Source organism: Spinacia oleracea, chromosome 2 (assembly GCF_020520425.1).
Source record: "Spinacia oleracea cultivar Varoflay chromosome 2, BTI_SOV_V1, whole genome shotgun sequence".
In the NCBI taxonomy this organism is placed as follows: Eukaryota; Viridiplantae; Streptophyta; class Magnoliopsida; order Caryophyllales; family Amaranthaceae; genus Spinacia; species Spinacia oleracea.
The window spans coordinates 81893644-81965732 of record NC_079488.1 but is presented as its reverse complement, the minus strand read 5'-3'; the positions used below and the strand labels follow the sequence as shown (position 1 = coordinate 81965732).

General features: G+C 35.4%; 5 protein-coding genes across 6 annotated transcripts in view; 3 read left to right on the top strand and 2 right to left on the bottom strand.

Annotated features, from left to right (window-relative positions):
* LOC110777290 (uncharacterized) overlaps positions 1 to 4890 on the bottom strand; it is an 8088-nt gene extending 3198 nt beyond the window's left edge. Inside the window, exons 1-7 of the mRNA XM_021981899.2 lie at positions 4552 to 4890; positions 4381 to 4448; positions 3947 to 4008; positions 3711 to 3860; positions 2944 to 3120; positions 1189 to 1401; positions 1 to 845 (exon numbers count right to left, since the gene is read on the bottom strand). The exon at positions 1 to 845 is cut by the window's left edge and continues 774 nt beyond it. Of these exons, the coding sequence (XP_021837591.2) occupies positions 1 to 845; positions 1189 to 1401; positions 2944 to 3120; positions 3711 to 3860; positions 3947 to 4008; positions 4381 to 4448; positions 4552 to 4763 (1727 nt within the window). The 5' untranslated portion in view covers positions 4764 to 4890. The remainder of the gene's footprint in view (positions 846 to 1188; positions 1402 to 2943; positions 3121 to 3710; positions 3861 to 3946; positions 4009 to 4380; positions 4449 to 4551) is intronic.
* A 787-nt stretch (positions 4891 to 5677) lies between these two features.
* LOC110802618 (T-complex protein 1 subunit alpha) lies at positions 5678 to 16222 on the top strand. The gene is made up of 17 exons (XM_022008061.2): positions 5678 to 5838; positions 5915 to 5979; positions 6714 to 6803; positions 6905 to 6991; positions 7095 to 7154; positions 7287 to 7337; positions 8068 to 8163; positions 9031 to 9096; positions 9216 to 9433; positions 10823 to 10919; positions 11715 to 11801; positions 12777 to 12911; positions 13537 to 13641; positions 14675 to 14803; positions 14893 to 14996; positions 15202 to 15292; positions 15841 to 16222. The coding sequence occupies exons 1-17, from the start codon at positions 5778 to 5780 to the stop codon at positions 15928 to 15930; spliced, it is 1632 nt and encodes a 543-aa protein (XP_021863753.1). The 5' UTR covers positions 5678 to 5777; the 3' UTR covers positions 15931 to 16222.
* A 6477-nt stretch (positions 16223 to 22699) lies between these two features.
* Positions 22700 to 28342, top strand: LOC110802622 (probable galactinol--sucrose galactosyltransferase 6). Its single transcript, XM_022008063.2, has 5 exons — positions 22700 to 23045; positions 25107 to 26404; positions 26621 to 26830; positions 26914 to 27048; positions 27524 to 28342. Exons 1-5 carry the CDS (start codon positions 22806 to 22808, stop codon positions 28167 to 28169), a joined length of 2529 nt encoding a protein of 842 aa, XP_021863755.1. The 5' UTR covers positions 22700 to 22805; the 3' UTR covers positions 28170 to 28342.
* Positions 28343 to 29607: 1265 nt separating this feature from the next.
* LOC110802623 (uncharacterized) lies at positions 29608 to 37197 on the bottom strand. Its single transcript, XM_022008064.2, has 8 exons — positions 36789 to 37197; positions 33027 to 33150; positions 32572 to 32698; positions 31906 to 32019; positions 31106 to 31304; positions 30972 to 31017; positions 30486 to 30561; positions 29608 to 30116 (listed from the first exon to the last, which is right to left on the bottom strand). The coding sequence occupies exons 2-8, from the start codon at positions 33081 to 33083 to the stop codon at positions 29740 to 29742; spliced, it is 996 nt and encodes a 331-aa protein (XP_021863756.2). The 5' UTR covers positions 33084 to 33150; positions 36789 to 37197; the 3' UTR covers positions 29608 to 29739.
* A 29425-nt stretch (positions 37198 to 66622) lies between these two features.
* The window catches only part of LOC110802625 (zinc finger BED domain-containing protein DAYSLEEPER), a 5716-nt gene continuing 249 nt past the window's right edge, over positions 66623 to 72089 (top strand). The window contains exons 1-2 of one of the 2 annotated variants that reach the window (XM_022008065.2): positions 66623 to 67136; positions 69100 to 72089. The exon at positions 69100 to 72089 is cut by the window's right edge and continues 249 nt beyond it. In XM_022008065.2, the coding sequence (XP_021863757.2) occupies positions 69120 to 72089 (2970 nt within the window). In that variant the 5' untranslated portion in view covers positions 66623 to 67136; positions 69100 to 69119. Of the gene's footprint in view, positions 67137 to 67845; positions 68036 to 69099 lie in introns of those variants that run through there. The other variant, XM_022008066.2, reaches the window with a different exon arrangement.

The window sequence follows — 72089 nt, the reverse complement described above, 5'->3', positions numbered from 1 at the left end:
CATCCAACTTCACCTGTACAAAAATACTTCGTGTCTAAGGGAACCTTGTAAAGAGGGGAGCCCAAAATAGACGGATCAAGCTCCTGAGTTACAGCCTCTAAAGTCCGCAAGCAAGCAAGTTGAAAGTCATGTGTTGCGTCATCCACACATAAAGCAGTGTCACATACTGTCTTTAAAAACACCAGAATGCCATTTATGGACTGCATAACAGTGTCATAATTAGTTGAAGATTTCGTAAAATCTATTTGAACACCTTTCAAGAAGAAACGGAAAATCTTCAATGCATTATCACAAACCAGCCTCTTAATTTCAGGGCACAAAGTTACTTTTGCTGCTTGACAGAAAATCATCTGTATCATTCTCACAAGAAAATCCATCTGACTATAGTCCCAAGGCAACCATCTAATAAAGTAATTCTTTAATGTAGATTCTTCCGATAAACGACTTACATTATCAGTTGTTACGGGTGATATTTTACTGTTAACCTGGGTACGTAATCCACAACTTCCAGTTTTTGATTGAATGAAATTATGAAACAAATCCATGCAGAACCTCCACCTCCACATGTTCTCGTCCTCAAGTCCAATGTTGAAAACTATCTTAAACACAGGTTCCACAACCATACCTAGTATCTGAGGATCATTTACTCGGCTATCAAGCTTGTGTAACAGATAGCACCAAGTGTTTAGGCAAGATGATTGAACAGAAATACCAGTTTTGCTTGTCATGATTCCAATTACTGGTGTCATAATGAGCTTTAAACTTCTTGCAGTAACTTGTGAAGTATCACCACAAACTTTTGAAGGAAGAAAAATAAGTGCATCTATTAGACCTTCCCATGCTACCTGCACAGCGAGAATACGAACTAGATGTCAAGGAAGAGCATAGGACTACCATGATTCCTAAGCTTACAGTATTCTAGGATCTTGTTCAAAGGCATGCCTGAGAGTGAATGTTAGGAATCATAAACTCATTTGGAAACATTATGACAGACAATAATACCAATTCATGAACTCATTTCCCAAGAAAGACGAATGTGCATAGCATGTGCTACTATACTTTTTTATCCTTGCAAGAAAAAACACATGTGGCGGCTTTTTCTGTGGAAGAATCTCCACAGAGAAGGCACAGAAAAGGTATATCCAATATTACTCACCTCATGAACTAAAACATGGTACAAAAGGATACCTGTGTGGCAATCTGGACTTGGGGATCTGGATCTGAAAAGGTTTGCTCAGGGAGTTTCAGCAATTTATTAACCAAACTCCTACTCTTCAGGGAATAATGTCCAAGAATACGGATAAACCATCCCCATGCTTGGAGAGCCTGAAGTTTCTTACCATGTTTCAGCATTTCCTCCATCTCAGGAAGTAGCCTTAGCTTCATGTCCTGAGCAATGGCCTAACAAACAAACAAAAAAAACATATTAAGCAAGTGGGGTCTGTTTGAAAAATAATGATCATGAAAACTAGGTTACTGCATAAAGCTCTACTGTCTCCCAGCTACTCTAATGATGGGAAGCAGTGGAACTTTTCCCAATGATTCTGTTCATGCTACTTTACACAGCTGGAACCACCAATTCTGGACAAAGAAGATTTCAGATATCGAAATTCTACTTGTTTCAAGTGAATTCAGAGTCAAATCTGCGTATGCAATATTGCTAGCCCAGAATTCAGGAATTTTAGCCCCTAGATTGAGTTAAAAAAGTTTCTGAAAGTTCCTATAGAGTATGAACATACAGGCAAAACTTAACTCTATCATATGGCGCCTCTGCCAAAAGGGCATAGCAGAGATTGATAGACTTTGAAAATGCTCAATCTCTTCAGAGCTCTGGCAGATAGGATCCTTAGGAATATACACTGCCTCCTCAGGTACTAATGTATTATACTCCTCACTCTTTGGATTCAACATTTTATAAGTTATTCAGCTTCAGGGTGGCTCTCAAAATACAAGAGTTCCCTACTTTATCATCATATTATGGAATATGGACCATTCGGTAAACAAGAAATGAGATTCTATCTCAGGGGCGAAATGTTAATCTGCAAACTTGTCCATAGAGATTTAAATGAAACTGTTTATGTCGGGGGGGGGGGGGGGGGGGGGGGGGGTTTGGCTGACACTGTTTTCAGATGGAAGTGTACGCTTGTGTTCAAGGGTTTGGAGAGAAATTCAAAGGTTTTTGGGCAATTAGGATTTAGACATATTCTAAGCAACTGGTTAACCTGCTGCTTACTGGGGAAAGAATCCCGATGGGAATTCAGGCTATAACATCAGAGATAATTTCACATAGCTAGCAGCCTGACCTGGTGTTCCATTCAGAAGGTCTCTGGCCAACATGTTCAGCTGACCTATGAATTTTGAATTTCTGTAGAATCCTTCATGTTTTCAATTTGTAAATTCCTTTTCTTATTTGATGTAAAAAAATAAACTACTGCGTAAAATATCCCTAGAAATGAGGGAAGACATACTTGAAATTGTAACGAAAGAGCAATCAAGGCCCACAGGCCCCATAGCATAAGACTCAACCCTCTATAAGATGAATGAGGGGCTAAGAGCTTAAATTAAGGAGACAAAAAGGTACCACGATTAACAATACCATGACAGTTCATACTTTTGAACAAGTCACAAATAGAGTAAGAGACAGTGAAATGACTGAAATCTAACTCATCCCACTACTCCTAAATGATACTACTCAATCAAGAGGACCATAAATAGGGCCATGGAAAATAGATTTCTCATATCACATGTTTTGTCATAAAGGACAATCAATACATTACTCTTGATGACTAGATAACAACAATGAACAGCTTCATGATTAGTCAAATTCAAAAAGAAAGAATATCACGAGAGCACAGTTTCTTTCTACCTCACCCAATTATAACATAAAAACAAGTATATGATGGTTTCCTAGTATTATCAGTTTCTGCAGGAAAAGGTCCATACCTTTGAGAGAGACAATTGTGGAGGAACAATTAGACATTTGATCTTCAATAAACATCTTTGGCACATATCCCTCTCTCTCTTATCGGCACTAAGGAGTCTTCTATATATACAAGGAGCCCATAAGTTCGATGAATCTCTCATTTTTTCACTTATCTGAGTTGCCAACTTTGTGACAGCCTGTCAGAAACAGAACCACGAGAAAGAGAGAGGAATTCAGAAACTTCACATCAATCAATCCGTTGTGCAAAGAAACATAGGATTGAAAACATAATTACGCAACAAACATAACACAACAACTTCCTCCTTGCAAAACTCCATATATCAAAACAAATCATTTATAAACTGATTGAGCACTCGTTCCAGCGGTTTCAGAAATAGGAAGAAATCAGCAACTGTTTTTAGGTACATAATCTTGACTTTGGGCAACTCCATCCCCACCCGATATTTTCTTTTGCACAAAGACTTATGGGTTGAAGTTCAATAATTTGCAGTAGGGATGGTAAAACATGATTCATGATGTTTTTTCAACTACTCAACGTGCTACATGTAGCATCATCTGATGCTCATTGATAAGTCGCTAGTTGCTACACCCCTGTCACATACTCACATAATTCACTCATAGTAGAGATATTTCTTAGCAAATTGTTCGATACTCTCACTATATATTGAGTCCACTATCATTAGGTTCATTATAGATTGAGTAGTTAAATCGAAGTACTTTAGTCTAATAGTATCTTAAAAGAAGATCCCGCTCCTGAACAAGATACCTGAATAGCTTCAAATGTTGTAGATAACGAACCAACAGGATTGTCAAGGGAATGAACAATAGCCCTCAACAAGGAATCAAAGTGAGAATCTAAATATGAAGCATCTAGCTGCTGGATTGATATACACCACACACCTAGATTGCAAACCACCTGCAATCATGCACTTCAACATGTTAGAATGCGTCAGGTGCAACAGAAAACCCCAACAAGACCAATACATGACAGGCATTCATTACCTTAATTTTCGTTGTTACTATCAGTCTAGCCAATGACTCTAGCACTTGATCTACGTATTCCTCTGCATTTCATCACTCCACACAATCACATAGGGAAATTTAATCTCAACTATGAGAATGAAATAAAATAGTTAACAAATATACATTCAAGTACACCCTACCCCCGTAACAACAAAACATTCATCTATTATACGAGCGTCTCACCAATCATTATTTCATCAACCACAAGATCCGGCGCAGTTCGTTAACAACAATATAATTCTAGTTCATCTAATCATACGAGCCTCTCACCAATCATTAGTTCATCACTCCCAAGACCCGGCACAGTTCGTTAACCACAATATACCATTATACATTCATAACAATCTGACACAAAACTTAAGTGCTTATATCATAAAGTAATCATCTTAAAGTAGAGACAATTGAAGACATACTCGAAACCGCTACAACGAGGGAAGGATGGTAAATTATGAAGCCCAAACACTTCAACGCCAGTGAAACACTGCAACAACAATCCAAAAATTGAAATGTTAAATCAATACGATAAAATAAAAACAGTAATTTGCAAAACTAAACAACTAATTTGAGGCATAACTTCTGCTTACATTTCTTCATCCGCATCGTTAACTCGAATGTCAGCGATTATCGAAGAAAGGATAAAGTCATTGAAATCAGCAAGAAGTTGAATTAACGAATCATCGTTGCTCGCCAGCTCTTGAAGATGCTGAAGAGTTGAGTAAGCAAGTGACTTTTCTGATTTTGAAGATGAGATATTTAGGGTTTTAATTTGATCTAACTGCTCAGAAAAAATCGACATTGTTGCTACTGATTCTTGTTCATGGATGTTCTGATGATCTTTTCGGAATAATTATGTTCAAAATTCAATCAAAACCCTAAATCGGGAAAGGAGAAGGGTATCAATTTTCGCGCCATATTAGAAGTTGGTGGGAAATTGGGAATAAATATATGGGCTTTGGGCTTAGTTTAGTCCAACAGTTGGTATTGCTAGGAGCCCTAGGAGTAGTTCGCAATATGGAGTAGCCTACCCGGATTCTGCTACCCGTATGGTCATATGAGACGGAGTAACCTATACGATAATGTGTTCAAGTGTTCGATACGGCTACTTTATGAGAAATATATGATTTTAGTTTAAAATAAAGTAGTCAAAGTGTCTATAACTCCATACCCATTTTCGAGTGTTGAGAATCCTCTTACATGTACTTGAGGTAAAATGAAAACCCCATGTAACATTCGAGATTATTGTTGTTGTGCATTGATCAACATTGGAAGAATCGAGTACGATTAAGCATTTAAGCAATTATGATCTCTCCCCGAAATTATGCAGTTTTACTGATGTATGTGTATATACTTATAGGTCATAAACAAATTAGCGGTAAGGTGACAAATGTGAATGGTGAAATGAAGTACTTAATTAAGGCACATTATACCGCGTCCCATTATTTGGGTGCGTGTGATAAATCTTTACAGTTTTTTTCCATTCATTGCATGATAACTATCTAAGTCACTTAATACTTTTTATTGTTTTCTTTGGGAGAATGCAAAAGATAGCCTATAAATCAATGAACTAAAGGCATACAAAGTAGAAAAACCCTATAAAAAAACCTTAATTTGGTTAAATAGTAGAGAGAGGGGTAACTTTTATGGTTTATTTGTTTTTAAGTCGTTAAATGATTCTGCATTTAGGGTTTTTTTTTACTGTATTTAGTTCTTGGGTTAAAAAAAAGGGGTAACAGTCGCTACTCTTCTCCTTCAATTGCGCGCGCTCGCCCCCTCTCTCTCCACACTACGTCCTATTCGCTGCCGGAGCACAATGCCGTCGCTTGATATCATGGGTGACCGCCGATCCGGCCAAGATGTCCGCACCCAGAACGGTGACTCTCTTTCTCTCTCTCCTTCCCTCATTACTTCCGGCTGACCATTTCTCTGATAATTTTGTTTTGTGGGCAGTGGTGGCATGTCAAGCAGTATCCAACATTTTGAAATCGTCTCTTGGACCCCTTGGTCTCGACAAGGTCGTTTTCTTCTTCCCTTTTCCTCACTCCAATTCTCCAATCCTTTTTACTTTTACTTTGTGATGCTTATCTGATTATATGTTTAATTCTGGTTGTCTTAAGTTTCACTTACTTCGTGCACGCAATTGAACCACTAATTGGTCATGTGATCATGTAGGTAAAGGTTACCATGTTTATGAATGGAGACATATTTTCAACTTTGATCCCTTTATTTGTGGGAATGCTTAGCATTTGTGATGTGTTTCGAAGACACTAAAAATGTTATTTTGGTTGAAATGGATGAAATTTTAGATAGGGCATTATTTTTTAATTAAGAGGCAAGCTTGGTTTTACCTAATCCCCTAATCACCACATGAACCGCTTACCAAAAAAAACAAATTGTAACATGAAAATGATACATTTTTGGTCTTATTTGGCAAATTAGGCAGACAATTGTTAACCCGTACCCAAATCTCCCACTAGCGAATCAGGTAACAGTTGTCAAGCTTGTAGAAGTCGTTTCAGCTAGGTCATAACTTAGCGGCCTTAATGTCAGCATCGTCATTGTGTTCAACACTTCAACAGTATCAACGGATTCTAAGGAACTGTAAACATCACTTCGCTTGCTGCCCTTGTGTTTCAGTACTTTCCTCAAAATGCACTAGTATCTGATTCATTTCCCAGGGGATAATAAGTATTCCTGATTATAAACTATGCGAATATATCTTATATTATCTGATTTAATATATGTGTAGATGATGGTTGATGATATTGGTGATGTTACAATAACTAATGACGGGGCTACCATTCTTAAAATGCTGGAAATCGAACATCCAGCTGCTAAGGTACTCAACACTTTCCTAAATACAACACTTTCATTTTTTATATTTTTTTTGTCTCACTTGAGTCTTCGGGTTTATTCATGATCCTGGTTTGCCTTCTTCAGATCATGCAGGAGTTGGCTGAACGCCAAGATAACGAAGTGGGCGATGGAACAACGTCAGTGGTTATTTTAGCTGCTGAGTTGCTCAAGGTGAACTATATAACCTTTTGATTCCTCTTCTTGGCTTTCTTATGTCTAGCTAGCATAATATACAAGTTTATGTCATTTCTGTTGTGGTAATTCACTATTGCAGAAAGCAAATAACCTGGTGAGGAATAAGGTTCATCCAACATCTGTAGCAAGTGGATACAGGGTCAGTATGATCCTCAACCTTTCTATATTGGCTTTGGATCCATTTTATTCCTTTTTCATTTTTTCTGAACTTAAGAAAATCTTGTATGTACTATGATTGTGGTTTCTGACTTTCTGGCACATGCTTTGGCAGCTTGCTATGAGAGAAGCATGCAAATATATTGAAGAGAAACTTGCAGTGAAGGTGTGTTTACTTGTTAATATTTGGTTTCATATGTTCTTTGTTAGTGGCATGTGGATGTGAGTTGAGCTTTATACCTGTCTTGGAATTCTTTCTCTGTCACTAGACTTGCATGCTTCCACGAGTACAGTCTCTGTTCCTTGCGTGCGTATTCGTGTTGGATATTGCTACTTGTCCTGATGTTACCCTAGGCTGTTCAAATGAAAAAAAATCCATGTTTTTGGTCCAAATGAAGTCCCAGTGTCTTGCTCTATACCCATGCTAGAGTGGTCTGACACAGGTACTTGAGATGAACGAAACTAAGTAACTTAGAGTCGAACTTTACTTATTGGCCTATTGGGGATTATCTTGGTTTTCAAAATCATGTACCTCCGTTAATTTCTCTATATTCTTGTAAATGAAGTAGCACCTGTCATTTTCCTCTTCCCTTGTGTTGTTTTTTTCCTTTATCTGTTGGACTAACTTCTAAGAATCCAAGTTTTCTCAAGGTATATTAGTGTTTGGATGATTAGTATTAAACTATCAATTGATTCAAGATGCACTTGGGAATTCATCACGAAGTTCCTGGTTTAGTTAGTGTTCTAAATGTTAGCTAGATGATTTGGTTTTCTGAGGAGTGTGACTTGAAAGAAAAAATACTCTTTTGTGCTGCATAATTGATGTTATTTTTTGTTCCTTAATTTTTCCTTTAAATTTTTTGTTCTGCTATGTGTAATTTTGACTGTGTGTATAGGTTGAGAAGCTGGATAAAAGTTTTCTTGTGAATTTGGCAAAGACAAGCATGTCATCAAAGTTGTTAGCTCCAAACAGTGACTACTTTGCAAGCCTGGTATGTCTCTGGTTTCTCTTATTTCCTGGATTATCTTATTACTTAATGTTGTCTAGTTCTGCTAGAGATATATTACCTTCTATCCTCCTTTACATGGCTATGGTTGATGTGCAATTAAACAAATCTGGTAATACACAAGGGATTTAAGATTTAATGTGAACCACAAGGTTGGAATTGGAAGTGTCAAAGACTTTAACATATGCTCCTGTACACGAGTAAATTTGTGATCCATTGAGGATTATCTCCCCTCTGACTGAAGCCTTTTCGATTTGAGGAAAATTGTAGGAAAGCAAAGGAAATAAGTAATTATAAACTTGATGAAAGTGGTTGGTTCTGATGAAAGTGGCCCAACACAATGTTTCTACGAATAGGATGTCTCTAAAGATGCGAGCATGTGCATATGTGCTATAAGTGTTGGGTAACTATCTGTAATCCTAGGGTGGAGTGTTTTGAAACCTTAAGCTGATGGCGGGCTCCACATTTGAGATGTTTTTATCAAGTTTTTCCTTCAATATTGACATTCCTCTGCTCTATCTCTTAAAGCTCATTTTTTCTTAGTGGCTATGTCTACATTACACCATTAACTGGCTGGTCATCTCAATACACCTTTTGTAAATTCTTTAAAGTCAATATATTTGGTACGAGGTTTCCTCTTATTGTCCAGGTTTTCATAAGTTTTTTAATTATGTTATGCAGTGTTTGTGCATAATGTTCAAACCCTTTAACTGTCTCACTGCTTTCTGTTTCAATTTTTTTTTTCTTCAAAATAATCACTGTATCTAAATGGATGGATTGTATTTTTTAAACAGAGTTAAGTCTTTACACGTTTCCAGCATGATATTAGTTCCTTTTGTCAACATTTTCCAGGTTGTAGATGCTGTACAGGCGGTAAAGATGACAAATGTGAATGGTGAGACAAAATACTTAATTAAGGTATGTTCTACCTTGTTCCAATGTTGGGTGCTTGTGGTAAATCTTCACAAGTTTTGTCTGTCATTCAAAACCGTCTACATCTCTGAGTCCTTATTTACTGTTTTCTTTGCATGGCCCAGAGCATCAATATTCTTAAAGCTCATGGGAAAAGTGCAAAAGATAGCTATCTTTTGAAAGGTTATGCTCTTAACACCGGCCGAGCGGCTCAAGGAATGCCCAGTAGAGTTGCCCCGGCTAGGATAGCTTGTCTGGATTTCAATCTCGGGAGGACAAAAATGCAAATGGGTTGCCAAGTTTTAGTTACTGATCCTAGAGAACTCGAGAAAATCCGACAAAGGTGATCCATTTAACTTGGCTAATGTATCTCTTACAGTCTTACTTGAACATGTAATAAAGCAGTCATAAGATTTGTAAAGCGTAATAAGGCTAACAAGTAATGTACGAGTATTCTGATAATAAAGTGACGGATATTAGAAAATGTTAAATATGAGAAATTTGTTGATAAGCTGGGTATTCCAATTTGATGCATGCACATATTTTCTTTGTGACATGGCACACATTTTGGTATTGTTGAATAATATGATCTTAAATATATTCTTTACTAGGATGGTAGAGTTTACTCAATTGCTCTCGAGCCTGAATAGATAATAAGATAGCTTGTTGTTCCTTTTGGGTGTCCCAAATTGTTTGTATGATCCCTAAAGTCAAACAGCTAACAATTTTTCTTTTTCGTTTGTACCCATCATAACATAAGAAACCAATTTTGAATAAATGGATTAGGTAACTAATTACAAGTTTATATCTGGTAAAAGGCTGAGGATAATTGTCATCATAGGTTATAGACTGACATAGTTTGGCAGGATGTAAAGTGAGAAGATGAACATTAATGGAAGAAGAAAATAAGTGTGACTAATTTCTGGATAACAGTAATAATAAAAGATAATACGAAGTACCAGATTTCAAGAGGCTCGTTTCTCTCAAAGTGCAAAACAAAGCTAAAGGAAACACTCAATAATATTCTCCTGATATCTCTCTGTGTCTGTTCTCTATATATAACATTTCCCAGTCTAACTAAATAATTATTTATTGCCTACACTACCCCTCCCCTGTAGCCCATTCTATTACAGATTTCACCTCCAAATGACCAAATAATCTGGTTTGTCTTCAAGAACATGCAGATCTCAATGTAATGAAGGGACTAGGCAAAAATACAAATGTTGGAATTTACAAGGAAAGTTAAGTTTGCTAGAATTATTAGATGGACACTTAATGTCACATAGGCTGTGAACAACATTTCAGTATATTATTGGTAGTTGGGGAATGCTTCTTTCAGAAAAAAACCTCTAAGGTCATGTTATGTCTAACCTCTATGGTCATGGTATATCTTTAGCTTTTTCCTTTAAAGCTGTTCTCAGGCAAGATGTCTTGTGAGTTGTGATGGAACTTATTGAATGTCCTAGAAATCATCAGGAGTTACAAATTTTAGGACGTACTTTGAAGTTTTCCCTGCCCTTAATTAAATTTCTTAAGGCATCAGCTGGATAGCTAGGATCAATTTCAATTTGTCTTCCCCTCGCCTCTCCCTCCCCCGAAGAAAATACTCCAACTTCCCTTACCAGTAAGTTTTATCTTGGTGGACAGTTCCTTGGCATGATAAATCCTAATGCCAATATTTTGTCTTATTTTTTTTACTTTTCCTTTCGCGCTCGTGTGTGTGTGCGTGCAGAGAAACAGACTTGACCAGAGAACGTATTAAGAAACTACTGAATGCTGGAGCTAATGTTATTTTGACCACTAAAGGAATTGATGACATGTCACTAAAGGTAAGCTTCTTTTTGTTTTGCTTACGATCATTTTTCTTTCCCGGTTCTGAGTTTATTCTCTATACAACATTGTGCTGTGGGTAGATAAATTCGGTGAATAAATTTGACCAGCATGCATGTTTGAACGAAGTGTAAATATGGAGTTAATTTTTCTTCTACATGTGAATTTGTCATGAATCCTTATTCCTGTTTCCGTACTTTGTTTCCTGTCTTTTTTTTCCTTTTCATATTTTTTGATTTGTCTAGAAAACAGAATACAAACAAACAATAAAACTTTTTCTTAGAATGTCAATCACAGATTACACACTGAATCAAAGTAACCCAATTTCTTTGAAGATGTTTCTTAAAACCCTAACCCCCTTAGCCCACAGTGACACTAAATAAGTATTTCTATTACACACCGAATCACATGTTAAATTTTTTCCTGAGAGAATGGGTGTAATTCTATCTCATTTGTAACTGTTTCTTTTTTACTACTAGCAATCATCTTCCGAGGTCGATGTAATCTCTATTATAAAAGCTAACTCATGAGCAATTACCTTTTTTTAATTTTTCTTTTAAAATTTAATATTTTCATTGCTAAAATGTTAACATGTCATACATGATTTTTGAAATTATGCGTGCATGTAAATCTAGTTTATTTATCTAGGTGTCAGTGAAGAATTGTTTTTGACTTATACCATTAATGTTTCAGGTTAATACTGGTTGTATGCATACTTCTTTTTAATAGTGGAATCTTTGATTTTATCCATTTAAGATTCGTGACTTATTGACCTTTCCAAATTTTGTTATTAGTATTTTGTGGAGGCTGGTGCAATTGCTGTCAGACGTGTGCCGAAGGAAAACATACGCCATGTTGCTAGAGCCACTGGTGCAACACTGGTATGTTTGTTGAGACATAGCCTTACTTTTAGCAGTGCTGTTCTGGAAACAATTCGGTCTAACAATTCAATGATATTCTTCCACTTTTGTACATCAATAGGTTGTAGCAATTCGACTACTTTATCACTTTCTAAAGTTTTCAGTTTTTCAACAAAGTAACACTAGCTACAAGCTGGCCTGATTTCATTGCATCTTGTTTTAGAGACAAAGCTGGAATTTTACATAAACTGGGGGGGGGGGTCTTAAAGGGGAGCTTATTTACAAATTAATTTAACTTTACAGTGTGAAAGTGGACCTAGATTATGGTGTTTTATTGAGCTATATGTCAGCATACTCTAGAAGTGGTTCATATTAGCAATTACTTCAGAAACAAAATCATGATGCTATTACCCACAATAGGCGGGCAGGAAAACATAAAGGAGCAAGATTGAATTGAAGGAGAGTAATATTAAATTGGAAATGAACATAGCAATCTGTGATGCAGGACGTTCAGATTGGAAACTACTTGTCATCACTTTCTTAACCCTCATTAAGCTAATTTGCTGATAAAAAGGTGCAAAGAACAACGTAGTATATAGAGCTCTATGAATTCAGTTTTACGGACCAATAGTTCTTTTGATCCCAAAGCAGCTCAGGCCTCATGGTCAATTTCATTGGTTTTTAGCCCATCAGTGCTAATCTCTAATGCTGTTGGGTACTTGTTATGCCTGTACATCTTTCTTGGTAGATCATAAGTGTTCTTGTATTGAGATTTCTATTATTTCTTATTAGTTGTCACTCTTGTCAGTTTATCTAGAGTGGGTTAATTCTTTCTTTTCAAGTTAATTACACTCATGCTTACTGTCAAGTGTAGCATTGAACTTTGTAAATACAGCTTGTCATGTATTTTCTGCTTTAAAATGAGGTTGATGTATCACTAATAGAATAATATTAAGGTGTATGATTCATTTTCCTCTTGCCTGTCAATGGCTGCAGGTTTCTACTTTTGCTGATATGGAAGGGGAGGAAACATTTGATCCTTCAGTTCTTGGACATGCCGATGAAGTTGTGGAGGAGCATGTTGCGGATGATGATGTCCTTATGATAAAGGGGACAAAAACTAATTCTGCTGTAAGTATCTGATCATGAATTTTGGTGTTACTGCTTTTTGGGGTGAGTAGAATAATCTCTCTGAAAATGCCACTCCGCCTGCTCGTCTGAAACTGGCATGCATCCACCCCCCTCCCCCCAGGACACGTTCATAGAATTCAGGATTCTTGGATTTTTATGTAGGAATTTAAAGCACTACATGCCAGTGTGTTTGAATAGGCGTCAAAGTCCCATCCCAGCACTTAGGAAGGCCACCGCGACTTGTTTTCAGTGAGGAAAATGACCGAGTGTAAAGACCTGACCATGACGACCCATCTATGACCGCTTTGTACCTTTTTTTTACGGGGTGACCCACTTTTTACCTAAAACTGAATAACTCAATTTGCACCCAAACTGAACTGAAATGAATATGATTAATTTATCCATCTATCTCTATAAACTGTTGGTATTATACAATACTAGTGTCATGCAATTGTCCACTTCAATGAGGCATGCTGCTACGCTTGTGCTTTACCCCCAGGGTCTAGGAAGTTGTACTCCTATCGCCTTAATTTGCCTTGAGCCTTTTCAGGCTCTGCTTTATCTTAGACAATTACCTCTTTTTTTTCCTGTCATTATTAATTAATTTTGGTGTAATATTTCCCAGGTTTCTTTGGTCCTAAGAGGTGCAAACGACTTCATGCTTGATGAGATGGAAAGGGCTTTTCATGATGCTTTGTGCATTGTTAAGAGAACTCTTGAATCAAACATGGTAAAATTTTGATTTTGTTTGCGTTTCTTTTGCTTTTGAGATGGATTACTTTGATGGTTGTGTGGTGCTTGTAAAGGTTATGAACTATGAAGGACAGAAGGAGTAATTGATGCCTTTACATTCACCTCATGCCCTCAAACTTTGTTATCTGCTTTAAGGATAAAGTCAATTGATGAATAATGTGTGCTGCTCCAACTTTTTTGGGTGTGTGTGCGTGTGAGAGGGGGGGGTGTATGTGGAATGAGGAAGAGGACTGTTGTCTTATCCAACAGGCATCACAAGTCAACATGCATGGATGTGTCTTCATGGCTATTTAGTTTGCTACAAAGAACCAAGAGAGGATACTGTCGCATTACTGTGATATCTGTAGTTAGAGATGAATGACAATATATGAGGAAAGACGCGCAAATGAGTGATTCACTGTCATCATGATCTTGGAGACTAAATTTAACTTTCCGTGATATGTTAGCTTATGAGTCATGTTTATGGCTCACATATTATTCATGCTTTAGGGCACGCTTGGATTGGGTGTAATGGATTATGGGGGTAATAAAAGTCAAACCACCATAATAAAAGGACAATGAAGGTGAATTGAGGTGGTTGCAAGGAGGGTGGTGGGGTGGTATTGTGATGAGAAGTTGTGGTAGTGGTGGTGTTGTGAGGAGAAGGGAGGAAGGGGGGAAGTAATTACCCCCCAAATGGGGGTAATAATCACCCTAGTGGGATGGTGGGTAACTATTCCCCCCATGATGAGGGTATTTGTTTCCCCTTCCCTTTTATTTTCTTCTTGCCAAAACTAGCTTGTTCCCGTTGCCACCACTTCATCCCCTCATCATCCCCTCATCATCACCTTCAATTACCTTAGTTTGACTTTTATTACCCCTTTAATACATTACCCTCAATCCAAGCATGCCCTTATTGTTTCTGCAATTATATGGGATGAGAATTCTCTGGTGATCCTTTTTCTAAAATTGCTGTGGGGACTCCACAAGAAAATGATGAGATTTTTCATAATATTCTTTTCATTACGCAGGTAGTAGCTGGTGGAGGGGCTGTTGAGACAGCTTTGTCAGTCTACTTAGAGAGCCTTGCTATGACGTTAGGGTCAAGGGAGCAATTAGCGGTTGCAGAGTTTGCTGACGCCTTGTTAATTATACCAAAGGCAGACTTTCATCTTCTTTCATTTTGGAAAAACATTGTTTTTGTGATGCATGAGCTCGTGTGTAAACATGTGCCTGATATTTCTGCTAGGTTCTTGCCGTTAATGCAGCAAAGGATGCAACAGAATTGGTTGCTAAGCTACAAGCTTACCATCATGCTGCACAGACCAAGACTGAGAAGCAGCATTTTTCAAGGTACCCTTTGGGCATTGAACTGCTGATCACTCTTCTGCCCCATTTTCAGGAGACTTGTATATACGTGAATTTCCTTATACAACATAGTGCACAAATCCTAACATTTTATCTTGTGAATGGGTCATGAATCATGATAAAGAGTGGCTTCAGGCTTGTTAAATGATATGAGTATATGACTGACTCCCTTCTGCCCCACTGTTTGCAGCACGGGATTGGATCTATTGAAAGGCACCCTCCGAAACAACCTAGAAGCTGGAGTCGTTGAGCCGGCAATGAGCAAAGTGAAGATTATCCAGGTAAGATCATGAGCACTTTATTTGCAAGAGTTTATTGGCAAATAAAGTCAAGGTTTAGTAAAGAGTATCTATAAAGTTATCAGGGTCAAAATGCTGATTACAGGTCTATGAAGATAATGGTATTGGTAATGAAATAGTATAATTATTTTTTTACAAACTTTTCTATTAGACGGTCTTACACAAAAGACCACATTAGTGTCATATAAATTAATCATTGAAATTAATTAGTTAAACATTAAAACCAATTAGTTAAACAATAGAATTAATTAGTTAAGCACTGTAACTAGTTAGTTATGCAAATAAAACAAGTTAGTTAAGCAATATAACCAATTAGTTAACAAATCAAAGTGGTATTTCCGGTAAGGTGGTCTTACACAAAAGTTACCGTTATTTTTTGGTTGGATAACTTAGATTAGCTGAGGGATTTTAATCTTATTTTACTCATGAAGCCGTATCTAGCTTTGTTTTGGTATTGATTAGTGGTTGACTCTTTGCATTTCTAAGTGAATGCTTAACTATATATGTGTAATTTTGTTTTGGTTATCCAGCTTGCAACTGAAGCGGCTATAACTATTATCAGAATCGATGACATGATCAAACTTGACAAGGATGAGAGCCAGGATGTTGGGGAGTGTTGATTGACAAACACTTGATGAGTAGACTACTTGTAGCCTTCCCGTTCCGGCTCCGGCTAGAATCGTAGGTCTGAAACGATGTACCTCCTTCATTTCCCCGCTTATTCTCTTTAACGCAAAGGTTTCTAGTGTACCGACCAGAATTTTCATGAAATTGTTCCCGGTGAAAGATTTGAAATTATTTCAACTTCTTATTTGAACTTATATAAGACCTTATATGATCTTTGATGTACGTGGATACAAATCATACAATACTCACACTTGGTCTAACAATAATACTTTGGCTATCACCAAATGTTGCATCGGTATTATTACTCCGTACTATTGTTAAGAGTAAGAAGTTCTTTGCTACAATTACCGATGTAGGATGCAATATTTATGTCAAACAATACTCTGAAGTTTCTAGTATTGTACTTCGTATATGGTAATTTGATAACGTGACCCAAGTTGTGATAGTTGCCACTTGCCAACGGTGATCTAGTGTCATTAGTGAGAGTTGAGACATATGAAAGTGAACCTTTGTTATGTTCTGAGCTCTGCCCTCTGGTAAATGGTAATGCGACAACAAAAGAGCAATCAGACCCATAACGTATAATTGATTTTTTTGTGATTTTTTCTGCAATTTGGTTAAGAAAATGTTACTAGATATCCACAACTTACAAATGATCTGTTTCTTACTCAAGTTGACATAAAAAATATAGGAAAAGTTGCGTCTTGATTTGTGTATGATATGTTAGGTACATTTAAACTCCTTCCTGATTTGTATTGCCCTTTGTTGAGCATTCGAGCCATAACAAAAATAGATAGAAAATTAATTAGTCCAATGTTTATACAACGTACTTACTCTCTCCGTCCCTTAATACTTGACCTGTTTTGACTTTTTGCACTATTCACATAATTCACTTTGACCCTATTTTATTTCTAGTATATGAAAATAAAGGTTAGTATATAATATATTGTTGGCTTCATCTTAATATATATTTTCAAAATATTAATATTTTTATAAGTTTTTATAATATGTAGTTAAAGAAATTGGTGGTCAAAATTGTACATCGTCAAGCGTGTCCGGTCAAAACAGGTCGAGTATTAAGGGACAAAGGGAATATCAATTATATTTGGAAACCAATAAAGTCTTGACCTATTGGTAAGACAAATGGCTTGTATAACCTGTTATAAAAGTGTGGGATCATTTGACCCCACTTAAATTTGATTTTTCGTCTTGTAAAAATAGATTGGTTATAAACATAACTAATTGCACCCACTGAAGTTATCGAGTAATATTTTGAACTACTTGTAGACTCTGGATCTGAAACTGTTTGTAACATAGGTCTTTAAGTATGAATCCTCCTACCCATTTGTAATTTATAATTTGTAATTCCCTTATCACTCAATCACAACAAAAAAAATTGTTTTTACATAAGAGGAGCGCCTCTGCAAATTATCAGATTATTTATTTAATGAATGTAGTTAAAGCGATCATTACAGAGAAACATGGAGAATATCATAATTTAAGTTTCATTCAGGGGTGTGCAAAAAATTGGTCCAGACTGAAAAAAATGGACCGGACCGACCCAGACTGGATCAAATTGGATCGGAGGCAATAATTCTGGTCTCCGTGTCGAGAAATATCATTTTTCGGTCTTCGGTCCGGTCCGGTCCAAAATCGGGTATTGGACCATATTGATTTTTCCTTAATAAAGGATAATACTTCGTATAAACTATTTAAAATTTTAATTCTCTCCTTTAATATGTTGTAAATATTGGAATACTATAGTGTGATATATTTTATTTTGGCTTCCAGAAAAGGCTGTAAACAACTGAGTTTTTTTAATATAAATAGGTCTACAACTGGTCCAAACCGGTATGGTCCGGGTTTTTGACCGATTTTTCCGGTCCGGTCCGGGTACGGTCCAAACATTATCGGTACGATCTCTGAGTATTGAATTATCAAAATTTCGATATTCGATCCGGTCCAGGACGATCCGGATTTAGACCAATGAACACCCCTAGTTTCATGAATAGACAAATAAGCATTTCATTATCATTATCCTTACATGGCACCCGCCATAGAAATGAATCAATTATAGATATAAACCATTTTCCACATATTTTTTTTTCTTCAGATAACCTAGTCATAAATCATAATCTATTGAGCTATCACCATGCCAATAATTTCACACAAAACAAAATAATACTTCACAAACTATCCAAAATAGCTTTTGTTGCATATAATACGAAGATTATACGTACTTTCTAAATGATTTTTAGAAATTATTAAATAAATAAGATTACACGTAATTTTTAAATGATTGTTGAAAATTATTAAATAAATATTATTGGCAGAATTAAATATTAATTTGGTTGATTTTTCTTGCAACACCGGCTTCGACTTCTAGTTTCTTGGACGAAATATACATAATCACAATGTTATTTAGAAATTTTCAATTGCTTTAATTATCTATTACTATATACTAAAACAGACACCAGGAACGACACATGTCACTTCCTGGTGTAAAATTTTTCCGCCTAAAACAACTTCCTAAAATATATATTTTATTTTATTTTATTCTCTACTCTTTTTATAAAGTATCTATGTATGGAAAAAAATATTAGTTATAACTATTGCAATAATAGATACCACATAATAATAATTTTGCTAAATATTTTTTTTATAATATTTTATTCAAATTGGTACATTAATAATGGAAATTATATTCACGATATGTCGGTCAAAGTAGCATATTATACATATATATGTGCATACACGCAAGGATATTTAAAAATTATTATTTGACCATCTTTTTTATAAAAATTTTAATTGAATTATTTATCCCTTAAATCTATTACGTAATTAATAATATCGAATGTACTCATTTTATCATATTTTAACTTACTACGTATTATATATTTTATATGTTTAATATGATGATCTGACTAAAGTATTTGATATATTTAATATGCTAATTTGACCAAAATATCGGGTAAGAATATTTTCTATTATTGATATGACAGTTTGACTAAAATTTTACTAAAATTTTAATAATGGCATATTCCATAATCCTATATTTTTTCCATATATAAACATTTATACAAAAGAAGATAAAATAAAAAAGAATAAAATAAATATGTCTTTTTAGGAAAGAGTTTTTGGCGGGAAATTTTTTCACCAGGAAATGACACGTGTCATTCTTGGTGTCTCTTTTAGTATATAATAATAGATTAGATGAATAAATATAAATGAGTATGTTTAATTTTTTTTAATTATGCATTAGTTTGGGGATATTTAGTTAAATATTTTGTAAAAAAATATATCATAATCCGTGCGTGCACGGGATCTAATCTAGTTCTTAACTAGATTTTAGCCCGTGCGATGCACGCTTTCTATTAAATTGTTACGCTAAAATAAAACTCCTGTATATATCAATTGCTATATTTATATTAGATAAGATTGGTTTTTTTAGTTTTGATTGAATTTCATTTTAGATTTATTCTTTAATTATATAGTGCTTGATTTTGGATGAAACTATATATAAGAAATATTAATAAGTAATTAATAAAAATATCTACGTGGCACCTAATTATTTATCTACGTGGCATTCGACTTTTAATTCAAAAATAATTTTGATGTCTTATTTTCATTGGCCGAAACCATTAGATTTCCTACGTAGCGCTCTAATATTGGATTAATGTTTGATTTTGGATTGAATTTTATTTTAGATTAGTGTTTGATTTTTGATGAATTTTATTTTAGATTTATTTTTTAATTATTAGAGAGTTTGATTTTGGATGGAATTGTATATATTAGTAATTAATTAATTAATTTAAATATCTACGTGACACCTAATTAATTATCTACGTGGCACTCGATTTTTTTAATTCAAAAATAAATTAGAAATCTTATTTTTCATTGGCCGAAACCATTAGTAATCCTAGGTGGCGCTCTAATAGTTCAACAAATATGCCTCCTTTATATATGTATATTAGATTTATACTCCCTCCGTCCCGGAATACTCAATCCGGTTTGACCGGCACAGAGTTTAAGGGACTTGAATTGACTTATTTAATTTAATAGGTAGTAGTTGATAGTGGGGTATTATTTTAATGTAGTTAGTGGGAGGTGGGTTAAGAGGTGGAGTTGGGGAGAGTAGAGGTTGAATTTTTAATTATTTTTTGTATGGAGTAGGGTAGGTGGGTTAATAGGGGTGGAGTGAGAAATAATATAATATTGTTAGAATATTTCCATTTTTAGAAGCAGGTCAAGTATTAAGGGACGGCCCGATAAGGAAAACAGGTCAAGTATTCCGGGACGGAGGGAGTACTACCTCTGTTTCAAAAAGATCTTTACAGTTACTATTTGCATGGACTCCAATGCAATATTTAACTATTAATATATCCAATTTCGTATGTAAAAAAATTATAAATAATTGATATTCTGAAAATACATCCCGAGACCAATCTAACAAGATCTTATATGTAACGTTTTGATGTATATAACGGTGAGAATTTACGATCAAAGTTTTTATACTTTGGACACATTTTGCAAAGCGTAAAGAACTTTCAAAAACGAATGTAATAACTAAGTAGATCTCGAAAAACCACTACCTTTAAAAGATGAAGATTTCAAGCTTTTTTTATATTTTAGTTAGATTTTGTTTAAATGTAAACTCCACATACAAAAGACCATTTCTTAGTTATTTATTTGTTTATTTTGGTATTTTGGACAAAATTTCCAACATTTTATGATTATTAAGAGATACTTCATATGATTACATATTATGGATAAAATTTTGGTCAATAATTACTCCAACTAGATGGGATAAAGGTTGACAACACAAAGCCAGCAGATGATATTGAGTTATTGACTGTTTGATGACAAGATAAAACCTTGTTGGAGACACGTGGAAGGATCATAATGGAAGCTACGCGGTATTGTATTTTACCAAGTAAAATTAACCCAAAAGTATTATGGTTATATTTCACAAGAAAGAAAGAATTAATGTAATTATCGGTTCGCCTTATTTTTACTTAAAGAAAATAATGTTTATTTAGGGGATTTGGTTTGCGGATTTTAGGTACGAGGTATGAGTTTAAAATAGTCTAAATCCATACCATATGTTTGGTTGGAAATTTTAAGAGTTTTAAACCCATACCTAAGATACCTTAAACCCCCAACGGTAACTTTTGTGTAAGACCGCCTTACCGGAAAGACCACTTTTGTTGCTTAACTAATTGGTTCAATTTCTTAACTAATTGGTTACATTACTTAATTAATTGATTCAATTGGTTAACTAATTAATTCTTTTGCTTAACTAATTGGTTTCAGTGCTTAACTAATTAGTTCAAGTGTTTAACTAATTGATTCCATTGCTTAACTTATATGATACCAATGTGGTCTTTTGTGTAAGACCGCCTTATAGAAAAGTTTGTAAACCCCCAAGGTATGGGGTTTAGGAATCTAGGGGGAGGTGTGTATGACTCATACCTTTATTCCATGTATCAAACAAAAAGAAAATATCATTCTCAAATTGAACCAACATATGGATTTAAGCAAGTTCCAAACCCATACTGCCTTAATATCATTCTTGATTCCAATACCATACCAGTTTGCAAACTAAAGGCCCCTTAAATTTAGGTAATGTCAGGTAAAGCAAGATACTAAACTCTTGTTATGATGACCTTATCTTCCACTTATTTTATGATTAATAAGAGTAGACAAACAGTGGCGACGCCTATTATGGCCAAAGGTGGCCGACCGATTACCCAATTCTTAAGGAGGAAAAAAAATGTTTAATACCTTGTATTTATTACTCCATCCGTATTTAATTAAAATATATACTTTGATCGGTACGTAGTTTTAGGAGAGTGAATTGAATGTATTATAATAAGATGAAAGTGAGATAGCGGGTGAATTATTTATTGTAGTAAAAGGATGATGTGAGTATGTGTGGGGACCATAAAAAGAGAAATATTAATAAAATTGGAAGTGGGACCATGACATGCTAAAAAGGAAAATGTATCTTTTAATTAAATACGGTTGATTATAGAAAGTATATTTTTTAATTAATACGACCAATTATAGAAAGTATATTTTAATTAAATACGAAGGGAGTAGAAAAAGTAAATTAATACGGATTAGCTGATTAGTTTATTATTATGCTGGAATTCCGACTTAAAAGTCCGGGCTCCACCAATGTTGATAAAGGTTGTTCAATATTTTATAACTAATTTTTTTTTGAAACTAATTTATAACTAAAATGAGTTTAATAATTCAGTTAATTTTGAATAAGTGAAAATCAGGTGAATATAAGGCAATCATGCCGTGTTATGTTTACCTTATTTCTATTTTGTTTCAAAAAAAGTCGTAAGTCTATATAAGATAAATTCAAGAAAGATAAAGATTATTCAAGTTATGATAAGTTTAGATAAATCAGTTAATTTTAAATTAATTCAAATAAAATAAGCTCGAAAAATATAATGGAAGACCAGATGAATAGTAGGTGAATATAACGCTCAACACTTATGATAAATTTAGTGAAATTCAGATAATTAAACATCGGATAAATAAAGCACACATTTTCAACCTTTGTTGCGAGTCAAACCAAGAAGTTCTCACTGGTAGGGATTCTGGATTAAACTAAGACGTGGATCCAACGTGTCACATTTCTCAACCGTCCAACTTAACAACATCCCATTATCCACCGTTGGATCATAAATACAAGTCAACCATTAATTCTCACTTAAAGATCTAAACTTTGAAGCATAAAATTAGTTCCCACCTTCTTGTTTCTGTCTCTCTCTCAAAGAATACAATTAAAATAAAATTCCCAATTTTTTTTTTTAAAAAATCAAATCAAATCAAAATTAATTATTTTTTTAAAATGGAGACAAAATATTTACAAAGCACTATAAATTCATCTCATAATCTCCCTCAATTTTCTCACACAAACAAGATTAACAGATTTTACCCCCCTTTTTGCATTTCTACAGTAAAAATTCCAAATTTATCATTTTCTTTCAATCTTTTTCCTAGATTTTCTGGGCAATACTCAAATTCTCTCCCCTCAAATTGTTACAGATCTTCCAAGAAGCCAATCAATCTTCAACCTTTATCATTCAAGGTAAGTAGTTTGTTTAATTATCTATGAAAGTTTGGATCTTTTATGTGTTTTAGTTACAATGTAGTTGATCGATGTTATATTTTTTTTATATGCGGATGGGATTTTGATCTCAATATCAAGACTTTAACCAACAAAGTTAATTGACATTCACGGGGTTGATGATACATGCTATAAAGTTGTGGTTTGTTATGGGGTAAGATGGGCTTATTCTGTTTTTGTCCAACCTTTTTTTGAGATTTTGTTAAATGAAGAATATTATTTTTAATGGAAATATACAAAGTACTACTCCCTCCGAATCTAAATGTTATTCACGTTTCTTTTTTTAGTGTCCCAAAATAATCTTCCCATTTCTTTTATTTCCTTTTTAATCTCTTCCTTGTAATTTTAACTTTGTAATTCTATTGGTTTATCAATAAAAAACCTCTTGTAGTCTCATTGGTTGGTTTAAGTTTGGATGAATTAATGAGTTGACATTTTTTATTCCTTAAATTCTATTGGTTCAACTATTTTGTTTTCTTGTGAAAATGGAATCAAAAAACAACAATTCCCCATAAAACTACATTAATAATAGTTAATCCTATAATGTTTCTTTTTCCTTAATATCCGTGTAAAATGACAAACGGAAATAACATTTAGGTTCGGAGGGAGTAACATTTTAGCTACTAATGTTTAATGATTTTTTTCTACATGGTTTATACACGTGGGTGCATAAATGCACAATGTTCACCCTATTTTTAAATGAACATATAGTTCTAAGAGCACGTACATTGGTTGACTCTTCAAAAGAGCTCTTGGAGGGCTCTCCACTCTATCTCTACCATTATCTCTATACAAGATACACTCAAGAATTCATTCCTAAAAACACCCAACATTGGTTGGTTCTTCAAATGAGCTCTCCAATATTTTTTTACCATTTGGTGGTCCCATGTCAATTCTTCATTTATTTTATATATATCAAACAATGTTAATATTTATTGGTAATAACTAATAAGTTAAGTAATTATGATAGAAAAGTTTAGGTTACTGCAATATTAACAATAATTAGATTTCATTTTCAACCAATGGGTTAAAAAGAAGAAGACAAAATAATTTTAGTTTCAAATAAATAGCCCAATATTAGGCTTGTTAAATAGGGAAGGAAAAAAGAAAAGTAACCATTATTGTAGATTTTCCGTAAAAAAAATATTAAACATATTAGTTTTTCATTTTATTGAATCATAAATATAAAATGTAAAAATGTTACTACTTAATTGTATTTTTACCCAAAGTTACTATCTACTTTAAAAAAAGTTACTCCTTATCTTGAAGTAGCTCTCCATGAAGAGTTACTCAAGAGCCCCTCAAGAACCACTCAAGAGCCCCAATGTTGGCCAAGAGCTAGTTCTTGTTGGAGAGCTACTTGGAGAGCTACTTGGAGAGCTACTTAGAGAGCCACTCAAAGAGCCCCAATGTACATGCTCTAATACAAAAACATAGGGGACATTTCAACGTTTTGACATAGTGGACGCTTACTAACTAGCTTAGCTGCTAACGTTTTGAAGAAAGTATCGAATACCTGTGAAAAATTTTATATAAGGCGGTCTTACACAAAAGACCACATTTGAGTCATATAAGTTAATCACTTGGCCTAATTAGTTAATCAATGTAATTAATTAGTTAAACACTAGAACTAGTTAGTTAAACAATGGAATAAATTAGTTAAGCAGTGAAACCAATTAGTTAACCAATCAAGTGGTCTTTCCGGTAAAGCGGTCTTACACAAAAGTTGCCCTTTCTTATAGACCCCCAAACAACCCATTAAGATCTTGATTTTGTTGCTAAAATTGATGAATTATTGAATTGTATAGGAGCAATAGTGTATTAGGCATTAGCTATGTAGCTTACAAGTTGGAATTCAGACTATCCAAAATTCCTGTATCTGTTAGAAACTTAGAACTAACTCAAAACATCAATGATCAACTAATGAACATAACAACTTAATATGGTTTTCATGATCATTTCTCGAAGAAATTGATTGTTTAGGATCTAATTTGTGTTTACATAATATTCCATTTTCGGCAGAGGGAAGACAGACCAGAAAAAGAAGAAGAAATGACAGTAACACCAGCAGTTCGAATTGTAGACAGGAAAGTAATAGTAAAAGACCGGACCATCCTAACCGGAGTACCCAACAATGTAATAGCAACATCTGCTTCATCATCTGGTCCGGTTGAGGGAGTTTTTATAGGGGCTGAGTTTGACCAACCGAGCAGCAGACATGTGGTGTCATTAGGAACTCTTAAAGATGCCCGGTTCATGGCATGTTTCCGGTTCAAGTTATGGTGGATGTCTCAAAAAATGGGTGACAAAGGTGGTGACATCCCTTTGGAAACTCAGTTTTTATTGCTCGAGACTAAGGATGGATCTCACATCGATGGAGATGAATGTAATCAGATCATGTATACAGTTTTCTTGCCTTTGGTTGAGGGTCCATTCAGGGCTTGCCTACAGGGGAACACACAAGATGAATTGGAGCTTTGTTTGGAGAGTGGAGATGATGACATTAAAGGGGATTTGTTTACTCATTCTCTGTTTGTGAGTGCAGGGACTGATCCCTACACCACCATCTTTGAAGCGATTAGGGCTGTTAAATCTCATCTTAAGACGTTTAGGCAACGTCATGAGAAGAAGTTACCTGGGATTATTGACTATTTTGGGTGGTGTACTTGGGATGCATTTTACAAAGAAGTTACTCAAGAAGGTGTTGAGGCTGGATTGGCTAGCCTCACTGCCAGTGGGACCCCACCTAAGTTTGTGATCATTGACGATGGTTGGCAGTCCGTTGAGGTTGATGAACCCGTGCCAAGACTAACTGGGATTAAGGAGAATGAGAAGTTTCAGAACAAGGATGACCCTGGTGTTGGAATTAGGAACATTGCAAGTATAGCCAAGGAAAAATACGGGTTGAAATATGTGTACGTGTGGCACGCCATCACGGGGTATTGGGGTGGGGTCCGGCCTGGGGTGAAGGAGATGGAGGAATATGAGTCGCGGATGAAGTACCCTAATGTGTCTAAGGGAGTAATGGGAAATGAGCCAGTTTGGAAAAGTGACCCTATGAAGGTGCAGGGATTAGGACTAGTGAACCCAAAGAGTGTATACAAGTTTTATAATGACTTGCATAGTTACTTGGCTTCTAAGGGGATTGATGGGGTTAAGGTGGATGTGCAATGTATATTGGAAACCTTAGGTGGAGGACTTGGTGGTCGAGTGGAACTCACTAAGCAATACCACCAAGCTCTTGATGCTTCTGTGGCTAGAAATTTCCCCGACAATGGTTGCATTGCGTGCATGAGCCACAATACTGATGCATTGTATTGGTAAGTTCCTAAAGTTTTTGCTGTTGTTTGTGATTTTTATTCAGAATTTTGTCATGTTTATTGGTATTAGCTGATATAACTGGTGAAGTTTTGGGTGGTTTATTGGTATTAGCTGATATAAGTAGTGAATTTTCCCGTGTTTATTGGTACATACTTGGTTTGATCATTTGTCGAGGCTTGCTTAACTGATAACCTGTACTGTCATGCCATGAACAGCTCAAAACAAACGGCAATTGTGAGAGCATCAGATGATTTTTACCCACGAGATCCAGTGTCACACACTATCCATATTGCAGCCGTGGCTTACAACAGTGTTTTCTTAGGGGAGTTTATGCAACCTGATTGGGATATGTTCCATTCAGACCACCCTGCTGCTGAATACCACGGTTCTGCCAGAGCTATCAGTGGTGGACCGATCTATGTCAGGTACATAAAACTTTTATACGGCATAGTTGAACAACTAATCATAGGTTATAATATCTCTGATTTAACACCGTATTTTGTTACAGTGATGCACCTGGAAAGCACAACTTTGATCTACTTAGGAAGCTTGTTTTGCCTGATGGATCAGTGCTCAGGCCCCGTTTGCCTGGTAGACCTACCCGTGATTGCTTGTTCAATGATCCAGCTCGAGATGGTATTAGGTATGCCAACTGAACTTAGGCTACTTTGTAAATATAACAACTTAACAAATTAATTATGAACTCTCATATCACCATCTACTGATCCTCTTGTACGCATTTTAATAGACCTGAACAAAAGGCGGATCAGGCTGGGCCACAACCAAAAATTCTGCCTATTATGTCAGGCCAGACAATATCTCTGGCGGAAATTTTCTGCCCAAAGCCCGCTATTCCGGGCCATTTTTTGGACCTCACCAACTTAATAAGTAAAATTCCAATTTTGAGTTTCCCAAAACCCACCAATTTTTTTAAAAAAATCAGTCCGGGGCAGGATGGACCCAAAAAACAGGCATAAAAATTATGCACAAACCCAGCTGTTTTTCGGGCAAGGCCTGCGGGCCGTGCTCAATGGTCTACATTTTATAGAAGATAAGAAGAATAGGCATAACTAGGGAAAATATCTGACATTTTAATTACTTTGTGACAAAAATTTCAGCTTGTTGAAGATATGGAACATGAACAAGTACACTGGAGTGTTAGGAGTATACAACTGCCAAGGAGCAGCATGGAGTAGCACTGAGCGAAAGAACACATTCCATCCAACTCAGCCTGAAGCCCTAACAGGTGTGGTCCGTGGTCGAGATGTCCACTTCATCACCGAGGCTTCATTGGACCCAACCGGATGGAACTTGGACTGTGCTGTCTACCGTCACAGGACTGGCGAGGTTATCACCTTGCCATACAATGTAGCTCTGCCCGTGTCACTAAAGGTCTTGGAATATGATGTATTCACTATAACACCCATCAAGGTCTTAGCCCCGGGCTATAGCTTTGCCCCATTTGGGCTAATCAAAATGTTTAACGCTGGTGGGGCCATCGATGGGATAACATACCAAGTCAGGAGTGGTTCCCGAGATGAGAACGAGGCGGACCATGGTGATGAAATGGTAGGGAAGGTCCAAATGGAGGTGAAAGGTTGTGGGGTGTTTGGGGCTTACTCTTCAACAAGGCCCAAGAGGTGTCGTGTTGGATCCGAGGAGGTCGAGTTTGAGTATGATTCTGGGTCGGGTTTGGTCACCTGGACTGTGGACCAAATGCCTGAGGAGAGTAAGAAAGTTCACATTATTGAGGTTGAGTTATAACTTATAGTTTGTTTTTTTTTTTTTTTGACAGCACAACAAAATATTCAATTAAACAAAGCTATTCCCTTTTTCTAACTTTTTGGTTAGATTATGGGCTATAGCAACAATCATACAACATTGAAAAATAAATAACAAACCGTTACTAACTTGAGCAATACATGCTCTTACAAGCATGGGAACTATAACATTACGAACTACAAGCATAGCTAGTGCATTGGTCGATGGTCCTTGACTGTTGTCTTCGCCTTGCGCGCCCACATTCTCCTTTCTCCTCGGGATGAAGCTTGAGCGATAAGCAATAAGAACCCATAATCGGTGGAACTTGAAAGAAACGGAAGGATATGAACTTCACGAACCGGTTGAAACGACCTTGTGAGCAAGGGGATATGCTCACGAACAAACTCGACACTCTCGAGAACGAGCACATGGAGTCTCCCAAAGAGACTCATCTTAGTGAACATGCTATGAACCCCCAAAATTTTTATTTGGGGAACAGTCTTCAAATATGAATTTTTGAATGTAATGAGAGAACCTCTCACCACGAACCTAAATTGAACAACCGACATTCGTGAATACAAGATTTTCCTTCCATAGTCACCCCTACAACCTTCTTTCTCCCTCTTTAGACCTGGCATACTACCGTCCAAGGGAGTATAAACACCAGGGACAAGTCCACTACCTAGGTTGACTGACTTTTGGACGACAACCAACTGGGAAAAACTTAAACCCAAAACCTCTACAATCCTCAACATTGGATATCCCGCCATAGAAAAACAAACCATTAACCAACCTTGCAAAAACAATAAACCAACAACCCCATACTTAACACTTCCAACAACCAAGCACAAACTAACCAAGTCAAACACATTAAAGCTAACTAAATTGAACATCACTAAACATCTAGAAACAACTAGACCAACAAAACAGAGAGAGGGTAAGAATCAAGCCACAATTACCACCTAAACAAATACCAAAGATGTTACTGAAAAGAAAAGGAATTAAAAAAAACCTTAATCTAAATCCCAAACCTAACCTTTACCTTTACCGGCAAGATCGAGATTTTCCCGACACTACAAGCCGGCGGCAGCTAGGAACACAATTAGAAAACAAGGCCTTAATTCCCAAACACACAGAATGAGCAGATAAGGCTCAGGTCCTGCACCAGCGAGCCGGCTGCGGTGGTTGAGGTTTGAAGGGGTGGGGATTTCTTTTTTAGAGAGGAAAGCTAGAGAGAGAATAGGGAGTGTTTTATTGTCCACAACTTATAGTTTGTTACTTCATGATAGTTAAAGTGTATTATTTTTCCCTTTGCTCCTCATCTGTGGTAGTGAATAGTGATTGAGGTGCATAATAGTGAGGGATCTATTCTTGAGTTCAATAATATTTGCTTTGAGTACAAGTAATATTTGCTTTGAGTACAAGTAATATTTCCACATAATTGATCAAAATTGAAATTTGTAAATATATCTTTAGTACTGGAATCATTATCTACAGCCCTGAAAACAATGATAAAACCTTGCTTTGGCACAAATATTAAATACTATTAAATATTAAATATATAAAACATGAACTACAACATATCCCCAAATAATTGATATTCAAGATCCTTAGCATACTCCAGGTCATAATCTTGGTCCTCTTCACCAGGAGGCTGTTGAAGATTCCCATTAGTGGGTGGTGATTCGTTGCCCATAAGAAGCGACATGAAACTTGTGTGTTGCAATTCATCTCCAATCTGCTGTTCATCAGCAGGAAGCAGCTCGTCGTGTCTCTCTCTTCTCTTGGGATGAGGAGTTATGCCAGGAAGTTGGTCTGTTCCTAAAAGCTGAGATAACATTTCCTTTTGATTACTCCACTCCTCATTTATCTTTTCCACTTCATCTCCGATTGTCACCCTATCTTCTGCAATATGCTTCATATTTTCGACATCCACTACCCTACTTGCCTCTTCAAAAACAAACAAATGACAAATCAGTAACCAAACTCGGAATTTTTTAAAATTTATCAATGACCTTATATTTTGTTCTAAGTCTAACATTGCTAACTCAAACTAAACTCAAACACATGGGGATAATTGTTGCCATTTGCAAGAATACTAGAATACTCAAGACACACAGACATACTTCTTATGAGTATTTAATTTTCAGACATGGTTGCATGTTTGTTTAATAGCCTGCCAGTAACAGGGTTCAATAAATCAAGACAAAACACGGAAGAATATTTAAGTTTGGAACTCAAGATAACTTTCTGAAATAATGAACCTGACCATGTTGTAGCAAGAGAAAAGAACGACAAGCAAATAATGGAATGGAATACCTCTGATAGCAAGACTTTTAGTTCCTTCATATTCTTCGGACATTTTCCTGAGCACTTCTAGATCAAGTTCCATGCCCTGTTACATAAGTTCGAGTTATTATGAGAAAAATCAGCAGCAAAATTGATGCCACAGATTCAAAATAAGCAATTCAATGGCGCAAACAACTTTTTCTGGGCCTTTTTAACTTAACACCCGTTAGTCCATTACTAAACCTACTAAAAACCTAGATTAAAAGAACCTTCAAATATATTAATGTATAGGACACCTTCACAAACTTGATATAGAGGGTAAGGCATCCTACAGGCCTGATATATCACGGTTTCACAGTGATACTGTGATAGCGCAGAATTCAGTCATGTATAGTGTGTGGCTTTGATCAAAATGCTTTTGCATCAATTTAGAAGACAGTGACAACATGATGTATTAAAATAATACATAAAATACAGTCAACAAGAAACCAAAAATTATAAAAGTATGCAACATACCATGTCCATATGAAGGTAACGCTCAATCTCAGTGTTCGCCAACAATCTACAGAAAGGAAAAGCAGCATGATGAGACCATTGATGAAGCTGAAGTAGCTATGATTGTTAACGCATAACATGAGTGTCGGACATACTTTTCATGCATCTTCTTTATACAGGCATTCTGCACATCTACCAACTCCTTTATCCTCTCTTTCTCAGAGTAATCATTTATGTTAACAAAGCCAAACAAGAATGCATTCTTCTCTAGCATCTTTTTGATCAAAACAGATACGATTTTGATTCCATTTTCTTTAGCATTTACAACCAGGGCTTTTAGTCTTCGTAACTCTCCTGCCAAGTCCATCAAGAGGTTAAGTCACTTCACAAAGAAAGGCAGGGAGTGAAAGGATATGTGCCAATTAATCAAAGACGACATAAACACATCTACTTGCCTACTGTTTCTGAGACAAGACATATAAGACGTTTTTATACTATACACCAGTAACTCAGGAAAATTGTATGTATACACCAGTAACTCAGGCCAAATTTTATGGTTATTTGATCACCTTAAAAATATTTATCAGTTTGTTGTTGTGGTGTGTATTAAAGAAAAGACTAATTGTTTCAGTACTGTTCCCATTATTAGACTGCATCTCTCTGCAACTCCATATTCGTACCTAAGACGAGAGCCTTTGAAGAAAACTAATTTCCCAGGATCACTTCAGGGGGAACCAACTATGAAGACTATATTTAGTTTTCCAGATAAAAGGTTTTTAGCCACCTGAAAAAGAAGGGGGAAAGGCAAGAATAATCAATCAGTGGTAACTTCATCGGCTGTGACTTATGATAGACAATTAGACATACATCTTAAATATAGCTTCGGATTTCATTTAGGGTTCAATAATGAAGTGAAGGAAGTAAAATTTACTTATATGCAAAAGCAAAAACATACCAAGTGATAGATAAATCTTGAATGGGGGCTTGAATGGCTGAGTCTCATAGAGACAATAGAGGACATAGAGGGCTCCCAATCTTTGTGACACAGAATTAGTGGAGATCATGTGACCTGCGCATGATAACAAAAAGATTAAAGATTATCAGATTTTGTCCAACAACAAAAAGGTTTGGACTTCAATCAGACAAACAGCAGTCATTTGTCAAGACACAAAAGGGACTGAATATCAGCCACCAGGATAAGTAGGAAAACACTACATCAACTATAAGATTCATTTTTAAAAGCAGGGGACAACTGAAATGCACTTATCCTACTTTTGAATCGGAATTGATTATCCGATTCATATCACACATGAAATCTCAGGACATCAAACATCTTAGAAAAACAAATATCAGAACATATAAATCATACCAAGTGCATGATGTGGAGAGACTAAAAGCTGGATTAGAACCATGGACTACTTATAGGAGTCCAATAAACTGCTGTAAGTACGTATATCAAAACACTGGATCATATTTCTCTGTAAAAGGTAAATCATAACATAATCTAGACTTCAGATTCTAAATCCTTTTCTACAGTTGGTCCAAACATAAAAGATGCATCTTAGATTCTTAGAACAAAATGTGTGATGACATGTCATTAAGCATAAAAAAAGAAACTTACTTATAGAATGACTGTACAGGAATTGCATAAATATGTTGGAGCTGGTAGAAGGCCGAGCCTCAAATATGTAGGAAAACTTCCGCTCAAGCCATAATCTTTTCATGTCTGCTAAAGTTTTAAGCCCTCCCTGCATACGAACAAAGGCTAGTAGTTGAATAAAGAGCTTTAGCTTTTTTGCATCCAACTATACAAGATTGATAACAAGGCATTATTTGCAAAGCCAAAATAGAGACAGAACTTCCAAAGAAAACAACCCGTAGAAAAAACTAGAAGAATACAAATACAGCCAAAGAAAATCGATTCAATAGAAACGAAGAATGTAGACAATTGTAAATGGTACAACGAAGGCGAATGGCATACTGGACAAAAAATAAGTTCTCACACCTCCTCCCAAAAATAGACTCAAATTGAACCAGTTATATCCAACCATTTTAACATGACTATCGATAACGCACCTCGGAAAACTCGTTTATGAGCTCATCCAGATCTAGCTTGAACGAGGAAAAATCCATTGTATAGATATCCCTTAATCAATGAAGTTCCTTACTCTCTAGTCAAGCTCCAACATGAAATGCTAACCTGCATGCACATAATTATGCTTGTATAACTATGATATACTTAAAAAATATTATTGAACCAAATGATTACAAGTAAATGCTATATCGGGTGATTCGGGTCCAAAGACTAAATCTTCAATCTGACTACCAGACATACCCCATTTCTCTACAACAGCACAACACTAGCCCCAAGAATTAGCCTAATTCAAGATATGCCCCATCTTCGCGTTAATTTAGTGGATAAATTAGCCTCAAGAACAACGAGTTGCAATCAAACAAGACAATGTAGCCATCTAAATATCGTAGTTAATTTCCTCTCTAATCATATTCCATAATCAACTCTTTTTTTTCTAGAAATTGTAGTTCTTTTTTAATTAGTATTAAACTTCTAGAAATTGTTGTTCTTATGGGTTAATTGGAAACAACTTCTCTGCAATTGCATTGGTAAGGTTGCGTATGTCCGACCAATCACTAATGAATAAGTAAATTTCTACTACCAGCCTAATTCTACAAAACAATAGTACCTCATCCTTATTGCTACTACCAGTGTTACCTGGTTCGCCCCTAACCCCCGCGAACCGCGAACCGGTTCGCCTGTACCAATTCGTGGTTCTCCGGCGATCCAATTCGCGATTTTTCACGAACCAAACCAAAACCCTAGTTTTAACGATTGAAAGTCCGGGAAAGCGATAGAAGATAAAATATGTTGGGGCTTTTGTTTGAGAAGTACATATGTGTTGATTCCTACCGTCAATTGTTGTTCTTTCGTCTTGCTGAAAACAATAGCCATGGATGAGGTCGAGGTGAAGAACTGGAAAGCCGAACTGCCGAAGAATGAAGATGGTGGTTGCTTTTTATTTGTTAATTTGAATTTTTTTTTTTTAAAAAAAAAATCCATACCGCTACCCGCGAACCTAAAATCAGCTACCAAAGCGAACCACGAACCAGGTAACTCTGGCTACTACAAACGTAATTTTAATTTGCTCCATCAAAAGGAATGCTAAACATCAAGTGGCTTGTGTCTATATCAAGTGACCCAAAGACCACCATTTTTAATATAACACAGAATATGTCAGTACAAAAAACGCAAAAGATTTGTGTTCGTACTTCTTATCATATATTGGTATACCAATACCATACTAGTTTCGGTTCCAATACCAAATCAATGGGTACCAATACGAGTCTACTTGTGTAGTGTCCATATGGACACAAGACACTTGAGACTTAGAATTCCTCTCCATCATAACTTAATTAATTATTCAGTAGCACAATAACAGCTAAACAAGAAATTGCAATATATAAAGAACAAATTGGCAAAATATGCATCAAAATCAGTCTCTATAATCGAGTTGCAGAGTCCAAATGACAAAAAAATTGGCCTTCAGAGAAATAGAGACTTTCTTGCTCAAACTGCAATTTGACCAAACACTTCAATGGCAGAAACAATCAGAAGACGAAACAATCAATACAAGAAGAACAAGGCCTCTAACAATCACAAACATTTTAAAAAAAAAAAAACGAAATAAGCTCAATTTACCTAGTTGTTGCAGCCTCCACTGGGGGTGATGGTATCGCTGCTTCCCCCCTGAGAAGAAGCAGCGGGGGGGAGGGGAGGCCGACAAAGAGGGGCAAGGGAAGTGGCGTATCCGGGAATTTTAGGGTGTTGGGTCACTATCGGTAACGCACCGCAAAATCAATATAAAAACACACAATATATATACAAAAAAAAAAGTACGTAAAAATAAAATTCATCCCAAAAGTACATATTACAATCAAATACCTACAAAATTATTACAATTGCTCTCTACGAGTTTTCATGTTTTGATATCGATCTATAACATCATCCATGGGAACATCTAAAAACAAATCTCTCTCTAAATAAGTAACCAAACAAATTCCGTTGTTAACTCATGAACTAATTACTATAATCCCCTGATAACAAACAACAACAACAACAACAAATTGAACAATTAAAACAAATTCATGAATTAAATGTTGAAAATTTTAAAACAAACTCAAAAATCAAGTCAGTGGACTAAAGAATGGGGGATAACGCTCTGTTATTCAATTTTTTTTACTTCATTTCATTTGCAATTCCAATTCCAATCAATCATAATTCAATCATAAATGAATTAAAAAATCCAGCAATAACCAATCTCACAAATCATAACAGAGTTAACCCCATAATCGGGGTCTTACTTTTGCCAAAAATCACTAATCAGGACCTCACTTTTTTTTGTCACCGTTTGGGACCTAAGCTCCCTTTTCCGATCAAATTTAACCATTGTGGTTAAAATAAGTTAGGTCCTTGGGTTAGAATAGATATATTTAAAAAAAATATAATAATACAAAACCAATTAATTATATTACGTGCTATACCCTCCCCATTTTCGTTTCAATGCAATATTTCTTCAATCGGATGGTTCAACATCATACCTCCAGGCAAGCTAGATCTTCTGTTGTCTCTCTAGTCTCTCTCTTCTCTCTGGTTCACTATTCCCCCTTCCCTCTGTTCCTACTTGGACATTTTTTAATTTAACTAACTAATTATCCATTTATAGTCTATAATTAAGCGATAATGTGCAAAAGATGCTAATTAACAAATGATCAACAACACATAACTCGATGAAAAACAAAAATTATGAAATCAAAATTGTAAATCAACACCCAAAATTCAAAAATATTTGCATAATAAATATACCAAAATTGGAGAAATAATGAAAAGACAAATGTATTAGGGCAGGACCAACAAATCTCGAATTTGCTAAATCATATCCCTTGAGCTCGTCAATTCTGATTGTTAATTTTCTTGTGCTTTCCGTTTAGTTTGGGGTTAATAATTCGATTTGGGTATTGAATTTTTATCCTGAATTGAAGAGTGAAGGGTTGCTGATTGCAATAATTGGAGATTGAGGAGTCTTGTTTATCTAAATTAGCTCTTTTTCCAATTGAATTAGGGGAAATGCTTAAACTTTTACATGCAAATTAAAGGAGAGAGAAAGAGATACAATGTGTACCTCTTGATTTTTTCTAACTTATTTGCTCCTTTTTTCCTTTGATAATTTGTTGGTTCGATTCCATTAATCAAAGTAACGCCAATATTGCAATGTTTGGTTACATAGCAACTTAAACATGGCAGCAACTCAAAAGAATAATGGAATATGGAGCTTAGTATCTTGAGAGGTGTTGAAGGAACTTATTTGCTCTTGTTTTACTCAAAACCATAAAAACCAGAGGGGGGATTAGAGAAGGAGAGGGGAACTACTGGACGAGAAGGAGGAGGGGGAAATGAGGCAAACAACATTTAACATTTTTTTTAAAGTTTTAAGTTTTGTTAAAAAAAAATAAATTAAAGGACATTAGTTTTAGTTCCGGTGAGTTAAACATGAGTTTAGTGGCCGGATTCTTAACCTTAGGTCCCAATTGGTGACTAAAATATAGTAAGGTCCTTATTGGTGATTTTTAGCAAAAGTGAGACCCCAATTATGGGGTTAACTCAATCATAACAATACTAATCTGAGTAATATCTCAATTCCAATCAGTCAATCACCATTCACCAATAATGCAATAACTGAAATTTTGACTAATTAACATGAGAAATCAATCATAATTCATAAATTGTTATAAAAACATGAAGCAATTAGAGATTTAGAGACCAACCTTGCGTGAGCGTGAGTTGCGTACTTGCGTCCTTGAAGAATGGACAGGAACGAATGGTGAATGTTGACTCGTGAGGTGGGCGGCTGCCGGAGTTCCTGATGAGAACGCGTTGAGGTGGGCGCCGCCGGCCGGGGAGGCTTCTCTGGCTCACTGGCTGGGCTCTCGCGACCTCGCGTTACTTGAGGAATTGAGGTGACTGGTGAGCAATTAAAGAACTGGGCGACTGGAGACAGAGTACCGGAAAGCTGCCGATGACCGGTGAGGTGAGCCGCGGACAGTGGATGCAGCTGGTGAGTGGTGCCGCCGTGCCGGTAACGGTGACTCAGAGCCTCAGAGGGCTGGGCGGCGCTGTGGGGGGAGGAGAGAAGTAGGTTAATGTATTTCGCGAAATAGTGACCTGTAGTCTTTCGGGTCTGTAATCTACGCTTCTGTGTGCGAAATTTTTTAATTTTTTAATTTTTTAAATTTTTTAATTTTTTTCACAAAATTTGCTGGGTCACGTGATCCACCGGGACCAATGGTAGTTCCGCCACTGGGCAAGGGGCAACGGTGGGTGCTGGGTGGTGGACTGTGGATAAAATTGCCCACATTGATCCGTGCCCTTTTTACAAGCAGGGAAGCCTAAAATAAAAGTATCGTTATTTGACGCCCACGTTAGATAAAATTGCCCACATTTATTACGTAAAAATACGATTTTTGCCCTTATAAAAACAATCCCCTATTTTCATTGAAAACACCATCTCCGCCCCCCTCTCCTTCCGGCAGCTAGTACCTCCCATTCCTCTGGCAGGCTGGCAGCCATTAGCTCCGGGAATGATCGAGCCATTAACTTTTTGGTGTATTACACATAAATAAATCATGATTTTACTTCTACTATACCGCAAACAAATCAGCAACACAATTATACCAACACTCAAATAAATCAGTATCATTGAGCTTTAATCCCAGCACGGCAACACATCAATATCATTGAACTTTAATCACAGCACTCAAACAAATCAGTATCAAATTAATAAAAAAATTGTATAAGATAACCGTACTCTATTCTCTGTTTTTTTTTTACTCAAAAGTCCCTCGATATCGCAGGTCATTGGGGTTTACGGAGTCGCGCCCGTACCTCGTCTTCCTTAGTGAAAAAGAAGAAGTTTCTAGTAGCAACTCGGTCCATTGACTATTTCAATTAAAATAATGTTACTGTTATAAAAGTCTTGTCCAGTCTAGCCTAGTCTAGTCAAGTGTGGTCGTCAAATTAACATGTTTTGTCTGCCCTTACTCGTGTTTTATTAGTATCATGTTAGGTTCGTTCGTTCAATAGTATCATGCTAGGATTATTATTGTTTCAGTATGTAGTACTCAGCTTTGCTGTTTACGTGCTTTTGCTTGTGCATGTTGATCATGGCTATGCCTTATTGATCCTGTGATGACCCAATCTTTGGTGAGCAGTCTCTAAGGATCAATAAGCATTGTCCATCTGCAGGTTTGAAGATGTTGCATCATTGGAATCGGGAATAGAGAGCTTGTATTTAGTTTTGTTTTGCTAAGTGACTTAGTTTGTTAATTTGGACTTTAAACTTATCGTACTATTTATATTCCCTTATTTTCGTTGGTTGGTTTTTGGGACTAAACCTGTAATCGATTATTTATAAACTTAAAGCTAGTTTTATGTTTTCCGCTGCAAAATTCTGAATAAGCCGTTACGTTTTCACACGGGCGATAATGCCTTGATAATTCTCTACGTTTTATATTAAAAGATTATTTTAGAAAAGAGAGAATTGTCGGGGTGTTACAAAGTGGTATCTAGAAGCTAAGGTTTTACTTTAATAAATTTTTAGGCGCCTAACTATCTAGTTATTTAAAATAAATTTCTTAAAAATCGAGATTCTACGTATTATATTGTTCAAAAATTGGTACTTTTTTTTGGGGGGCCGATTTCCTTTTATCTTGCTTGAAAGTATACGATATTCCTTATTTACGTTCGAAATCAAATTATTTTTCCAAGTTAAAGTGATACTTTCGACATTTTTATTTTTCTTATTATTTATTATTCAAACAAATAAATAAAAATAATATGAATACATTTTTTTTTAAAAGGAGTTCAAATTTTTTTAAGTTGTTTCAAGAGTTAGAATTCGTTAATTAGGAAATATAAATCTTTTCGAATTAATAACTTTATTCTCGAATTTATTCGCTACGCATTTTCTTAACTCATTTCACTTTATTTATTTTATATTTTTATTTATGTTATTATTCTATGTTATAATTTTATTATATTTTCGTTCTTTTATTTCGTTATATAAATGATTCTAATGATTTAGTTTATGAGAGATGGGTAGTATAAGAAGGGCATATAAGATAGAATTATATGTGCATTAGTAGCTAGTCAATGATAAGAAATTGATTGTTATGTATGTGCATGTGCTAATTGTTTAAGTGTTACATTTACATGTGCATAAAGAATTGTTTGATTCCACCAAACTTATTGATTATTGAACCTTGTTTATGTTTTGGCTGGAAAATCGTTAGTGAGACCTTGAATTGTTTATTTCAGGAATAAAATGTTTCTTTCCAAGTATACCAACATAGGATCCTTCGAGAAACTTGATATAGAAACCCCTGATATTTACGTGAAGAAAATTGTGTTTGGATGTGAATAATGCTAAAGTTCAAGGGCAACCTATCTTAATGAGAAAGGATATCATAGCAGCCACTATCATTAATTGCTTACCTAACAAATTTCCATACCTAGAACTCAAGGAAAAGTTTAAAGACATGCATTCTGATAATGGAACTCCAAACTTGGCTAAGTATGGAACTTGGGATGGTAGATGGAAATATGAATCAGAAATTCTGACCACCATTATTGAAGCGGCAGAAAGTGGGTTTAGAGACGGTAAAATCGTAGGGAGTCATGTTGGGGATTCAGTTACAGAAGAAACTATGGGAATAAGTGTAAATAATGACCTAGAGGAAAATGATGTAGCTGTGGAGAATGAGAATGTAGGTGTTGAGGCAGAGAATCCTAACCCAGCGGCTCATGAGCTAACCATTGAGATCTCTAGTGATTCGGATGCAGAGCTCGAAAGTGAACAGGAGATGGCAAGTGAGCCTAATCAAGATGAAGACATGGGTGAAGATACAACCCCTGAGGAAGACCCCGATGAAGACCCTGAAGAAGAGTTCGATGATCTTGAGATCTAAATTTCACTCCGCAAGTTTCAGGAGCAATGGATAGGCAAGAGGCCACAAATATTTTGAAGTCATAAATAGTTAATTAGCTCTTTTATGTTTTAAAGAATAAGTAGCAAAGCTACAACTGTTTAAGGTTTAAGTTTATTGAAGTTTGAAATATTCTTTATTATTTTCAAGGATGTAATAAACCTCTATGGAGTTAGTAATAAAAGTTAAAGTTTTCAAGGAATTGTTCTTTATTCTATTTTGAGGATTCCATAATACCCCAACCTCTAGGTAGTACGTCGTGGATTAATCTTCCTATTGGTTGCATACTCAGTGTGAATTGTGGATCAATTTAATTGCCACAAAAATATTAAATGATTTGAGTACATAAAGGAAGTGAGGGCCAATCTAGACCCTCATGACCAATATGATTCGAAATGTTATGCCTTATGTGCAGTGTGTAAATGTCTTTCGTGAATTATTGAGGATGATTATTTTTCAATGATTATTGCATCTCGTAGACGATCGTTGCACCTTCGTAAACGATTGTCGTGCCTTCGTAAATGATGTGTATTAATGTGAACATTGTTGGTTGAGGCGATCTTTATGGTCAATTCAAGTATTAAATTGTATAGGATAACGTATAAGTTATGTTTCAAACATAAAGTAGAATATACTAATTACAGGTCGCGTTCTAGAATGGCCAACAACAATGATCTAGCTGCTGCGATTCGCCTCTTGGCGGAAAAGCTAAACCAAGAGAGAACTGAGCGCCCCGACTCTGCAGGGGAAATGTTTGAAAGACTTTCTAAGGTTAAGCCACCATATTTCAAGGGGCAAGCAGATCCAACCTTCCTGGAAAACTGGATTAGGGAATTTGAGAAACTATTTGAGGCTGTGAGTTGCCCTGGGAGTATGAGAGTAAGTCAAGCTGTCCTTTACCTGAAAGATGAGGCCGACCTTTGGTGGAGGGAAAATGGAACTAGACTAAGTGCTGCTGAGGGATTCAATTGGGATTCGTTTATTGTTGCCTTGAGGGGGAAATTTTATCCTCCTTTTATGAGAAAGCAGAAAGCGCAGGAGTTCATCAACCTTAGGATGGGGAATATGACTATTGCTGAATACTATAGCAAGTTTATAGCTTTATCGAGGTTTGCACCTGAGGTTGTAGCTACGGAGGAGCTGAAAGCTCAAAGGTTCAAGCAAGGGCTGACTGATGAAATTCAACTGGGATTAGGTGGGGAAACCTTTACATCCTTAGACATAGTGTATGGGAGAGCTGCTCATATTTATGGTCTGCAGTCTAGAAAGGACAAGAGAACCGTGGTAATTGGGGAAAAGAGAAAAGATTTTGATGTTGGGGGTAACCAGGAAAACTTTAAAAGGAATAGAAACGGAAATGGGAATGGAAATGGAAATTCCCAAGGAGGAAACAATCAGGGGCACCACAACAACTCGAACCAATCTAAGAGAGTGCATCATTGCAAGATGTGCAGTAACAATCACCCTGGTAAGAACTGCAAAGGAGAATTAGTGACCTGCAACTATTGTCAGAAAAGGGGGCATAGGGAGTATGAGTGCTTCACTAAGCATAGAAAGGAACAAAATAGTAACGGAGGTGGAAACCAAGTGAGGTTTAACCAGTCTGGAGGTCAAAATTCAAAGCCTGGAGGGGCACAAAACAATCAAGAGAACTATAATAAGCCTGCAAATGATAACAAAAAACCGAATAAGGCTCCAGGAAAGTTGTACATGATGAATCAGAATGAGGATGAACGATCTGCCGATATAGATTCTGGTACTTTTCTATTAACTCCACGCAAGTTAAGCATTATTTAATTCGTGGTGACTTGTTCTTTTGTTTCGTCATCTGTTGTGAAAAGTCTAACGTTAGTAGTTTTAGTGAAATATGAATTTTGAGGATAGAATTCGTCGAAAGAGAATTTTGGTTAGCTATTCCCTGAGGTGAGTTACGAGGGCGTAACTCGTTTTCTTTAAGGGGGGTAGAATGCGATAGAAATTCGCGCTTTTTACCTATTTTATGGCACTTTTATGCATTTTTTATGCTTATTTTAGCATATTTTACAAGTTTAGGCAAAGCAAATAGACTCTCCGCATAAGAAAAGGTGTTCATTAGTAACACAAGCAGCTTTGAGTTGGCAAAAGAGTGCACATAGGTGGCACAAGTACTTCTCTAGTGAGAATAAGTTAAAAGCTTTTGGAAAACGTGGTAAATTTCGTGTCAAGTTTTGGGACGAAACTTCTTTTAAGAGGGGTAGATTGTAATCCCCCGTAAATTTATAAATTTTATTAATATATTTTAACGTATATTATTTATATTTAAGTAGAATTTATGAATTTTAGTAATAAATATATAATTAACGTATATTTATTTTATTTTAAGTACGTTCTAAATATTTAACGATTTTTGAACTTTATTATATTTATATATTTAATGTATATTTAATTTTATTTAAATATATCCTAAATATTTTAACGGTTTGTGCAATCAAGAATAATTTTAGAATTCTATGTTGAAAAGAATTTGAATTAGGAAAACTCGTTGAATTCGGAAAAACAATCCTATTCGGTTTGACTCAAACACTAAAACCCAAATCCTAATCATAGCCCACATGGGAAAAGCCCAAAATATAAACCCATAACCCATTACTCTATTCACGTAAAACCAAAACCAACTCCTCTCCCTTATTCTACTTCACGTGAATTTCAAACACCCAAAACCCTCCTCTTCACTTCCGTTTTTCTCTCCTCCCTTCAGCCGCCGCGCGCCACCACCGCAGCCACCTGCGACCACCATCACCCGTCACCGCCGCACCACCGCGCGCCGCACCACTTCCACCGCCGTTGTGGCCCTGCCCAGTCGACCTCCCTCCTTCCTCCTCCACGCACGCACTCTCTTCTGTGCTTCTTGCTCGAACACGCAGCAACCAAGTGCAGCGCCACCTCGCCAACCACCAGCAACCACCGTGCGCAGCACCTGTGCCGCCGCCCAGTGCCGTCGCTGCCACGCTCTGACCGCCGGCCGCTCTCTCTCTCTCCTCCCTATTTGGTTGATTTTCTTAAACCCTAAGTTATTGAATTTTTTTATTAAATTTGAATTTATGCTTCTTGAATTGAATTATTAATCTTTATAGTTAAATTATAATTTTCAGATTTGGTGTTGATGTTATAAATTAATTATTTTCAGTTTTGGGTTGATTAATATATAAGTTAGGATTTTAAATTAGTTTAGTGATTTAATTCATGTTTATTGAATTTAAATTATAAGTTATTATGATTAAATTATATTTTCAGATTATATATTATGTTTAAATATTAAATTCAATTTTCAGATTATGCGATTGCATTGAAATAATGATTTTTAATTATTAAAGCATGAATTTTTAAGGTTTTAATAGTTTTAAAATCATGGTATGATGTTTATGAGTTATTAAGGTTATTGTTTTTATGATGTTAAGCATATTAATTATGGTTTGGCAAAGTTTTAAACTATTTTATATTGCTGGAATTTTAAAAAGGGATGCTTTATTGGAGTTTATGATAATTGGTGATCATTAGTGTAGTAATCACTATTCTAGGAAGTTAATTAATTAAGTTTCGATGTTGGTGAATGTTCTAAATATGTTTAGGATGTGTTTAGAGTACGTTAGTGTTGCTGTAAATTATTAGGAATTGATTTGGGTACGTTTCTTGATCATTTTAGGCGGAGAATTCTTTGTGGGAGACTTTTGAATTCGTTAAAGTGGCCTATCAGTTTGTCTACACAAGGTACGTACATACCTGTGTGCTTGGAATGTGTGTTATTTGTTGAAACCATGTTGAAACCGTTGATGAACTTGGTTGTGTTGAAATTGTTGGTGAACTTGGTTATGTTGAGATTGTTGTTGAACTTGGTTACGTTGATATTATTGATGAACTTGGTTATGTTGATAGTGCATGTTTAATATTGTAGGATGGACATGTTAAGCATATATGTTTCGTTATGAGAATTATAACATGTTAGTAGATGATTGATGCGAACATGTTGGTTGGGAACATTAGATTATTATATATATTGATTCAGGTCGATTGATCGTTGTTCCCTTTTAGCTTTTCACTACTTTATAAGGTCTGTGGACCTTGTTTAGTAAGTTGAAACCTTATACCCATATAGAGGGGTTGATCAGTATTAAAGGAAATGTTGAATTAATTGGAATAAGTCTTGATTGACATATCTGTGATCACGTACTTGATTCCAAGATAAAAACAGTGGAGAATAATTGTTGATTGTATGACTTATGTGATTGTTGAGTCATAACAGAGTTTAATTTGTAAATCATGTAAAGTGAAACTGAGTAGCAATAGCTTTAGACTGTGCACGTCTAAAGTGACGGACAATCGGGAGTTGGGGTCATGGGTAGCCTATGGCTTTTTCTGGGGCCGGATTTATAACAACCCACTCTTTTGAGCTGCTAATTAGACATACTTATCACTGACTAATCAAACTTAGGATGCAAATTACGAGACTAATCCTGAATTAATTCTCACAATTAACTTTAAAATTACTCACAAAACAAAGATAATTTAAACTATTACAATCCCTGGCTTTCTCACAACATTCTAGCCAACAAATTTCTTCCACATTCACATTCTTGATCTATATCTGAGCCTTTCCCAATACCTGCAAAATCACTGAAAATGAAATCTGCCCCCACCAGGACAGGTTCAAAGAACAAAGTCGGGGAAATTGAGTACACACTGTGCAACCTGAAACTCATTTTGGTAGCTTAAAACATGATATTGTGATTTACTTATTTCAAAGACAAACTGAATAAACAATATTTCAAAAGATACTCGGTAAACAAATTGCAATAGCTTAAGCCATTTCACATGAAAACCTTGAAGCATAAACTTACGTATTTGGTCAAGAAACAAGACAAGAATATCGACTTTTGCTTAAATAATTTCAAGATTGTATTCATCGCAACTTCCATGGACATAGAATATGTTCCCGAAGATCGGTATCTAACATACACTTAGAAAATAACTCATTAGGGTTCTTAACTCGCTTCGCATAACTATTGCAGAATCTAGCAAAATCTTTTGTATAGTTTAATTAGCCGATATGAAAATTACTATTCTCTATATTGTATGTCTCATATGAACATATACCCTTCTAAAAGTTACTGATACCCTATTCCTAATTCATCACAATGATTATCTCTCCTAGTTAGTCACAATAACTAGAACTCATTGGTTCTTATGAATAATATATAACGTATCGAAAACGTACTTTAGAAATTTGCAAAAAACATATACGTTGATTTTTCAAAATACACATACACTAATTCTTTCACAATATATGCTTATTCTAGAAAATTGAACACATTTTGTCTTTAAAACTTACATACTGACTGGGGGAAGAGAACACGAATAGAGAAGGGTTGTTCAACCACGGTCTCTATACTTTTAGGGGTCGTAACCCCGCACATATACACATGCTTGCAAGACTTTTAGGACATGTCCCCACACAGATGTACATATGTACATTTACACAGATGCACATATGTGCATTTACACAAATCACACACAAATACACAATGTTGTCCATGGTCGTTGTTAACGACTTCTTCCCCACTAAAATCACAGTTAAAAACATATATATCTTATAGATTTAAGAAATTCATAAAACACAGTTATTCACAATCTCATTTCGCAAACAAAAATATTTTGAATACACAACCGAAATCTTGTCACAAGTTTAGGATAATTATGTCCAAAATATCGCTTAGAAATCATAACAGCTTATTCTTACCTTTTCGCAAAATTTGAATACATGAATCTTGGAAAGCGTATTTAATACAAATATATACACACACACACATATATATATATATATATATATATATATATATATATATATATATATATATATATATATATATATATATATATATATAAAATTCAACTTTTCTTTAACGCACTCAAATAAATCTTAAGCATAATCGAAATACATAACTTCTCACGACCTATATGTTCACGAGTTCAAAGAGATAAAACCCAACACTATTTCTCCCAATATCTTGATCTTAAAGTACACAATTGTAGTCTCATTCTAATTCGATTTGTAACCCAAAGGTCACACTTTCAAAACTTCCAAACCTATAAACACAATAAACTCCAATCCAATTTACAACGCGAAATCTTCGTAAAGAACGATCACTAAAATTTATCACTTATAAGTAATCCCAAATGAATTTGAGTTTTGAGTAACATACTATACCCAAATAAGCTTAATAACTCTATTAAGACTAGTTAAGCCAGACTTTCTCTTCAATAGCACATAGTTACACATTCAACTTACGTACGTAATATAATTCTCATAAGTTTATTAATCACATAATCGAAATTCTTATTAAGGGTAAGATATAAAATGATATAAGTAAATCCACAATCGAATCGTTTCTAGATATAAATAACTTATATTAAAACATATTTCCCAAAAATAATCCTTGTCTTTCAAAAACACACTATCTATAGAAATTGATATAAAGATCACAAATTAAATAACTTGTTAATCAAATGTTTGAAAAATTACACGCCATAGCTTATGTAAAAGAGCTTCACAACTAGAAACTAAATAACCTGATAAATATAGACCATGGTGTACAAATTGAAATTTTATTAAATTAATAAAAAAGAAACATAGTATCACCCGTCACTCAAAACCAAATATTTTAAAGACCAAATAGCTTATTTATACGGTTTCCCAAATCGATAAAATCACAAAACTCAATTTTAAAATATTTTCACGTGATTATATCCCAAGTTAAAAACCAACATTAACTAGTAAAGATCGTGATAGCACAATTCACCATTCCTTACTTAAATCACTCCGTAAGAAGAAAATAATCAGCTCATAAAGATAGTTTATGAACGTTTTTATGAAATTATATAACTCAAACAATAGTTTAAGGAGAGCAGATAAGTTAAAAATAAATATTATCCTGAGTAAAGGTACAAAACATTCTTATCTTCAGCATATTGAGTTTACAATTAACCTCCACAAAGATCGTAAGTTTCTTTAAAACTAGTAGTACAGTTTTGATTGGAAAAATATGATTCAATCAAAAGATCTTACCAAAAAAAACTTATTAATCCAAACATAGTTCAATAGTGCTCATGACATGTACCTTATTCAAAATTGGCGTATCTATAACTTAGTTACTCGGAATAATATAATCTTCACTCGAAACATACTAAACACAATGAAGCTAGTATAAGCTCACTAAAGGTATGAAATTCTGACGTTGTTACAACCCATATCATTCTTAATAAGCACAACTATCTCTAACAAATCTCGCACTGGTCACATGCCCAAAACACATGATCAAAGTTTCTCAAGTCTCACGATTAACTTTCACAAGTCTAACGATAAACTTTTACAAGTCTCGCAATCAAGCTTTCACAAGTCTTATATCCAAATAAATCATAATATTTAAGTTCAAACACAAAATATTTAGTTCAAAGCAATGCTAACACATGTTCATATAAAAACTAATTCCAATCATAGTACTAAAATAATTATATTTAAGTCGAAAATCTAATTCTTGTACGCAAATCACATTATTCTTTAAAATTAACAAACACAAACCATAATTTATAAGGTGGATGGACAATGTGTACCTTCAATCGTCACACCTAACCTCCAAGAATCTCATTCCTCGATCACCATCGATTGCTTTAATCCGAATTCAATCTTCCAGAATACATCCCATACTTTAATCTCCAATGATAATCCATAATCTCGACCACCAATTGTAACTTGAACTCCATAAATTAATCACCAAGAATTTACCTCACAACCAATAACACTAAATAATAACTTGACTCACAATAACCGAATATGAAATCGTTAAATACTATTTTAGTTACTTACCAAAACTTAAATTCAAACTTTTTAAACCCAACTAACAAAATAAAGTTTAGGCCAATAATGATACCTTTCTATTGAGAAGCTACCAACGCAATTAAGAAGTGGTGGAAGTGGGAAATAACAAGGAAGAAAGAGCAATAGCAACAACACGTTGGCAGCAACAACTGTGAGTTTCGAAAGACCATATCTCCTAGCTCAAGGCTCCGAATTGAGTAATTCTTGAGCCTAAATCGGTTAACTTTCCATGGGCTACAATTCTCATGAAGGAAATTATGGCTAAAAATGATCGAATGCTGAAGCTTTTTTAACAAACAGAAGCGAGCTGTAAATAAGGGGAGATAATACATGAGTGAGATGGGTATTGGGTTTCCTCTAATTTTGTTGATAGTTGAATTGGTGTTTTTGGGTTTCCATATCATTTTATTGAATTTGTGGGTTTAATGTTTGAGATCGTGAGGACAACACTCAATAATAAAGAAATGGAGGAGGAAGATGGCTATGGTGGAAGAGAAGCTCTTGGAAAATGAATTGGATCTTCTTTTCTAATCTTTTTTTTTTTTTTTTTGATTGAAGAGGAGAAGCTTACAACAAGGCAACAAATGCATCATGGCATTTTCTTTGGCTTCCACGTGGGTTAGAAGAGAAGAATGGAAAAGTTCATAAAAATAAATCTAGATAAAATAAAATAAAATAATAATAATAATAATAAATAAACTATTTTCTCTTAAACAAAAATCAAATTAAAAAAAAATTATACATAATCTAGCTAATGAAATAACTTATAATTAATAAAAAGCTGCTTAAAAATCTAGACTATTACAGGATTGATCACCGGTTCTATTTTATTCAAAAGTCCCTCGATATCGCAGGTCATTGGGGTTTACGGAGTCGCGTCCGTACCTCGTCTTCCTTAGTGAAAAAGAAGAAGTTTCTAGTAGCAACTCGGTCCATTGACTATTTCAATTAAAATAATGTTACTGTTATAAAAGTCTTGTCCAGTCTAGCCTAGTCTAGTCAAGTGTGGTCGTCAAATTAACATGTTTTGTCTGCCCTTACTCGTGTTTTATTAGTATCATGTTAGGTTCGTTCGTTCAATAGTATCATGCTAGGATTATTATTGTTTCAGTATGTAGTACTCAGCTTTGCTGATTACGTGCTTTTGCTTGTGCATGTTGATCATGGCTATGCCTTATTGATCCTGTGATGACCCAATCTTTGGTGAGCAGTCTCTAAGGATCAATAAGCATTGTCCATCTGCAGGTTTGAAGATGTTGCATCATTGGGATCGGGAATAGAGAGCTTGTATTTAGTTTTGTTTTGCTAAGTGACTTGGTTTGTTAATTTGGACTTTAAACTTATCGTACTATTTATATTCCCTTATTTTCGTTGGTTGGTTTTTGGGACTAAACCTGTAATCGATTATTTATAAACCTAAAGTTAGTTTTATGTTTTCCGCTGCAAAATTCTGAATAAGCCGTTACGTTTTCACACGGGCGATAATGCCTTGATAATTCTCTACGTTTTATATTAAAAGATTATTTTAGAAAAGAGAGAATTGTCGGGGTGTTACAATCTCAATCATCTATTTAAAATACAATTACAAAGTAAAAAGTCTCGTAATATCATACAACCTCGAGAGATAAACGTGCGCATGATTATACATAGTAATAATAATTCACACTATATGAACAACTCAAAAAGACTAGGTGTGCGTGATTACCTTCCCCGAAAGTAATACTGAATAATGAAATTCAATTGAACGAGTAAAACAACCAAGTACGGTGCGTGTACGGCTGCGAAATGTTGATACGATACGCATGAATGCTCTAATTCGGTTGGGCTTAGAAAGGACTATTAAATACATGGCCATGAGTAATCATGCGCCAGGTATTATTTTGCCAAAAAGGAATTTGGTGATAATGATGAAGATGATCAAAGGATATATGAATAATTTTTCTTGTTTTTCGTCAAAACTCTTTCCTCAACAAAATAATTAACAAGAAACGGCTAAAGTCAAAATATTAGGGTTTAGGAGTATTTATAATTCTCGTAAAAACAGTCCTACTAAAAAATAAACTAGGTTTTTAAATTTTCAGAAAATATTATAAGAGACTACCTAAAACTTGAAAGTAATATAATAAGAATTATAACTTAATTTTGCTATAAATTATATTTTACGAAATCATAAAATATTGGGGTATTACACCAGGATTCAAATTAATTGCACATAATCAAATACTTATTCTAGGATGCATACACTTTGTAGCGTGCCCTCCATAGCTGCCCCCGAATCGAACAAGAACAAGTCTTTAGGACTCCAAGTGTCGTCCTTCCGTAGATAGTCCACAGCACGTCCGGATCCGCCTTAAGATTGACCAACTAGAATCGCCCTTAAGGTACTAGTGATTTTTGGCTAATATAGGACAATAATATGACTGAATTTTGCTCTCAAAAAGTCACTTTGAATACTTGAAACTCGTCCTTAAATTGTGAACCTAGGCCACATATTTATAGGGGTATGGAAAGGGAATTGGAATCCTATTAGGATACTCATTAGCTTAATTAGAATTTTATTAAAACTCTTTTGAACTAATTCTATCTATTAGGATTAGGAATTAATCATTAAACGAATCCCATTAGATTTAGGATTTGTATCGAACACAAACGCACACGAGCACGAGCATGTCGCACAGCCCACGCAAGCCTTGCGGCCCACGCGAGCAGCGCAGCTCGCAGCCCATTCGTGTGCGCGCGCCTTGGCCTTGTTGGGCATGGCCTTGCGCTGGGCCTGGCGTGGCCTTGGCCGCGTTGTATTGGCACGCTTGGCTTGCTGGACGCGGGCCTGGCTTCGTGTTGGGCCTTCGTCTAGCAAGTCTCGTGCGATGCTAATTCGTACGACGAGCGTCCGATTGATTTCCCGATTCCGGAATTTATTTCCGATACGAACAATATTTAATATTTCCGATTCCAGAATTAATTTCCGTTTCGAACAAATATTTAATATTTCCGTTTCCGGAATTATTTTTCGATTCCAATAATATTTCCGATTCCGACAATATTTGAAGGAAATAATGCCCTTGGTCCAAGTATGCATTTAATGTTAAGTCTAATAAATGCGGTTCAGTATTAATTAACAAGTTAATAATTCAGTGAGATCAAGTGAGCTGAATGCCTAGCTAGAGGCCGCTTCAGTTCAAGTGGAATTAATGATATTAATCCACAACTTACTCTTGACTGAACCCGTAGGGTCACACAAATAGTACGTAAACGGATCAAGTATTTAATGGTATTAAATACTCCATCTATGGATATTCGGAATCGACGGATCTTGGTTTCAGTGGGAGCTGAGATCGTAAAAGGCAAGCAAATGAATATTCCGGAAACGATGATATTGCCGGAAACGGAAATATGGATCGTATCAGAAATATAAATATTATCCAAGTCGTAGATGTTGCCGGAAACGGAAACATGGTACGTATCGGAAAATATTATTGGAAATGGAAATATTGTCGGAATCGGAAATATTGCCGGAAACGGAAATATTGTCAGAATCGGAAATATTATTGAAATCGGAAAATAATTCCGGAAACGGAAATAATAATATTTGTTCGAAACGGAAATTTATTCCGGAATCGGAAATGTTACATATTGTTCGTATCGGAAATGAATTCCGGAATCGGGAATTTAATCGGAAGCGTATCGTACGAATTAGCATCGGACGAGGCCTGCCAGACGAAGGCCCAGCACGAAGCCGGGCCATCGCCAAGCAAGCCAAAGCGCAACAAACACACGCCAAGCCCCGACCAGGCCCAGCGCGAAGCCAAGGCCCAGCCAAGGCTTGGGCGCGCATGCGGAGCAGGCGGGCTGCGACGAGTGGGCCTTGCGCTGTGCGCTCGGCGTGGGCCGTAAGGCGTGCGTGCGTGCGTGCGGTGCTTGTGCGCCACTCGTGTGTGTTACTCGAATCCTAAAGCTACCGGGATTCGTCATATGATTAAATCTAATCCTAATAGATAAAGTTTATTTAAATAGAGTCTTAGCAGGATTCTAATTAAATAAATTTGTATTCTAATAGGATTATAATTCCTTTTCCATAACACTATAAATAGGTGCCTAGGGTCACAGATTTATACACACAATTTGAAGTATTCAAAGGTAAGATTTTGGAGCAAAAATCAGCCAAACACTTGCAACCTATTTAGCCGAAAATCCTAGGAACCTTAAGGGCGATTCTAGTTGGTCAAGCTTAAGGCGGATCTGGACGTGCTGTGGACTATCTACGGAGGGACGACACTTGGAGTCCTAAAGACTTGTTCTTGTTCGGTCCGGGCGCAACTAGGGAGGGCACGCTACAAAAGTGTATGCATCTGAATTATGCTAAATGATTATGTGTAAATAATATGTTTCCTGGCATTAAGGTTTTCTGCATGATTTATGTTTTGTCATATGTATCATAACCTAACAATATATCCGTTTCCGGCAATATTTCAGATTCAGGCAATATTTCCATTTCCGATAATATTTTTCCGAACGTACCATGTTTCCGTTTCCGGCAACATCTACGACTTGGATAATATTTATATTTCCGAAACGATCCATATTTCCGTTTCCGGCAATATCATTGTTTCCGGAGTATTCATTGTTTGCCTTTGACGATCTTAACTCCCACTGAAACCAAGATCCGTCGATTCCGAATATCCATAGATGGAGTATTTAATGCCATTAAATACTTGATCCGTTTACGTACTATTTGTGTGACCCTACGAGTTCAGTCAAGAGTAAGCTGTGGATTAATATCATTAATTCCACTTGAACTGAAGCGGCCTCTAGCTAGGCATTCAGCTCACTTGATTTCACTGAATTATTAACTTGTTAATTAATACTGAACCGTATTTATTAGACTTAACATTAAATGCATACTTGGACCAAGGGCATTATTTCCTTCAGTCTCCCACTTGTCCTTAGGGACAAGTGTGCATTTCCTAATTCCTTTGTCACTCGATGCTTGCTCTTGAGCATAAGGTAAGAGTTGTCATCCTTATTATGTCCAGAGGTGTTTCTCGGTTTCAGAGTTCAACTGATCAAATAAACAGATAATCATAGCCTATGATTCATCTGAGCACGACCATGCATTTTACAGTTTCTAGCTCTCCGAGTGGCCTTGCACAACTTTCAACATCTCATCCCGATTTATGGGAGGACAATCTCAATCTTGCGATCTTGAGATTAGACTTCGTTTAATAGGTGATTACCTGAGCGTTGCCTTTATAGCCTCCTTTTACGGTGCGACGGTTGACAACGTCAAAGTAAGCAGTTCTCAAACAAGTAATCTCAAATCACTCAGGTATTGAGGATTAGTGTCTAATAATTTTAATGAAATTTACTTATGACAGATTTTTAGCTCTTACAGTAAAGTTTCATAGGTCTGTCCGATACTAGTATTCCCAAAGTAAGTATCTATGCAAATGATTACGACATTGCCATGTCCACATAGTTCAAGAAACAGAACTACTAGTCATCTTGCATTCTAGTCGTCTAGCGTTTTCTATGCGTCCATCTTTATAGAAAACTCCGACTAGGGACCATTTTCAACTTTTGACATTCAAGTTCACTTGATAGACATTTCTTAGTCACAGGACTGGTCCTGACAGTCTATCTTGAATATATCGTCAATTTGAAGGGACTCATCATTTAATACTAAACCAAGATTAAATGGAATATGAAAATACATTTCATATATGATAAATGTTCAACCCCCAATGTTTTACAACCATGGGCCTCGAACCCATCTTTTAAAAAATTAGTGGAATTCAAAACTATGCTTGATTTCCAGTGCCATAATGTGAGTGTTGTTTCTCACTTGTCGCATAGGTTTAGTTATCATGCTTTGCCAATCTTAATATCCTTTTCATCGAATGTTCTTCGAGATAGATGATAAGATCTTTTGAGTATGTTTATCTTGTGATCTAGTCTTTCTTGCTACATTAGTGGTTCTACGCATTTTGCAATGAAGAACCATTAAGTCAACAAACATGTGATCTACCCAAGTTCAGTGAAGAACTCTTTAACATAAACAACCCTATTTTATTGCTTCTTAGGCAATAAGTACTTTTACTTCAACTGTATAGGTTGCTAGTGATGCTTTGGTTGGATTTACTTATCCAAGCAGTTCACAGATATGTGGAAGACTTTCCAGCTGTATATTAGAACATAGAAATTAATATTTAATTTCCCACGCAACAACTCATGGTCTCCAATCCATGTTGCCATTTCAAAACACGATGCTCTATAGCTCGTCCTTGCCAATGGTTAACTCCAAGGGAATCTTGCTTGATCCTTTGCCAGTATTTATGCGTGTAGCATCAATATTTAGCATATCTTTATTTCCTTGAATCAAGAACTTTTCTTATGTACCTTTTCAAGTACCATAAGTTTTTCTTGATCTCAATCTAGTTGATCTTCACTTAGATCAATTAGAGATTGGTATATGTTCGTCATGCCTAAAGTCATACGATACGTTTTTGGCGATCCTTATATTATATCATACATGATAAATTCTTTTGCAGAATAATTCCCAATTGAATTCTATTCATGTAACTTTAGCTCATCTAGTTTCAATAGATACTAAATCCAGCTAAATTCTTTGACATATAATATAGATTAAGAATCTCACTTAGATCCTTTGATGTTTTCTTAGTAAATGCTTATACATAGTTCAAACATCCTTTACTTAGATTTATTCATATGGGTCGAATGTCTCCAATGGAGTCTTTCGTGTTTGATTTAGTAAATGCCATTACTTAATCCAAAACAATATTATAAGATCTTTGTAAATAGATCTTAATACCTAGTATGTACTAAGTTTCGCCATGGTCCATCATTGATGAATAATTTCAAATCTAAGTCATTAGCATTTGAATGTTATTTCACAATAGAGAGATATGTGTGTGATACACATAGGACCAATTAAGTTTTACGTACTCCCACTAAACTTCTTATATATCTATAAGAATCATGTACATTTTATGAAACTAAAATACTTATTAGCTTCACTTAAAATACAATTTAAATTCCCAATTACTTGCTTAAATCTGTACTTAGATTTCATAAGCTAGCATTCATTTCAAGCATTGTTTGTATCCACAAATCCTATGACATGCCATGTACATAGTTTCTTCCAACATTTGATTGAGGAAGATGTTTTGTCGTCCAATTGTCATATGTACCAATATGCAATCATTACTTGAATATAGACTTGAGCATTACGATTATGCATGAGGTTTCAACACAATCCACACCGTGAATTTGCTTGTAACCTTTAGCAACTAATATAGCTTTGTGTGTGAACACAATTCCATGTTTGATGGTTTTTATCCTTTAAAACAAACTTGCAACCAATAGGTGTGAAACTATTCTTGCAAATCAACAAAATGTCAATTTTGTCATCAAAACATAGGTTATGCTTTATGGCCTTTAACCGTCTAAAACATTTGAGTCTATATATGGCCTCTAACCATTTTAGGGAATCTAGGTTTCGTCATAGCTTTCTTACAAGTCACAAACTCATTAAACTACATGATAATAGTTTGACTGTAAGTTGTAGGTTTCTTAACTATCTAATAGAAGAATCTCATAGTTTCAGTGACTTGAACTCTATGCCTACTTGGGTATAGAACATCAAACAATAGAATATCAATAGCCACTTGAAAGTCCTTTGAATATTCCGTTCTCCTTGAAGCACTTGTAAAGTCTTCTAAGAGATGTCTATTCTTTAAAGCCACTTCTAAAGTCCTTAAAGAATAAGTGTTCGGATTTTCTGAAGAACTTCGAAAAGCCTCTGGAATGTCCGTTTATGTTTTTTGTTCGCCTCGATGACTTTCGAGGTCTATTTTCTCCCACTTGTCATTTTGGAAACGAATCTCCAAAAGGACATTATTTCGAGCAAACAAACATTATGTTCTCAAAAATTCGTGGTAGAAACAATACCTTTGTGTCTCATTTGAATAAATCACAATGAAACATATATCTATATATACTTGGGCCTTAGTTTGTTGAATAACAAACACTAAGCTCCCACTGAGTTTAGCAACTCTTTAGATATATATGTTATTGAAAAGATATTCTGAAATTACTTTTCAATAGCTTTGACGAATTTGGTTTAGTTTGTTGGTAGTTGAGCATTTTGTTTTAGAAATTTTAGGAAAAGTCTTTATGATTCATTATTGATCGAATTAAGTACCAATTGACTTCGATCATTCCAACTTAGATATGCCATATCTTATGGAGCTAGATTGTGAAATTACAACACACAATCAGTGATGATCATTTTTGGTCTCAAGTAATCATTAACATGATCTATCCTAGATCTTTATGATTTCTTGTCAAGGGGATTTTATACTTCTGAATCTTTGAACTAGCCAAACAGATTCAAACTTATATCACATTGAGTAAATAAACCAATATTCACTCAAATCCAGGTGATATAATAAAGTCATAAAATATCTCTTTAGCTTTGAACTCTATTGTCTAGGCGTTCTAACAATAGTTCATATCTTTTGTTACTTTCAACATGTAAGACTAGCTTGTCTTGAATGATCTAGAAATCAATCAACTTTCAAAAGTCCATCAAAATAGATCCTTTGAATGTTAACATGTTGATATGGTCTAAGTAACAATGCCAAAGATTAGTGGAACTCAAATCAAGGGGTTGATTTGAACCTAGTAAAGTTTTTATTGTTAAAGAGTTGTTTGTTTTAATCAAGCATATTGACTCAACCCGTAAATAACCATTGTATTCAAATAAACAAACAAACATTGTTTTTGTTTTTCTTGAATGTGAGTCTTTCTATGTTTGAAGCATAAATTTTTGGTATGCTGATTATGGAACAAAATAGCCATTAAGTTCCAGCCTTTGAAAGGACTTAAAACAAACTGGATGACCCTACAACTAATGTAGCATTGCCATGCTTCATTTCCCACTTGTAGGCCATTAGTGTAGCCTAGCTTCCATTGTTTGAGTTATTACCAAAGTAAGAACCTCAAGCGGTATATGATACCAAGGAAGTTTGATTGCTAGGTCACTTCTCTTTAAACATAAACTTATAGGTAGAAACGGAATCGTAAATTCCTTTCCTTTGTTCCTTGTTTTCCTATTTCTTGTACCCTTTCTTATAGTCTTAAGAACTAGTACAGTACCCGTGCGATGCACGGTTTGTGATCTAAAGATTAATTTTGCATGAAATCTAAACTATAGCTATATAAAATTGTATTCAATAGATCTTATAGATTTTCTTCTAATTAAAATCCAAATCTACCACACTTGAAGCAAATTTGTGAGAGACCCTCCTATTTCACACAAAGATTATTTTGACCCCGTTCATCACCATGTCAAACATAAAGTTATTTTCATCCACCTTTACTTGATAATCATACCATCTAATAATGGATATACCATATAACCATTACGCGATCAATTAATACCTATCCACACCATCTACTTTATTTAGGTAGAGATGACTCTGAAGCAGGGCGCGTGCGGAAGATGGTCCTTCCACTTCCATATCCGTTTAAAAAAGTCATCTCCATCCCCGCTACCCAGGATAGTATATGGTACTCATCCTCATCTCAACCCCAATCACCGCCTCACGGGGCATAAAATAAAAGTCATCCCCGCTCCTTCACCACCCAGATACCCCCCCCAAACTCACCCCTAGATCTAACAAATTTATTTAATTTGGTAGGAGATTTTTGAATTTTAAAACAAAGTTCTTTTCTATAATTTAATCCGGTTGTCTGATTCGAGTGATTGAGTAAATAAATAGAATTTATAATATGCAAGTATAGTGAAAAGATGTAGATATAATCATAATCAATCAGATGAAGATAAGCTAGACATGCGGTTCCAGACTAAGGCTCTGTTTGGTTCACCTTATTTCCATTTATTTTTAAAATTAAAATAAGTCCAAATAAGTTCACATAAATTCAGATAAGATAAGTTCTGAAAAAAGAAGGGTTGTCATAATTGTAATTTATAACTAAGATAAGTTCTAATAAGTTTAGGTAAGTTCATATAAGATAAGTTCATTAAAAAAAATGAAAATCAGGTGAATAGAACGCAGTACCCCCTAAAATCCATCATCGTTTGACATATACATTTTTAACCCCATAATCCACCAAGGTTAGACGCACGATTCACGTATCAAAATGTTAATTTTGTACAATTTTTTTTTATATATAAGTGATATTGCATTCGTTACATTAATCTGCTATTCTAATTTAAAAAAAATATTATCAACAATAACTTAACAAACTCATAATACAGAGTGTGTTATTTAAGTAATTTTATATCAAATATGTTCAATGATTCATCTTAAACACCATTTTTTTTATTCTATACTAATCCTTACACTTTTGAGCATATACTTGTTGACATTAATTCGTTATTTAAAAATAATTCTTAAACTACTCCCTCCGTCCCAATTTAAAGTGTTCACATATCATGACACATAATTTTAGTATAAGTTTTGAAGTGTGGTTATCGAATATTTTTTTATTGAGAAAGTAGGTAGAATGAAAGGTGAATTTTCTTTAATTGAATGAGAATGAGTATGTGACCTTAGGTTTTAGTAGTGGGAAAAAAGAAGTAAATATTATAATCGTGGGCCCTTTCCAAAAATACTAACTTCCCAAACTAAATTGGGTTTCATGACTATAATGCATATATGATTATAAATCATAGTCCACCAATTAATTGTAGAATTTGGTTTTGGTCATATTTTTCATAGTATTTGAGGAAGCACATACCAAGTATAATTTAGTTAGTCATATTTTAATTTCACCAATATTATTATCTATGAAACTGCATATTTAAATAGTTCAAAATGCTATTAATTTTTCTTGTAATATTTAAATATTTTTTTGTTTATTACCATACTCATGTATTACTTTTGAAAAAGAATTTTTTGAAAGAATATATTAAAAAATATTTTTTTTGTTTAGAAATATCAAAAGATATACTCTCTTCGTTCTTGATTATTAGTCCCTTTTGGAATCTTGTCACTATTTACAATTGAAGGGAATCTTCTAATTTTTTTCCAATACGTATTTCAAAATATATTCATGTGACATCTTGTTTTGTTCGTATCTTAACAATATCAGATTTTTATATTTCTTTAACGTACGTATTTGGAGATATATTTACGTTTAAATATGGAGTTGAAACGGATGAAAAAGTCAAAATGTGACTAATATTCAAAAACGGATGGAGTATATTTTTCATTAAGTATTTATTACTATGTATTATTTGGTATAAAGTATAATTAATCATTTATAGAAATGAGATGATTTTTAGAAATGAGTATATTATTCATATAATCTTAATGCATCATTTAAGTAATTTTATAATATTATAAGATAAGGAGTACGAAGTAGTATCTATTTTTTTGAATTATCTTTTAAAAAAAATTTGAAGTACTTTTTGGAAAAAAAAAAAAAAAAAAAGCACAGAGAGCACGATGTGTTAGTTGTAAAAGATAGAGACTTGCTTATTTAATACGATGTATGGAGTTAAGTATTTCGTAATATATAGGTTACATTAGTTTTTCTTCTTCTTGTAAGCTATGTATAATTATTCAATGTTGTATAATATCACATTTAGTAGTTTTATTTTTTTAGGAAGAATCTATTTTTTAAAATGTTATATTACGTTCATGATATAATAAGAATGTTAGTAGTTGTACATTCTTTATTATATTTGGTCATTCTAAACTTGTTTGGGATCATAATTATTTAAGGTTGACAAAATAATACGTAGTAGATCATTATATTAGGAAACTCTTGTTAAGTATGACAAAGTATGACAAAGTAATATAATTGTTTTATTCTTTCAAATACTCCGCATATGATAAAATGGATTTGTAAAAGATGTTTATTACCTTAAATAATTATTTAATATATATGTAAGTTAAAAAAAATTAAATAATAAACACTGAAAGGGACATGTGTCAGCTTTACATCGAGCGCTCTGCGTTTTATTAGAGTATATATAGATAGATAGATATAGATATAGATTAAGTTTGTATTAAGTAATCAGAATTATAATTTTTCCTATAAGAAAAATATACTTTGACTTTACTTTACTGCAATTATCTTTGATATATACGAAGTATTAGAATAAACTTACTTTTATATAGCGAAAGTTAATAAAAAATTCCTACTACAAAATATTTTACCCCGTATTATTTTTATATATATAATCCCATAGAATCATATATTTCAATATTTTTTAAATTATAAGAGAGGCAAGTTAGAGAGTGACACTTGTCAGCTCCACATTAATTTATTCTCTTTTAGTATAATACTCGGTATATAGTTATAGATAAATGCTAAACGTTAATCGTTGTTTAAAACACTACACTGAACACGACCAAAGCAAAGTAAAACTCCACCACTCCTTAATATCTCGGGTTTTTGTCTCCACCAGTCCTTAATATCTCGGATTTTTGTTTGTTTTTTTTATTAGCAGTGTAGTAATGTATATTATATATAGATAGATAGAATAGATATAGATATAGATATATATAGATTCACATGATATTCATTATACATATATAGGAAATGCTCCATATGAGTTTGTAAAATATTGATAGGAAAATGCTCCATGTATAGGAAAGACTTATTTTCGTTATGTAAAGATTGTGATATGTATATCACACATTCTCAATACTTACGTTTTGGGTTTTGGATATGAGAATGTGATAATGCTAAATGCACTATTCCTTAAATAAATAATGCCAAATGCTAATGATCTATATAAGGTTTTTTTTTTTTTGAAAGGATAATGATCTATATAAGTTAGTAAAATTATTGCTAAATATTGATGAATCTTTTAATTCTTTATCTATTTTTCCATATTAGTTCTTGTTACCATAAAATACAATAAGTTAAGTATGACAAAAAATTATATATTAATTAATTAATTAATTAATATTAAAAGAAAGGTCAATCAATGAGTGACATTTGTCATCACCACATTGATTTCCTCTCTTTTAGTATAATATATAGATTGAATTCTTTAGTGTTGACTTTTATACTTCGTTTAGACATGTCCAATGTCACACCAAGAAGGTTCTTTACCATTTTATTTATGTTGAATATTCTTTTTCAACTAGATGATCTTACCAGAAGCTTTTAAAAGTTCTCTAAGCATCTATCTATTCGAATGTCTAGAGACTAGACTCATTCGAGAATTAAATTGACAAAGATATTAGGTTGTTAACCATTGGTAAAGCTGAGCGTTTAAACTCAATGCTTTATGATCTCAAAACTACATTGTATTTTGAATTCACAAGCACCAATCGGTTTGCCATTCGACTTTGATACTCGAAAACAACCATAAAAGTCAGTATAAGAAACGTACATTTTAAATTGCTCACTTTCTCTCATTTCCGTGAATCGTTCTTGGATTCACTACCAATCGAGGAAATTTACGGTTACCTTTCTAAAAGGATTTATTGTAGTAAAAGATATTTAATTATAAACAATAATTAAAACATACATTGAAGCATGCAAAGTCTAAACATTTATCATGAGTAATAACTTAAAAATTAAAGCAATCATGCAATTTAAACAAGTCATTAGCATTTTATTCGAATTTATTGTTCCGGCAGGTGTGAATAAAATGAATCCAAGATCCTAAAACCATTGAAGAATTAAGCACATTATGTATTTTGACTCAATTATAAAATATTTTAGGTAAGCAAAAGCCTTTTGCTAATAGTCTAGAAACTACTCTTGGTTGATAGGTACGTCTAAGAACTTATTAGGTAAACCTATCGAATTTGCCACGACATAAAAGGACTCCTTACTTATATCGTTGAGTTTCACCAAAACTAACATGTACTCACAATTATTTGTGTACCTTACCCCTTTAGAATTAATAAGTAACACCTCGCTATGGCGGAAAACTATTACTAAGATTGATGTAAAGGTTATCCAAGTAAGTGTTATTTTGGAATGGCACCTTTTAACTCAACTTTTAAGTTTGGAACTTAAGGCTCTTACTATGTTGGTTAGATTTTAAGTGAACTAAAATCCTTAATCATGCAACATAATCAAGCCATAATCTCATGCATAATTAAGACATATTTAAAAACAATAAATAACTTAAAACATGCATAAGATATAAACGTGATCTAGTATGGTCCAACTTCATCTTGAAGCTTCAACTTCAAAGTCCGTCTTGAAAATAGATTGGAAACTCCGTCTTGAATTTCACCATGGGAGGCGCCATTTTCTTCAAATAGGATCAGCTATAATTAAACTAATTACAACTATTTGATGGTACGCAAACCATATTTAAAAGCAATAAAATTTGGTACTTTAGACCAATATTACATTCAAACTAATGGTACGCAGACCATATTTTCTATCCTATTTGGGCTATACTAGTCACTTTCATTAACCTGCAAACCAGTACATATACAATATATACCATTCACCCATTCATTATCATGAATGGCCCACATAGTTGGTTAGTAAAACACATGTTATGCATCACATAAATATTTGCAGCAATTAATCAAGGGCACCAATAATCTACCAATTATTCAGTCCTTATTAATTCTAATCAAGTTGTTTTAACCTTAAAGGATTGTAGACCTAATCAAGAGTTTATGACTAAAGGCTCCCACTTAAACCAATAACTTTATATGCTTTACTAATTTTAAACATTAAAATGTATTTCTAGTCTAACCGGAAACATACAAGTTTAATTAAAATTTAAAGCTCATATAAAATTGTAATTTAATCCGCTTTTTAATTTATTTTCAGTTGAATTAAACAATTGAATTTAAATTAATTCAAGGTTTTAATTTTAGTAAAATAATTAGTTTAAATTAAAATTTATAATAATTATAATATTCAAAATTAAATTCCGAGAAAAACAATTTAAATTATTAATTTTTAAAGTTAATTAAAATTATTTCCGAACTGAAAATCTAAAATTAAAATCAAAACGTATCAATCGTCGCAAGAATAGGCACTTAGGCTTGCGCCCAAGCCCCATCGAGCTACGAGGCTGCTGCGCCCCATACGACTGATCGCTGCATAGGGCACGAGCAACAACGCCACACGCACACGCAGCCATCGCTTGCCACGCTGCGCGCAGCCCCTGTGCATCGTCGCGTCTGCTTGCTTGCTTGGGCGAGCCAAGCGCGGTGTGGCGCAGCAACCATCGCTGCCCACACGCGTCTCGCTCGTCGCTTGTGCCTTACCCTATCGCCCTCGCCCATCGCACAGCACACGCCCAGGCGCTGGGCCTTGCGCGCGCGCCTAGCTTGTTGCTCGCTGCATTCTTACCGCACGGGCGACGAGCTCCCTTGCTCGTCGTCGCGTGCCCGCACTATACAACACCCCTTAAGGGTAACATCTAGCGTCCATTGCTTTGTGCGTGCAACATTTGTGAGCGTTTTTCATAAAAATTTAAAATTTTTAATTCAAAATTAAAGACAATTAATAAATCATACTAATTTCATAATTTTAGGGCGAAAAATCGAAAATTTATTAATCAATTAATTTCCGATTAACATGGATTCAAATCTAGGTCATAAAAATTTAAAATTTATCATAAATTAACAATTTTTATGGTGGTTTTTAATCATGGATACCTAATTAAATCGTCAATTAATTATGAAAATCAAATCAAATTCTAAATTATTCGAATTTCAACAAATTAATTACAATTACAAATTAGGTTGTATAATTAACAAGCTTAGACATTCAAATTTGTTAAACATATACAGTAGGTCAATCAAAAATTCAAGATTTAACAACAAGAATCGCAAATATTCAATTTAAAATCTTAAAATTACAAACTTTTGCGTTCGAAAAACTAAAACCTCCGAAACGTCATAGTTAGGCTTCGAATTTGGGAATTCTGGGTTCGGCCGAAAATTAGTATTTTTGTCAAAATTTTAGAATTCCTTTTAAATGCGGAATTGACACAAAAATCACTCGATTTGGTTGAGTAACGAAGAAGCTGCCGAAAAACTGCGTACATATAATTAAATAAACGCAATTTGCAATTAATTAACAATTACGAAAATTAATCACCCCTTTTAATTCTTTGCAAAATTGTAAAATTTAACCATGTTAAGCAATTATTGATCATGCAATTAATAAGAGGCTCGCGATACCACTGTTAGGTTATGATACATATGAACAACATAAATCATGCGGAAAAACCTATATGTCAGGATTCAAATTAATTGCACATAATCAAATAATTAGTCTAGGATGCATACACTTTGTAGCGTGCCCTCCCTAGCTGCGCCCGAACCGAACAAGAACCAGTCTTTAGGACTCCAAGTGTCGTCCTTCCGTAGATACTCCACAACACGTCCGGATCCGCCTTAAGATTGACCAACTAGAATCGCCCTTAAGGTACTAGTGATTTTCGGCTGATATGGGGCAATAATATGACTGAATTTTGCTCTCAAAAAGTCACTTTGAATACTTGAAACTCGTCCTTAAATTGTGAACCTAGGCCATATATTTATAGGGGTATGGAAAGGGAATTGAATCCTATTAGGATACTAATTAGCTTAATTAGAATTTTATTAAAACTCTTTTGAACTAATTCTATCTATTAGGATTAGGAATTAATCATTAAACGAATCCCATTAGATTTAGGATTTGTATCGAACACAAACGCACACGAGCACGAGCATGCCGCACAGCCCACGCAAGCCTTGCGGCCCACGCGAGCAGCGCAGCTCGCAGCCCATTCATGCGCGCGCGCCTTGGCCTTGTTGGGCATGGCCTTGCGCTGGGCATGGCGTGGCCTTGGCCGCGTTGTGTTGGCGCGCTTGGCTTGCTGGACGCGGGCCTGGCTTCGTGCTGGGCCTTCGTCTAGCAAGTCTCGTCCGATGCTAATTCGTACGACGCGCTTCCGATTAATTTTCCGATTCCGGAATTTATTTCCGATACGAACAATATTTAATATTTCCGATTCCGGAATTAATTTCCGTTTCGAACAAATATTTAATATTTCCGTTTACGGAATTATTTTCCGATTCCAATAATATTTCCGATTCCGACAATATTTCCGTTTTCGGCAATATTTCAGATTCCGACAATATTTCCATTTCCGATAATATTTTCCGATACGTACCATGTTTCCGTTTCCGGCAACATCTACGACTTGGATAATATTTATATTTCCGATACGATCCATATTTCCGTTTCCGGCAATATCATTGTTTCCGGAGTATTCATTGTTTGCCTTTGACGATCTTAACTCCCCCTGAAACCAAGATCCGTCGATTCCGAATATCCATAGATGGAGTATTTAATTCCATTAAATACTTGATTCGTTTACGTACTATTTGTGTGACCCTACGGGTTCAGTCAAGAGTAAGCTGTGGATTAATATCATTAATTCCACTTGAACTGAAGCGGCCTCTAGCTAGACATTCAGCTCACTTGATCTCACTGAATTATTAACTTGTTAATTAATACTGAACCGCATTTATTAGACTTAACATTAAATGCATACTTGGACCAAGGGCATTATTTCCTTCAGTCTCCCACTTGACCAAGGGCATTATTTCCTCCAGTCTCCCACTTGTCCTTAGGGACAAGTGTGCATTTCCTAATTCCTTTGTCACTCGATGCTTGCTCTTGAACATAAGGTAAGAGGTGTCATCCTTATTATGTTCAGAGGTGTTTCTCGGTTTCAGAGTTCAACTGATCAAATAAACAGATAATCATAGCCTATGATTCATCTGAGCACGGCCATGCATTTTACAGTTTCTAGCTCTCCGAGTGGCCTTGTACAACTTTTAGCATCTCATCCCGATTTATGGGACAACAATCCACTATTCATGATTACATAATTGAATCAACCGCATACCGGTTCCAAATTTGAGGAATGTTATGGTAAAACTTCGTTTGAAACGATGTGGTAGAAAGCAACGTGCGACTTGAAGGACTAAAACAAAACATTCCATTTCGTGTTCAACAGCGAAATGGAATGTTTTGTTTTAGTTATACATTCCATTTCGCTGTAATTTTAGTTATAAATTTTTGTTCAAATAATTGTCAACAAAAATTTTGTTATTGTTACAAGCTTGATAAATACACGAATCTAGAAATTCATTTCGGACAATTGAACCTTCTCGAATTGTTTCTTTTTAAGAACCAAAAAGGCCAATTAACGTAACTGAACCTAATAAAAACCACAAAAAATACATTTCATTTAAATATAAAAATCATAATCATCATTCACGACTTGAGCTTGCTCGTTTTTATTTCGTGCTGGAGCTGAAACTGATGGTGCTTTAAAGTTGCTTAAGAAAACGAGCTTTGCAACTCAAAGGATATACATATACTCCTTCATACGAAGATATGAAGATATACATCAACACGTCATTCACATCAAGCATAAAAGTACACCGTATTAGGTTTGAATGTTAGACTATAACTAAAACACCTAAGACATGGCCATATGCCCATACAACACTACCACCAAAGGCACCAATGACAATTACATAAATTTGGGCTAAAGTACCCCATTACCAAGGCCCCCCCTCAACACACACAATACATACTCTACCTACATTACTTAAACATTACCCTAAAATAGATGGGCTTTTTGGTCCACCCAATAAAAACCACAACTAAGTGAAGTATATAAAAAAAATAAAAAAACCATTTAAAAAATCATATTCGTTTCCAAAAATCATCATCATCCCAAATTGTAAAAGTTTAGCCAATTGGACTAGTTCCTAAAGAAAAAGAACCAAATAACCAACCATATCATATAAAATGGGTCCATATGACCAAAACCCATGACCCTAACAACATCCATGTCATGTGCCCCAAAATTGCTATTTTCTCTCTCCTCTTTCTTAACCTTATCAAGTTGTTGTTGTTGTTGTTATTGTGTTGATGTTCACCCCAAAACTAAAGTCCTTAATATTTCCCACCCCTCTAAAAAAAAAAGGTCCATTGGTCCGTCCGTCTTCTCCAACTATCCAATTCCCCAAGCCCATTATCACTTTCTCTCTCCTCCTCCTCCCATACTTTTTCTCTCTCCTCCAATTCTCCTTCTCCGGTTGCAAAACCCTAGATCTCTCACCGCCGTTGACGCCGCTGCTCTCCCCCTCCTTTCTCTCTATCATCCGTTGATTTGGTCCTCCGATCCGTTTCTGTGTTCTACCGGTTTCCAGATCGCCGAATTTGTAAGTATTCCTTCAACTCCAAACCCTAGATTTCAATTCAAATTCACCAGTTTATCAAGTTTATTCGCTTTAATTGTTGTTTTAAGTTTCATGATTTTAGCTCGGTTTTTGATATCGAGTAGCTGAATGACTGAAATTCCTTGTTTTTTGTTCTATATGATGTTGATGCTCACCTTGAATTTAGGCTTAATTTTCAATCTTGTTGACCATTTTTATTGAATTTATCTCATATCCGAGCTCATCTCTTTGTTTATGTTTTTACTCATGAATTTGAATTTTGGCTCCAATTTGTTTCATTGTTTTCATTATTTTGAATTTTGGTGGGATTGTTTTTGTTTCATTTGATTCTACTTTTCGTTCAATTTCATCTGGGCTTGTGTTATGTTAAGCTGTTAGTAAAAATTGAGTTTGATGTCAATTTCATCTGGAAAGAGCCCAAAAGAGGAGGAGTAGTTTTATAATTTGGTTGAAATTACAAAACTCACGAACCCTAAAAAAAGGGGGGTTCGATCTTAGTTTTATGATGGTTCAATAGCCCACAAAGTTTTGGGGCTGAACACACAATACCATAAAGTGTGAAAAGACAATTATGCCCCTGTTCCCATCTTTTTCTTCCCACCCTGTTGGGCTTACTTTTCTGGGCCTACTTTTTTTTTATTTTTTTTATTTTTTATATTTATAGCAAAAAGGATACGAAGTACTTCAATCGCGTGTTGTGTTAGGTGGCCCGTAGTTTAGGAGCTACAAACTAGGGAGATCAACTTCTCTTTCTTGTAACCCTTTTGTTTTGATCATAAAGTTGTTGACTTTTATTTTTATTTTTTGGGTCTTACGATTTGTGTGATGAGCCCAGTATTCGATTGCATTCCTCAAGCCTGTTGATCTACTTTCTTTTTAAGGTAATGAATGAATGAATGAATTCCTTCCCCACCCCTCCTATCCATTAGATTAATATTTCCTAGGACATCTACAATTTATTTTACTGTGGTTGAATTGTAAATAGTTGTTGGATTTAAACATGGCGGGTCTATTTCGGGCCTGAATTATTTCTTTTTTGTTTGCTCGCATTAATTGACCGATGATTTTTTTTATTAAAAGAGGTTTAAATTTTAATTTATTTTGTTAAGTATTTGCTGGTAGTTTGGTTTCACACATTGCCCCTATTCGGATGATGGTTGGTTAAGTGGTTAACTATTACGTGGGGACTTACTAAACTCTCTGTTTTTAGCCCTTTTTGTTGTTGTTTGAGGGGGGGGGGGGGGTGGTTGGTTGGTGGGGGAGGAGGAATAAAATTAGCTTTTGTCATGCATGTGTTAGAAGCTGCGTCAACAGTATGATTATTACTAGTGATAGCTTGATAGGCATTGGGTTAACATCCACTTTAAGTCAAATAGCTTTCTGCAATTGTGAGAAAGTGCATGTGTGGCAAATGAGTTTGGTGATGTGACTGATGTCCGAGTTATTGGTTGTGTTTGTGGAGCTTTAAAGTTCTACGTTGCTTGTGGGACGTCGTAATTATAGAAGTTCAGTGTGGATTACATGATACAAGTTACTGAGAAAAGGCATTATTCACTTCTGAAGTGTTATATCGTGTTTGGGAATTAGACCAATCAAAGAATATTAGAGGTTCATTTGTGAAGTGAAGTCAAATTGCACAAATTCTTAGGTTTTTGTGGTGCTTTGAGCATCTTCAGAGCTAATTTTTTTTTCTTTTGGAGATAAATTGTTATACGCTATCAGTTGCACTTGCAAAGAAAAGTAAAGGTTTAGTTTTGTGATTACCAGCACTTGGGGATCTTATATAGGGTGCGAAGGGTGGTTAAATTTGTATATTGAACCTTGATATCTATCAACAGCTTGACAATGTTGGTTTCGGTACATTCAGTTTGTTAATATATGCAAAGCTCTGATACTTCACTGCAGATTTTTTGTTCATAATATCTCATTTCAACATATTTTGCAGGTTCTGGCTTCATTTTCACCATGACGACCACTGATGAAAACAATGAACAGGCAGATTCACAACAGACTGATGTACAGACAAGAACTGATGATTCGGTGAAGGTAAAACCAGAGCGAGCTCAGCCTGAACCAGAGCGGGTGGATATGGAGGTGGCAAACTCACAGCCTGTTGGCGAACAAGTTGATCAACAGAGTGGTGGTAAACAGGCTGAGTCAGAACATCCTGAGCATACTGAGCTTCCTCAGCCTGAGCCACTCAGTGAAATGATGGATTCGGAACAAGCTGATGCACCAGCTACGGAGGCAGAGTATGAAAATTCTGAAGCAGAGCATCCTGTGATGGTGCCTAAAGAGGCAGAGAATGCAAAATCTCAAGCAGAGCATCAAGTGCCTACAGAGGCAGAGAATGCAAAATCTCAAGCAGAGCATCAAGTGCATACAGAGGCGGAGTATGCAAATTCTCAAGCAGAGCATCAAGTGCCTACAGAGGTGGAGTATGCAAATTCTCAAGCAGAGCATCAAGTGTCTACAGAGACGGAGTATGCAAATTCTCAAGCAGATCATCCTGTGATGGTGAAACCAGAACATGTTGCACCAGAGCCAATGCACATGGAAATGACAAACTTGCAGTCTGTGAGGGAACAATCTTTTCCGCATGCTTCTGGCGAAGAACATATGAGTACCGGGCTTGCTCATCCTGAGCCGCTTGGCGAGGAAGTTGTTTATCATCCAGCAGTCAGTATGGAGGATGGGCATCCACAATTTGTCAATTCAGGGCACTCAGTCAGTGCCGGGCATGTGCTTTCGCACCCGGTCACTCTAGAAATGGTTCATTCCCAGCCTGGCAGTGAAGACTTTACGTTTTCCCAGCCTCTTAGTTCTGATATTGTGCATTCACAACCTGTTACTTCTGAGGTTGTGCATTCCCAGCCACTCAGTGCAGAGCTTGCGCATTTGCAACACGGCAATCTAGAGCCAGTTCACTTTCAACCAGTTGGGGCAGAACATGTTGGTTCATATGCTCATGGAGGTGAACTTGTGAATTCCCTTGCTGTTGGCATGGAGCTGATTAATACACAGCCTCTCAGCACGGAGGTCCCTAATTCACAGCAAGAAACTCCTGAGACCCAGCCTAATAAGCGCCGGAAGAAGAAATCTATAGTCTGGGAGCACTTTACTATTGAAACTGTTGGTGTTGGCTGCAGGAGGGCCTACTGTAAAGTGTGCAAGCAGTCATTTGCATACAGTACTGGTTCTAAGGTTGCTGGGACAAGCCACCTGAAGCGTCATATCGCAAAAGGGACTTGTCCTGTTGTTCTGCGTCAGCAAGAGAAGAATCAGTTGTCCCCATATATGCCAAAGAGTGGCGGAACTGATGCGGCTACTGAACACCAACCAAAAAGGCGTTACAGGAGCTCTAGTTCACCGTATCTCATATTTGACCAGGATCGTTGCCGACATGAGATTGCTAAGATGATCATCATGCATGATTATCCACTTCACATGGTTGAACATCCAGGATTTGTTTCCTTTGTCCAGAATCTTCAGCCCCGTTTTGATATGGTGAGCTTCAACATTGTACAAGGGGATTGCGTAGCAATATTCTTGAGGGAGAAACAAAATCTTCAGAAGTTTATTGAGGGAATTCCAGGGCGAATATGCCTGACTTTGGATATGTGGACTTCCAGTCAATCAACTGGGTTTGTTTTTGTTACTGGGCAGTTCATTGATAATGATTGGAAGTTGCATCGGAGACTTCTTAATGTTGTGATGGAGCCCTTTCCGGAGTCAGATAGAGCACTCAGCCATGCTATTGGTACTTGTCTGTCTGACTGGGGCTTAGATCGCAAATTAGCCTCAATTACTTTTAACCAGCCAATAGGTGAAGCTGCACTTGAAAATCTAAGGGCCTTGCTTGCCGTAAAAAACCCAATGCTTCTTAATGGCCAGTTGTTGATCCGGAGTTGCATTGCTCGTACTTTGAGTAGCATGGCACAAGACGTAATATCTGCGAGCGAAGAAACCATCAAGAAGATCAGAACCAGTGTGAAATACGTGAAGACTTCAGAATCTCATGAAGAAAAGTTTCTTGAGTTGAAGCAACAGCTTCAGGTGCCATCTGAACAGAGTCTCTCTCTTGACAACGTGACAAAATGGAACACGACGTATGAAATGCTTGTTGCTGCTTCTGAGTTGAAGCAAGTATTTTCTTGCTTAGATACATGCGACCCTGATTACAAAGATGCCCCTTCCATGGATGATTGGAATCAAGTTGAGAACATCTGCATGTACCTTAAACTTGTGTATGATACCGCAAATTTGCTGTTGACAAAACCTACTCCGTCTTCAAATGTGTTCTTCCACGAGGTGTGGAAGATTCAGCTGGAGCTAGCCCGTGCTGCTGCAAGTGATGATCTGTTTGTAGCTGGGCTTGCTAAGCCATTGCAAGAAAAGTTTCACAAATATTGGAAGAGTTGTTGCCTGGTGTTAGCAGTAGCTGTAGCTATGGATCCTAGGTTTAAGATGAAACTTGTGGAGTTTAGTTTTACAAAAATCTTCATGGATGAAGCTCCAGTATACATCCGAGTAGTAGATGAGGGAATCCACGAGCTTTTCCACGAGTATGTGAGTCACCCTTGTCTTGAAGATGGTGGTAATGTAAAGAGAGAAGATGAAGAGGGAGGTATTCTAAACAGCAATGGACTTACAGACTTTGATATGTATATTATGGAGACTTCAAGCCAACAGATGAAATCAGAGTTGGATCAGTATTTGGAGGAGTCTCTGTTACCAAGGATTCAAGATTTCGATGTGTTAGGTTGGTGGAAACTGAACAAAATCAAATATCCAACCCTTTCAAAGATGGCACGGGACATCCTGACAGTTCCTCTATCAACTGTTAGTGCTGAATCTGTATTTGATTGTTCGTTCAAAGAGATGGACTCGTACAGGTGCTCATTGCGGCCTGAGACACTTGAAGCCCTGATATGC

Bases quoted from the DNA above. Each gene is read 5' to 3' on its own strand.
- LOC110802622 (XM_022008063.2), top strand. From the start codon at position 22,806: ATGGAGACAAAATATTTACAAAGCACTATAAATTCATCTCATAATCTC. The intron at 23,046-25,106 runs GTAAGTAGTTTG...CATTTTCGGCAG, and splicing joins TTCAACCTTTATCATTCAAG to AGGGAAGACAGACCAGAAAA. The intron at 26,831-26,913 runs GTACATAAAACT...ATTTTGTTACAG, and splicing joins GGTGGACCGATCTATGTCAG to TGATGCACCTGGAAAGCACA.
- LOC110802618 (XM_022008061.2), top strand. From the start codon at position 5,778: ATGCCGTCGCTTGATATCATGGGTGACCGCCGATCCGGCCAAGATGTC. The intron at 5,980-6,713 runs GTCGTTTTCTTC...ATATATGTGTAG, and splicing joins GACCCCTTGGTCTCGACAAG to ATGATGGTTGATGATATTGG. The intron at 6,992-7,094 runs GTGAACTATATA...TCACTATTGCAG, and splicing joins TAGCTGCTGAGTTGCTCAAG to AAAGCAAATAACCTGGTGAG.
- LOC110802623 (XM_022008064.2), bottom strand. From the start codon at position 33,083: ATGGATTTTTCCTCGTTCAAGCTAGATCTGGATGAGCTCATAAACGAG. The intron at 32,699-33,026 runs GTGCGTTATCGA...GTTCGTATGCAG, and splicing joins TCATAAACGAGTTTTCCGAG to GGAGGGCTTAAAACTTTAGC. The intron at 31,018-31,105 runs GTATGTCCGACA...TCCTTTCTGTAG, and splicing joins ATAAAGAAGATGCATGAAAA to ATTGTTGGCGAACACTGAGA.